The 70,396-nt window shown below is 50.9% G+C and overlaps 2 protein-coding genes across 2 annotated transcripts; both read right to left on the reverse strand.

Annotated features, from left to right (window-relative positions):
* ATP6V1B1 (ATPase H+ transporting V1 subunit B1) lies at positions 250 to 28,019 on the reverse strand. Its single transcript, XM_005686382.3, has 14 exons — positions 27,739 to 28,019; positions 20,853 to 20,908; positions 8,320 to 8,418; positions 8,022 to 8,115; positions 7,377 to 7,454; positions 6,690 to 6,829; positions 6,035 to 6,136; positions 5,469 to 5,566; positions 4,331 to 4,454; positions 4,021 to 4,171; positions 3,696 to 3,778; positions 2,419 to 2,523; positions 2,091 to 2,220; positions 250 to 1,833 (listed from the first exon to the last, which is right to left on the reverse strand). The coding sequence occupies exons 1-14, from the start codon at positions 27,854 to 27,856 to the stop codon at positions 1,670 to 1,672; spliced, it is 1,542 nt and encodes a 513-aa protein (XP_005686439.2). The 5' UTR covers positions 27,857 to 28,019; the 3' UTR covers positions 250 to 1,669.
* On the reverse strand, positions 29,884 to 56,572 carry VAX2 (ventral anterior homeobox 2). Its single transcript, XM_018055078.1, has 3 exons — positions 56,335 to 56,572; positions 36,817 to 37,004; positions 29,884 to 30,536 (listed from the first exon to the last, which is right to left on the reverse strand). Exons 1-3 carry the CDS (start codon positions 56,570 to 56,572, stop codon positions 30,102 to 30,104), a joined length of 861 nt encoding a protein of 286 aa, XP_017910567.1. The 3' UTR covers positions 29,884 to 30,101.

The following is a 70,396-nucleotide window of genomic DNA, read 5'->3' on the forward strand; positions in this document are numbered from 1 at the left end:
CTATCTGACACCCACCTATAAAAACATACTTCCACACAAAAACTTGTATATCGTTGGTCATAGCAACACCACTTATGATAGTGAAAAAGTGGAAGCAACCATAGGTCTATATATGCATAAGTAGATAAAAGGTGTATCCATACTGTGGAATATTACTTAGCAATAAAAAAGAATGAAGTACTGACATACTACTACATGGATGAACTTGAAAATATGCTAAGAGAAATCAGCCAGACACCAAAGACCACATATTGTATGATTCCATTTATATGAGTTGACCAGCATAGGCAAAGCTACAGAAATAGGAAGATTAATGGTTACCGTGGACTAGGGGAGGGGAAGGGGTAGAAGGAAGGGTTTGAGGAGTGATAACTCAGGCTATAGGGTTTCTACTTGAGGTGATGACGGTGTTCTAAAATTGGTTGTTGTGATGATTGCTCAGCTCTCTGAATACACCAAAAGTTGTTGAGTTGTACAATTATAAATAGGTAAGTTGTATGCTATGTGAATCATATCTCAATAAAGCTATTAGTAAGTAAAAACAGCCCTGTGCCCTGTGGACTCCCAAAAGCTTTCCCTAAAATGGCTATAAATTGTCTTGGGGATGGCAATTTTATTCTCAGGGCCTCCTTTGGTGTCAGCTCGTTTTTTTTGATGTGGATCATTTTTTAAGTCTTTTTTGAATTTGTTATGATATTGCTTCTGTGTTTTTTTTGTTTTTTTTGTTTTTTGTTTTTGGTGGGAAGGCATGCAGGATCTCAGCTTCCCAACCAGGGATTGAACCTGCATCCCCTGCATTGGAAGCCAAAGTCCTAAGCGCTGGACTGCCAGGGAAGTCCCTGGTGTCAGCTCTTGATCCAAGAATTCCGGTCTGGTTCCATAACACACTGACCCAGAAATGAGACACAGCCTTTTCGTGAAGATCTACCTTCCCAGCCTTCCCTGCCTTTTAGGAGGCATTCATGACTTCACTGTAGATGGGACAGAGGAGGCAGGAAGGGAGGGCATTACAGAAGAGTGGGCAGTTTTCAAAGGAGCATCAATATCCTGGTTTTTAGGATGCTCTTCACCCATTTCTTAATTGGGGGCACTTTTCTTCAGGCTATCTCCCCAGCAACTCCCCTAGAGCAAACCAAATTCCTTTCTGGCATATCTTAAGCAGACATCTTTTGTGGCCCTAAGACTGTGCTTTCTATGGCCCATGACCTCATATTCCTAAGATACCTATCAAGATACTTTTAAGGAAGATAAATATTTCCCTAAGAAGAATTATGTTGTTATTGGTTAAGACACTAATGTGTTTTTTCTTTTTAAGGTAGAGAGAATAGTTTAGTGAACCTCACGAATCCCTCACCCTCAGGTCCAACAATCATCAGTGTTTTACCAACCTTGTTTTTACATGAGATAAATTCTTATGGGATGGGGGCTACTTTTAAAATACAGATGCTCCTATCAGAACAAGACAGAGAATGCAGGCTTAACCACCTTCTGGTTCTCAATTCGGGGAATCCAGGGAGAGGAGTGGAGCGTGGGAGCGGGCTCCTCTCTCCTCATAGCCCGTTGCGGGCTGAGGGAGGGCAGGGAGTTGGTTAAGGTGTGTGGACCGTGAGGATGGGACGGATGAAGGCGGTCCCTGGACCCTGCCCCCGGGGTCAGCTTGCGGGCGGGGCTACAGTGCAGTGTCGGCTTCGGGGTCCGGCGGCGCCCCCTCGCGGGAGTAGAATTCATCGATGATGCTCTGCGGAATGCGCTTCAGCATTTCCTTGGGAAAGATGCGCAGCAGCTTCCAGCCCAGGTCCAAAGACTCGAACACCGAGCGTTTCTCGTAGGGACCTAAGGCCAGAGCAGGAGTGTCATGGGGTGTGTGTGTGTGTGTGTGTGTGTGTGTGTGTGTGTGTGTGTGTGTGTGTGTGTCTGTGTCTCTGTGTGTCTGTATGTGTGTCTGTGTGTGTGTCTGTGTGTGTGTCTGTGTGTCTGTGTCTCTGTGTCTGTATGTGTGTCTGTGTGTGTGTGTCTGTGTGTGTCTGTGTGTGTGTCTGTGTGTGTGTGTGTAAGCCGGTTGCTGCCTGAGTGCCCCCAAGGCGCCTCACCCTGGTTGATGAAGTTCTTCTCAAACTTCTGCAGGAATTCCAGGTAGAGCAGATCCTCGGAAGTGAGCGCCTCCTCCCCCACCACTGCCTTCATGGCCTGCACGTCCTTGCCAATGGCGTAGCAGGCATACTGGTGAGGGGGGCAAGGGGATCAGCAGTCACGGCAGGCTTACCGCAGGAGTCCCGTGTTCCCCCATCTGATTGTGCATCCGGGAATCCCAAAAGGGGAGGGATCGTTTGCCAGAAGAAAAGCTCGCGATCCAGCTAAGGCTCCAGCCTCCCCGCCTCTGAAACCAGCTGCCCACCAGCCCATGGGCTCACTCCTTACCAGCTGGTTGGAGACATCTCCATGGTCCTTTCTGGTCATCCCCTCCCCAATGGCGGACTTCATCAGCCGCGACAGGGAAGGGAGGACGTTGATGGGGGGGTAGATCTGCGGGGAGCCGAAACAGGGAGTGGCAGAAGCAGGGCCCGAACTTTCCCCTCCTTCCCACCTATACTTGTCTTCCCTCCCTCTGTGGTTCTCCTGAGACTGGTCCTTATTCATCCCACGGAAAGATGGGCTGGTCACACCCCTCCCCCTTTATCTCCCACAAATCCTGGGGCTTGGGTATCAGTTCAGTTCAGTTCAGTTGCTCAGGCGTGTCCGACTCTTTGTGACCTCATGAATCGCAGCACGCCAGGCCTCCCTGTCCATCACCAACTCCTGGAGTTCACTCAAACTCATGTCCATCCAGTCGGTGATGCCATCCAGGCATCTCATCCTCTGTCATCCCCTTCTCCTCCTGCCCCCAATCCCTCCCAGCATCAGAGTCTTTTCCAGTAAGTATACAAGTGTCTAAATGTGTGTGCCTAGAACGGAGGGGGAAGTTCATGAAAGTCTAGCTATTTCAAAACTTTTGATTATTATTGAGATGAAAATGAGCTGAAACTTAATAGTTCTTAGCTGCAAGGAAAGAAGCTGCCAAACAAAGAGGAAACAGTTATGGGGGTGACCTTTAACCTCAGATGGGACAGGCATATTATCCACCACCTACTTGTGTCAGTTACCTATTGTTTTTGTTCAGTAAAGCAAACTACTGGAAAGAAAAGAGAACTGGCATTTATTTTGTATCTATGATCTGCTAGATGCTTTCTATATCTATATATACTTTTATACTGTATACTTTTTTGTTGTTTTGGTTTTTTTTTTGGAGGGGGGCTATACTAGGTGACATGTAACCACGTATTGAAACTGTGCCCCCTAGCAGTGGAAGCATGGAGTCCTAACCACTGGACCACCAGGAAATTCCCACCAATTTATTTTGTTCTCCACAATGCAACTGTGTGATATGTATTATCATTCCCATTTTACAGATGTGGAAACTGAGGATTAGCGAGATGAAATGATTTTCTAAAGATCCCACAGCCAAGGAGGCTGGACTCCACCCAGACTTGTCTTCTGTCTGGGGACCAAACTGTCTTCATGGGGATTAGCTCCTGTTTGGGGTCAGCCTTGCCCGGCCCCTCCTCATTCACTAGAGGTGAAGTGCAGTGGGAAGCGGCACACTGGTTATTAGTCATTGTCTTTGGAGATGGTGGAGAGAGTTGGAGAGGGGACGGTACCTGTCTGTTATGAAGCTGTCTGTCCACGTAGATCTGTCCCTCTGTGATGAAGCCCGTCAGGTCTGGGATTGGGTGGGTGATATCTGCAAGGAGAAGCATTGGAGAAGCATAGATGGTGCTCAGGTCTCCACCCACCCAGGGCCATGTAGGTTCTGTTCCCTCACAGGAGTGGGTGACAGGTGGAGGCAAGGAAGGGACAGTGCCTACCCTGCTGGAGGAGTGGAGCTACTGTGCATCCATGGAAAGAAGCATGGGTCCTGTCAGTGTCTGGGTGGGACGGGAGGGCAGGGGACTGCAAGGGGCAGTGGGCAGGGAGGTGGCTCACCGTCATTGGGCATGGTGAGGATGGGGATCTGAGTGATGGATCCACCCCGGCCCTCCACGCGGCCCGCCCGCTCGTAGATGGTAGCCAAGTCAGTGTACATGTACCCAGGGAAGCCTCGGCGCCCGGGCACCTCCTCTCTGGCAGCTGAGACCTGCAATACCCGTGGGCCTTGGGGTAAGAGGATGATACAAGGAAGGGGCATGAGGGGTTCAGTGACCATGAGGAATGGGGTGGGGGCGGGCCTGTGTGGGCCAGCTCTGGGCTCATGACTAGGGGGGCTGAGCCCGACCCCCCTCGCCAGCCAACCCACCTCCCGCAAGGCCTCCGCATAGGAGCTCATGTCCGTCAGTATGACCAGCACGTGCTTCTCACACTGGTAGGCGAGGAACTCTGCTGTAGTCAGTGCCAGGCGCGGGGTGATAATCCGCTCGATCCTGCAGGTATGGCCAATGGTTAGAGCACCTGGGGGCCAGGCCTGTGTCCATTTAGCCCCCGTGCTGCGTGGAGAGTGAACTTGGAAGCTGGTACAGTGCACAGCAGCAGAGGACTGGGGAAGATGAGCCCTAGCCCCTAGCTCCCAGGTCCAGGCATGGTTCCTGGGAGACTGGGCCCTCAACCACATCCTGCTGTTCAAGGTGGGAACAGGGACAGAGGCTGGGACAGGCAGGCAGGGAGCTGGGTGAGAGGGCCAGGCAGGGCCGAGAGGGCAGAGCTCGGCAGCTGGCGCTCTGCATATCCCTCCCCGAGGGCACCTGGGCTTGGGTCAGCCAGAAGGCTCCCACTCTGTGTCCTCAGGGTTCCTTCCTTCCTGTTCCCCTCTCCGTTCCTGAGCACACGTGCGGGCCATACACTTGCCTGCCTTGCAGCACCTTCCCCGGTGAGCGCTCCGGGGCCCTTCCTCCCGCTCCAGACACCCAGACCCCGGGCCCTGTGCCCATGGCACTTTTCTTTAGGATACCATCTGGGCCTCCTGCACTCTGCTCCCTAGTTTCTGGAGTACCTTCAGCTCCCAGGACAGTTTTTGGTTATTGGTTAGGTTATTAGTATTAGGTTATTATTAGTATTAGGTTTTTTTTTTCATCACCCAACCTACAGATTTAAATTCACATTTTCTCAACTTTTAAAATGGCAGTTTTTCTAAGCAAATGTTTTAGGGAAATACCTCTTTAGTGGTGACCTTGTGGAAGCAAGTCTAAGATGAGGAGCCCTGACTTGGGGCAGTGGCTGGAGGCAGGTTGTAGGGAGGGTGGATGGGCTGCAGGCGGCCAGCAGGCGGTGGTCTGGCTCTCGCTATCTCCTCCTGCACTGTCCCCACCTCTTCCCCAGCCTCAGTTTCCCCATCTGCACAATGAGGGGTTGCTCTCCCAGCTCTGGCAAAGCCTGAGACCTGGGCTCCGGGTCTTGGAAGGGGGCAGGGCCTGCTGCCTACAGGTAGTGTGGGTGCTCACGTGGGGTCGTTGGCCAAGTTCAGGAAGAGGCAGACGTTGCCCATGGTGCCGTTCTGCTCGAAGTCAGACTTGAAGAACCTGGCTGTCTCCATGTTCACCTGGAAACACAGCAGGGAGGGCTGGAGGCGGGGCCAGGCGCCTCCCATCTCTTCCAGTAAAGCCTATTACTATAGGATAGTATGGCTACTACCAGCTATCAGTCAGTGGGGTCTCATCAGAACCCCAGAGAGAGGTTCAGACGTCAGGCTGAGCTGCTCGGTGTCACCCTGCTCCTCACCTGACCCGCGAAACCTCTTGTTCCTCTGAGGGCCCCTGGATTCCCCGTCCCGAAACCATCTTTTCTCCCCTAATTTCCTCCTTTCCCAGCTGCCCCAGAATCCTCTTGGGGCTGCTGTGGGGGACACACTGCCCAGCCCTCATTCACACTCTTGCCTCTATCAACAGACAGGCCAAGTTCTCAGCGAGAAGGATAATGCCTCCCCCCTTAGACCTGGTATGCCTGGGGCCAAGGGGCCAAGGGCCCGCCTGCCGCCTACAGAACTTGCCATCTGTCCAACCTCTCTTACCCCCATGGCTGCAAAGACGATGGCAAAGTTGTCATCATGATAGTCCAGCACGGCCTTGGACTTCTTCACCAGCCCAGCCTGGCGGCAGATCTGGGCGGCAATCTGGGGACAGAAGGAAGGACATCAGAACTGGAGCCTGAGCCAGCGCCTCCGGGCGCCACTGAGAAGCATGGACAGGGTGATGCTTAGTCCATCCTCCTGCTGAGGCCTTAGGTGGGAGGGACCCAAGGTCACACATGGAAGGGCTACTCTGGGTCCTACAGCCACTCCCGGGGGAGGGGCCGCCCCAGCCCAGGGTGCATCTCACGAAGAGCAGGGTGGAAAAACAGTTCCAAAGAACAACTACCTACCTCAAATTTGGGGCAACTAGGTCCTTCAGAACCCCCTGTCCCCCCACCTCATGCTGGGATGTCTCTGGGGCTGGTGGTGTGTGCGGTTACCAGATCCAGAATGAGCATGTGTGTAGGCAGAAGGCAGGGACACTTAGACCTGTGCAGCCCTGAGGCCCGGAGCTGCCCCAAGACAGCTGCTGGTGGCCCTAGCTCCGCTGGCCCCGCCCACTTGGCACAGGAGGCGCCCTTGCTGGCCCATGAGCTCTGGCCTCTGCTCCTTCCCTTCCCCTTGGTGGTGCCTGCAGGCCCCACGCAGCCCTCACCTCATTGTGGGGGAGCCCAGCTGCTGAGAAGATGGGGATTTTCTGACCACGGGCAATGCTGTTCATGACGTCGATGGGCGAGATGCCTGTCTCGATCATCTCCTCGGGGTAGATGCGGTCGTGGGGGTTGATGGGCTGGCCTGGGAGACGGCAGTCACAGGCCCTGCAGGAGGGTTCAGGCCCTTCCCTGTGTACCGCCCCCAGCCCTGTCCCAGTAGCACCACAGGACGTAATTGTCTTCGATGATGGAGACGTGCTCTAACTGCGCTGTTCAGGATGCAGGCCTGGCCACCTGTAGCTACTGAGCACGTGCAGTGGGGTTGTGGCATGAAATTTTATTTCATTTGAATTAGTTTGTATTTAAATAAAAACCACAGCCCATTGCTCTGTTGGATGGTACCATCTAGGCACGTTAGAAGCGGCAGAGGGTCTTGGGCACGTGGGAATTTGCACAATGATGATGGCATTTTATAGGAATGGGACGTGAAGTGCCGCTGGCCCCAGACAGGGAGGCTTCTGCCGCTGTTGTGTCTCACCTGATCCGCCTGTTGGTCTGACCAGTCCTGGGGGTGAACCCTGGGCAATATCTGAGGCAGAACTTCCAAGTGTGAGGTGACACAGGCTGTGACTGGGGTGGGAAAGGTGGCTGGAAGCTGGGTCCTGAGAGCGGTCCAAAGCCTCACTTACCGTTGATATCCAGGAAGTCCTCTGCCATCACCACTGGCCCCTTGTCAATGGGTTTGCCTGAGCCGTTGAAAACCCGACCTGGGGGTGGGTGAGGGGGCTTGGAGAATGCTCAGGACCAGCCCTGGGTCTCGCACTGCTGCTCACCCTCAACACCACCACCAGCTCCCACCTGTCCCTCCTGTCCCAAATGCCCCATGTCCCCCTGCCCTCAGCCCTCTGTGACCCCCAGGGAGCTGGCTACGTGACTGTCTCCTTGGGGGCCTTCCCTCCTCTCCTGGAAACCTTTACAGGCCAGACCTTGGCTGGGACAATGGCTCTAATTAAGGGCATGTTAGAGCTGGAGAGAGGAGAGAGCCAGGGATGGCAGATCCTGGGAGAGAACTGGGGGATGCGCAGTTCATCCCAGCCTGACCCCAAACGTCCTCGTCCTCTAGTTTACTGAAGTTGCCTTCTTCATGTACTGAACACTTAGGCCCTGAGTGCTGGCTGGGGGTCAAAGAGAAGGCGCAACCTCTGACCTCACAGGGCTCCCAGGGGAGGCAGACAGGTAGGGAGGCAATGACAGCGCGGTCTGTTAAGCACTTGGTCAGGGACGCTGGACTACACGGACAGAGGGGCGATCCACCCCCCAACCCTACCCCTCACCCAGCATGTCCTCTGACACTGGGGTCCGTAGGATGTCCCCTGTGAATTCGCAGGTGGTCTTCTGGGCATCAATCCCAGAGGTCCCTTCAAACACCTACAGGATAAGAGGTCAGTTACTTTAATAGGGGGTTTGCTGGGGAGAATGGGGCCTCCCACTCTAGGCTCCCTTTGTATCCAGCTCTGGGCAAGGTGCTTTCAGGGAAAACAGGCCATTTTCTGCTTTTGGAGTTTATGAGAGTGTGGACACTGTGGGTTTATTCATTTATTCAACCAGAAACATCTTAGTGACACCACTTACCTGCACAATTGCCTTGGTCCCAGACACCTCGAGCACTTGCCCACTCCGCTGAGTCCCGTTGGGGAGGGTGAAGTTGACAATCTCAGCATACTGGGCAAACTGGTAGGAGGGGAGAGCAGCCCAGAGTGACAGTGAGACCAGACAGTGAGACCAGACAGTGAGACCAGACAGTGAGGCCAGACAGTGAGACCAGACAGTGAGACAGAGACAGTGAGACCAGACAGTGAGACCACACAGTGAGACCAGACAGTGAGACCAGACAGTGAGACCAGACAGTGAGACCACACAGTGAGACCAGACAGTGAGACCAGACAGTGAGGCCAGACAGTGAGACCACACAGTGAGACCAGACAGTGAGACCAGACAGTGAGACCAGACAGTGAGACCAGACAGTGAGACCACACAGTGAGACCAGACAGTGAGACCAGACAGTGAGACCAGACAGTGAGACCAGACAGTGAGACCAGACAGTGAGACCAGACAGTGAGACCAGACAGTGAGACCAGACAGTGAGACCAGACAGTGAGACCAGACAGTGAGACCAGACAGTGAGACCAGACAGTGACACCAGTGAGACCACACAGTGAGACCAGACAGTGACACCAGTGAGACCAGACAGTGAGACCAGACAGTGAGGCCAGACAGTGAGACCAGTGAGACCAGACAGTGAGACCAGACAGTGAGACCAGACAGTGAGACAGAGACAGTGAGACCAGACAGTGAGGCCAGACAGTGAGGCCAGACAGTGAGACCAGACAGTGAGACCAGTGAGACCACACAGTGAGACCAGACAGTGAGACCAGTGAGACCAGACAGTGACACCAGTGAGACCAGACAGTGAGACCAGACAGTGAGACCAGACAGTGAGACAGAGACAGTGAGACCAGACAGTGAGACCAGACAGTGAGACCAGACAGTGAGACCAGACAGTGAGGCCAGACAGTGAGACAGAGACAGTGAGACCAGACAGTGAGACCAGACAGTGAGACCAGACAGTGAGACAGAGACAGTGAGACCAGACAGTGAGACCAGACAGTGAGACCAGACAGTGAGGCCAGACAGTGAGACCACACAGTGAGACCACACAGTGAGACCAGTGAGACCACACAGTGAGACCAGACAGTGACACCAGTGAGACCAGACAGTGAGACCACACAGTGACACCAGTGAGACCAGACAGTGAGACCAGACAGTGAGACCAGACAGTGAGACACTCCTCCCTGTCTCCCCCGGCCCAGCCTTCCCCAGTCTGAAACGCCTTTCTCCCATCTTGTGCCCAGACACTCTTGGAAATGAACCTGAGAGACTGGTTAAGTGGAAAGTTTGAATTCTGTTTGCAAGGCAGTATACTTGGGTGGGTAGGATCACTGACTTTAGAGTTGGAAGACCAGGGTTAGAATTGAAACTTTGACACTTAGAAGCTGTGTGACCTTCTGGAAGTTACATGATGTCTCTGAGCCTTACTTTCCTCATCTTTAAAGTGGGAATAATACTAACCCCTCTTTCATAGGGCTGCTGTGAGAAGGAATATATACTATATAGTAAGTCATTATCTGGCACTGGGACCTTATAACAACTCAATAGTTCTTATGGCTGTTTAGGTCTCCTGACCATTGTTTCTGCCCCTGTGGACTAATGATGAACACACTGGCAAAGTGCTCTCCTTGGCTCCCAAGCGTCCCCATCTACCAGTGGCAATCTTTCCCTAGTCACGGGGCTGGGGGCAACTCATGTGTAGTCCTCACAGTCTTCAGGAATAAAAAGAATCAGGCAATCACCTCTCTTTTGGTTAAGATCAAGTGAGGTATTCATTCTTAGTGTTAGAATCAGGCCGATATATGGAATATATAAAGAAATCTTACAACTCAACAATAAAAAGACAAATACTGGACTTTCCGGGTGGTCCAGTGGTTAAGAAGCCGCCCGCCAGTGCAGGAGACACAGGTTTGATCCCTGGCCCAGGAGGATCCACAAGCCATGGGGCAATGAACCCCGTGAGCCCCAACTACTGAAGCCCGCACACTGCAGCCCGTGTTCTGCACCAAGAAGCTAGAGTACCGCAACCAGAGATGAGCCCCTGTTCACCACAAGCAGAGAGAGCCTGTGTGCAGCAGTGAAGACCCGGGGCAGCCAAAAGCTCATTTGTTAATTTAAAAAAGGTGAATATGCCATTTTAAACTGGCAGAGGATCTAAATAAACATTTATCCAAAGAAGATATACATATGCCCAGCTAATCAGTCATTGAGCTTGCCTGGTAGCTCAGCTGGTAAAGAATCTGCCTGCAATGCAGGAGACCTGGGTTCAATCCCCGGGGTGGGAAGATCCCCGGGAGCAGGGCATGGCAACCCACTCTTGTATTCCTGCCTAGACACTCCCCATGGACAGGGAAGCCTGGCTGGCTACAGTCCCTGGGGTCACAAAGAGTTGGACACAACTGAGCGACTAAGTAAATAGCACAAACTAGTCATTAAAGAAATGGAAACAATGAGATAGCACTTCACACTCATGACTCTAACAAAGACAGACAAGAGCACGTGTTAAGGTTGTGGAGGACCTGGAATGCTCAGACACTGATGGCGTGAAGGTAAAACTGTGTGGCCACTTTAGAAAATAGTCTGGCACTTTCTGAAAAGGTTAAACATAGAGTTACAATGTATCCCAACAATTCCATCCCCAGGTGCATACCCAAGAGAAATGGGAACACATATCCACATAAAAACTTGCATGTGAAGGTGCATCCAGCGTTATTTATAATAGGCAAAAAGTGAAAACAACCCCAAAGTCCACAAACTGATAACTGGATAAACAAAGGTGGGTATCCATGCAGTAGAATACAAGTCAGCTTTAAAAAGGGATGAAGTACTGATACAGGCTACAACACCGATGGACCTTGAAAACATCACGCGAAGTGAAAGAAGCCAGACACAGCAAGCCACAGGGGATGTGGCTCCATTGACACGAAATGGCCAGACTGGCCAAATCCACAAAGCAAAAAGATCAGTGATCGCTGGGGACTGCGGAGAAAGGATTGGGGCGGCAACCAACAGGTGCAGGGCTTCTCTCCAAGGCGATGAGAATGTTCTGGAATCAAGCAGTTCTGACGGTTGCACAAGTCTGTGTATAGACTAAAACCCACTGAACTATACACTTGAAAAGACAGTGTTTATAGTATATAAGTTATAACTCAACTTAAAAAAACGATCAGTCTTTCCCTCCAGGATCACAGATAGGCAGGTGGAGGGCCACCCGGTGGGAATCCCCAAGCTCTGCTGTCTGCATGTGCTTCAGGAGCCGAGTTCTAGAGCAGGCTGCGAGCTGAGCTGCAGAAGCTGGGCTGAGGGGCAGCCCCTCCCCTCTAACCCTGGTCCTCAGCTCTGGTCAGCACCAGGAGAGCTAAGTCCTCTGCCTGCGCCTTCTGCCAGGGGAGGTACTGAAGAGAGTATATAGCGTCGCCCGGCATCCCTCAGCTAGCTGCCCACCCATCTTGCTTCCTTGATTCACTTCAGGGAATGTCATAATTGTAATCCAATAAAAATAAACGATGAAAAGACAGTGCCGCTCCATGCAGTGTTTCTAATATTCTGGGAAATTAAAGCACTCCTTTAAATTACTCCTTGGACATTAGAGGAAATCAAAAGTAAAATGACAAGAGAAACAAAAAATAATAAAAAGGACAGCACTTCATGCCACAGCTGACAGCAAGCTGTACAATGTTTTCTGACCATGAGCAAAGTAAGGTAGAAGCCGATAACAAAAAGACAGTGAGAAAAATCTTCCTATGTTTGGAAATTTTGAAACATTCTAAACATCAGGTTAGAAAACATTTAGCACTAAACAAAAATGAAAAACTTTTTCGACACATATGTGACACATTTAAAGTTTTAAATGCTTATATTAGAAAAGAGAAAAGGCAGAGGTAGTTTTGAATGTATGCAATGTGAAAAGTCAGAAAAAAGTAACAGCATTAACATTCCAAATAAAATTGAAGAAATAATAAAAGGGCAGAGATCATTGAAAAAGAAACAGATACATAATAGAGAAGATCATCAAAGCCAAGCTGGTTCTTTGAAAACGTAATAAAATAGACAAATTTCTGGCAACACTAAGAAAAAAGACTTGAGTAAATGTTGCAATAAAAAAAGTCAAAATTAGCTGTACTAATACTATTAAAAAATAATTTTAAACTTAGGAATAACTTCATGCAGCATTTCAGATCTTAAATGAATAAATTTCTTGAAGAATATGAATTAAATCCAATGAAAAACAAAATAGAAAGCCAGGATACACCTATAATCTTCAAGATATCAGATAAATAACTTAAAATATTTCCATGAAGAAAACATGAGTCCCAGATAATTAGTGAGTTCTAACAATCAAGAAACAAATAATTTGAAACTTACTTAAGCTCTTCCAAAGACTGAAAGAAAAACTCAAGTCTTAATTCATTTTATGAGTCAAGGATAATCGATACAAAATAAGATATTAATGGGAAAATTATAGGTAATCTCAATCAAGAACATATGCAAAAATACTAAGCAGATATTAGCAAATGAAATCCAGCAATGTACCAAAAAAGACCAAGTTACAAACAAACCAAGGAATCAAAGAAAAAATTTAAAAAAACAAAAAATGAAGATAAGTGCACACTCACACAAATAAAAATTAAAAAGACTAAGCTAAAAAAAAAAAAAAGACTAAGCTAGGATTATTCCAGGAATTCAAAGTTAGTCTAATATTCGAAAATCTACTAATATGTTTACCTTATTAATGAATTAGAAGATTAAAAAACACATTATTTCAACAAGTTTTAGAAAAAGTTAAAACTACCCACAATTGAAAACAAAAACAAACAAAAAGAACAAAACTATTCTTTGAAAACAGAATAAAAGGGGAATTCCTTAACCTTAAAAAGTAGCCTCAGAAAACTTATAGAAAATAATATAATGTATAAAACATTCTCTTTAAAAATAGAAGCGAACAACACTTCCTGCTATCATCATTCCATTCAGCTTTATTGGAACAACTAACAACAGTAATAAGATGGAGGGAAGACAGAGATTAGAAGAAAACAAAACTGTAAAATGAAAAACTCCCAAACCCCAAATCTAACAGATAGTGTCCCCGAAGAAACTATAGACTAATTTCTCTTATAAATACAGATGCAGAAATTATAAATAAACTATTGGTCAGTCAAATCAAATAGTATATTAAATAAACAAGTATGACCAAGTAGGGTTTATTCCAGCCACACCAGCTTACATCAACCAACCTTTGGGAATCAGTCAACATTTCACAACATTGTTCATAATAATAGGGAGTTTGTGAACCTAAAAGAAAAATCACATGGGATTGTGTAAATAGAAGCCAAAAGGCTTTCGATATAATCCAGCAGTCGTTTTCTAATGTACTTCTATGTAAAATAGGAATGGAAGGTAACTCCTTGCATACTAGACTATTTACCAAAGCCAGCATCAATATCTTTGTAAATGGTAAAATGCTAAACCCATTTCATTTCCAATAAAATCAGTAATAAACATCTCACAAAGAGAGATGTTTATATCACCACTGTTACATAATATTGCTTTGGAAATTTTAGTTTATATAGTAAGACAAAAAAATTTGAAAAGTATACTAAATATAAATAATGATCTGTTTTGTCTTTTTAGAATTTTCATTTTTTAAAAAAATTATTTTTTAACTGAAGAATAATTGCTTTACAGATTTTTACTGTTTTCTGCCAAATATCAACATGAATAAGCCATAGATTGTTTTTTGAAAGGTTCAGAAATGTTGAAGAAAGGCTGTGGAAACATTCCAGATTATAGAAGGCTAAACAGACATGATGATTAAATGTGATAGCTGGCCCTAGCCTGAACCCTATTCCAGAGGGAGAAAAATGCTATAAAAGACTTAGCAGGACAGCTTACAAACTGGAATATGGATTGTAGATTAGATAAAAGTATCAGTGTCAATTTTGTGTTGATAACTACTGTGGTTATGTAAGAGTATATCCTTATTCTTCAGAAGTACACACTAGAGTTTTGGACATAAATTATCCTCTAAAGCGCTAAAGAAAATAAAAACAAACACACACACACACACACATACACTCAGAGCAAATGCTAGAACAAATAGGTATATGGACATTCCTTGCATTATTTTTATTTTTGCAACTTTTTATAAATTTGAAATTGTTTTAATAAAAAGAAAAATTAAAGTATGCCAATGGAAAAAGAGACATGATTCCCTTTATTTGCAGGTGATATTGTATATTTAAAAAACCTTCAGAGGAGCTAGTTAAAAATGAAAACAAATAAAAACAACCCCACCCAGAACTAATAAGAAAAGTTGGCTGTATATAAGATAAATATATAACTATCAATCTCAGATTATTTTCCATTATATGTTATTATAAGATTTGAATATAGATCTCTATTATACAGTAAATCTTTGTTGCATAGCTATTTTAAGTAGCTTGTACCTGTTGATCCCATTCTCATAATTTATTTCATAATCTGAAAAATAAAATAAAATGGAGTCACTCTTGGTTTGTGTTCTCTTCATTAAGTTTTATAGCCATGACTTTTCTTCTGTGTATGTTTGCTATACCTCAATTAAACTTAAAACAAAACAAAACTGAATCACTTTGCTATACATCTGAAACTAACACAGTATTGTAAATCAACTATACTTCAATTTAAAAAGAGTGTGTTTCTCCCCAAAAGAATCACAGAATGTTAAAAGGGATCATTCAACAAAATGTATGCAAAAAGCAAAAAAAATCATTCTCTCTCTTTTCTATTCCAGCAATAAACATAAGAGGAAATGGAGAAAAATATTTCATTCACAATAGGGTCAAAACCCATGAAATATCTGGAAATAAATTTAACAAGAAAAGTACAAGAAAATAATAAAATCTCACTAAAGGACAGAAAACGAGCCCTGAACAAATGGAGAGCAACAGTGTTTTCCAAAACAGTATGACTTACTATCATAAAAATTCAAACCTTTTCAAATGTATAGAAATTCAATGCTTCCCCAATGGATTGTTTCTCCTGGAAGTAAAAAGTGATCTTAAAATCATTTAAATGTTTGACAATATCCAAAAGCAGTTATGGAAAAGATTGGGAGTGGAGGACTTGCCTTGTCAGATATTAAAACATGCTCTAAAGCTACTGAGGTCAAGTGGTCAGTGTTGGTGTGAGGAAAACAGAGATGTGGGAAGGAAGGCTACAGTTCAGAAGCAGAGCCCAGAGTTTAGGAGATTACTGGAGAACAAATGTGGCATATGCGTTCACAGGAGAAAAGAATCTACTGTACGAATGGCTCGAAGATAACTGGGTATCTACTCCCATCATAAACTCAAAACAGACTCCAGGCATATAAAATTTTTAATATAAAACTAAAACAAAACACCAGAACTTTTCTTCTTTCCCTTCTTACAGAATAATCTAGCTGAAAACTGGATAAGAGAGACATCTTTAAGGAAGATAAGAAATCCAGAAGCCACAAACAAAAAATAGAAATCTTTGATAACAAAAACATTTGAAATTTCTGGATGACAAAGATACCATTGGCAAAGGTGAACAATAAACAAAGCGAAATGTACAACTCAATGCGTTGGAAGAGTTCACAGAGAAGGAAGTGAGATGCCAACAGAGAAAGACACTCAACTCCCCCTGGTCATCAGGGAAGTGCAGCTAGAAGCAAGACAGAACTGGTCTTAGCTATTAGGCAGAGTTACAGGTGAACACATTCAGGGATGAAAAGCTGCTAGAAGTGGGTCCTCTCATGTATCATTGCCTTGCTGGACAAGCAATTTTGCTCCAAGTTGTCAATATCTATATAAAAAGAAATATACACGTTGAACCAGCAGTTCTATTTTGAGAGAATGTATCCTGCAGCAATAAAGGCATCCGTATAAAAGGGATATATATTGCTGTACCATTTGTAACACCAAAACCTGGAAACAGGCGGAATGCCCATCAGAAAGGAAGTACATCACAGTATGGTCATACCACAGGAAATCCAAACCACAGTCACTATCAAAAAGGATAACTAAAACCTACCACATGGAGGAAATACTCCACACATTTTAAGAGACTAACAAACACCAACATTCATATTTAGCATGCTTGTATTTGCCCACATATAGGATCTTTACTTGGTTATCAAGAGGTTGGGAATACAGAGGTCAGGAGCAAATCGTTAACTTTGTGTTTTTAATTTCACTAGTTACAAAAACTAGTTACTAGTTTTGTGTGTGCATGTAATTAAAATGTAAAAAAAAAAGTTGGGGGGACTTCCCTTCATTGCAGGGGGTGGGGGTTCCATCTCTAGCCGGGGAACTAAGATGTGGGAGGTGCCCCGTGAGGCCAAAAAAAGAAAAAGAAATGGAGACATATTCAAGTACAGTGATGTGGCTGTCACCATCATTACCATCGTTATAGCCCCTGCTGTGCACAAGCCAGTGACCGTAAGGGCCAGGGAAGAGGGGTGGACGGCTCCGTTCCCCAAAGGGGTGAGAGCAAGACGGGGTCCTCTTTCCCAGGGCACCCCTCTGGGGTGGAGCCTGAGACCGGAGGCTTCCCAGCTCTGACAGTAGATCTGGCTCGGGCCCCTCCTTGTCCTGTGAAGAGGATGCCAGGAAGGCGATCTTGCTCTCCCCTCAAGCACCCTCAGATCCCGCGGAGTGGGGACCCTGAGAGAGGGAGCTCGCTCCGAGAGGAGTGCTCTGAGGTCCGCTGAAGGGACCGGCTTTGGCTTCGCGACCACAAGAGGGAGCCCGAGAGCAAGGACTAGCGGCGTGGGGGCCGGGAAACCGGCCAAGCGCGCGTCCCGGCTCCTTCCCCTCTCCTGCTCTCGGTGGGCCTGCGTGGCCACTGGCCTCGCTGTCTGTGGCGCAGATGGGAGGCTGCTGACCTCAGGAGGAAGATACTGGACAGAGCCCCGGCCCGAGTGGGCCCCAAGGCAACCACGCAGTGGGCCCAAGAGAAGACAGGCAGCTGGGTGACAAAACCGATCTTTGCGCGTGTGGGTCGGGGCGGGGCGGGGCGCGGGGGGTGAGGGAGAGGGGAGAGGAGCTGGCGCGCGGAGTGGCCCTGAAAGATGAAACAGCAGAGACAATGAACTTTAAGCAGCAGGAAGGTTACAGCCAGACGGAAGGAAGAGCTGTCAGCAGCATGGGGAAGGCATGGAGAGTACTGTCCAGAATCCTTTAGGAAGAGAATGCCAGTTACTTATTTGCGGGGAGGGGTGGGCTTAGCCACTTAGAGCAGGGTGTGCAGCAGTGAGCTTGGATTTCTACGCTGTTTCCCAGCCACAGGCCTGATTCTCTCAGTTGGTTACTAAGAGGATTGCAGGGAGCGTGGACAGTTCAGTGCAACCCTCCTCCTTCGCTGCAGATTCAGCCCCGACCCCAGCCAGCCAGGGGGCCGGCACAGGGGCCTGGAAGGTTCCTAGCAAGCCTGGCAGGATGTGTACAGGGTGTGCTGCCTCCCGGACCTCTGCCCCTGACAACACCCAGTGCAGTCTGGGGACTCCTCCTTGGAGACTGTTGTCTGAGCTGATACACACAAGCTTTTCCCCTGAAGTTTGGCAGCTGCCACAGACATCTGGAACCAAGTCTGGTAGATAAGGTGAGTCTCAAATAAGGGCCAGTTGGAAACACAGAATATAGGCACCAAAGATCCTCCAGAGCAGCGGTTCTCAGTGTGGTCTGGCCCTCCAGGCAGCAGTAGCCACTGGGAACGTCTCAGGAGTGCACATTCTTGGGTCTCAACCCAGGCTGCTGACTCAGAAACCACTGCTCTAGTGAAATGTCTCTAAAGTATTCCAGGCAGGTGGACGTGAGATATCCAGACTCCTGTTTAATGCTTGCAGAACCTGTGCACTTGTGTACGTGTGTATGAGTGTACGTGTGTGTGTATGAGTGTGCTTTTGTGAAATCAGGTCTTGGAGTGTGGCTATTCAAGAATCTAGAAGAGTCCATTTTATACTTGACAAAGCAGAGATGTAGCATTTTCTGGGTCACAGACCCTAGAAAATCAGATTAAACTGTGGAAACTATGCCCCTCCCCTTCAGTGCAGAGGCATATGACTATTTCCTTAAAAGGTTTGCATACAATCTCCAAGCCCTTAGCACCTGGCCAATAACTTTGTATTTATTTTTTGCCAAGTGGAATCTTAGTTACCTGACCAAGGATTGAACCTGGATCGCTGCAGTGAAAGCACTGTATCCTAACCACTGGACCACCAGGGAATTCCTAAGAAAATTCTTCCCACCAGCTATTTTTCCGTTTGAGGAAGATGGAAGCAGAAAGCGTTATTGCCTGTGTGATTCAATTTGGGCAGAAGGTGGCGCTATAGAGACAGAATTATGGCATTTTTGCCCAAGCAACTCTAGAACAAGGGATGTGAGACAGTGGAGAGAGATGCATAAAGGTGCCTTCTCCATCTCCTGCACTTCTGAGGCTATCAGCTGCTGGTTCCTTTCCTTCCCTCTGCAAGCCCAGGGTTCTCTGAGTCTCTGCATCACCCAGTTACTATGTTCTGCGAGAGTTACGGATGCATCCAGGAATCTCAGGATCATAGCCTGGGATCTATCTCCAGTTTCATAGTCCAGCCCCAGTTTACAGCTGACAATGGGTGTCTGCATGGACACTGACTCTCCTTACCACGCAGCGTCCTGTAGAGACTGACAGGTAGGGAGTGTGATGGAGGTGGGCAAGGGAGCAGGAGATTCACTGACTAATCAGGCATATCAGCATATCCTAGCTCTTCTCGAGGAGGAATAATAACAATACATTTATCTGACTTGATCCCCACAACAGCTCTATTGTCAGTTAATAGATGAGGAAACGGGTTCACAATCCTAGACAGATGGTTCTCAAACTTCGGGGAACATCAGATCACCTGGATGGCAATGAAAAAAAGCTTCTGGGCTCCACCCTCAGAGTTTCTGTCAGTCTGGGGTAGGGCCCTAGAATCCGTATTTCTAACAAGGTCCCAGGTGGTGCTTATGCTGCTGATCTAGAATTGACAGGTAGTTAATAGAAAGGGGGGGGATGATCTGGGATTAAAATTCATGAAGTCTGAGTCACACTGTTTGACCCCATCACACTTCTTTCCAGGACATCCCCAACACTAATGGGCCCAACTGTGATGTCCATATGAGCTTGGAATCTGTTTTCCAGAAATGAGTGGGTCTGATCTTTTTAAGGGCCAGGTTTTGACAGGCCCATAATCAGTCATGCTCTTAAATTCATTCATTGATTCACTCACCCTTCCTTTGAACAAACTGAACAAGCATGATGGGCTGAGTGTTCAGTAAAAGTGCAGTGTGCAGCTCTGGGAGCCCGGGATTCAAAAACGCCATCCAAGTCCAATTGTGGGGGTTAGGGAGATTTGGTCACCACATATGGCCAGCTGGTGACCAAATGCCTCGATGGATGCTGCTGGCAAGACAGCACACAAAGTCAACAGCAGGGACAAGCTCACTGTCCAGAAGGCTAAGAGAGGCTTCCAGGAGAAGGTGAGTCAGAAGAAGTGGGGAGGAAAAGGTTGTTGAGAAGGCAGAGTATGTGCAAAGGCCTGGAGACATCAATGGGAGCGCCACACAGAGACAGTGTGGGTTTCTAAGTGGGGAAGGGAGAGTGATGAGATGTGGAGAGGTGTGCAGGACCCTACCAGATGGAGGGTCTGTATGGTGAAGGCATGGGGGGCCCTAGTGAATTAGGAGTAGGGGAGGGAAGGGGTTGGGACTGCATGGTAGAGGATGGGAGGGCACTAGGCTGGGGACCCAGAGGCCACGGCTAAGAGAAGGGAGCAGTGGGTGGGAGAATGCTGAGAGACTGGGGTCCAGGAAGGGAGGAATCAAGGATGGCGCCCAGATCCAGTTAGGGTGTGGGTGACATGGGGTGGGAGACAGGGGTGGAATTCACAGTGGGGGAAGCAGAGTGACCTGGGAGCTTTGCAGGGCTCTTTGTGTCTCGAGAATCCCCAGCCTCGGACTCAGAATACTTCCAGTGTCTGCCATGGTCCTGCAGTTCCCAGGGACACCAAGTCACCCACACCCTCCGCCATGAGGCATACTTCACTTTCCACTCCAGCTGCTGGCTCCCAGGCTGAGGTATTCCGAAGACCTTTGAAAACCTCCAGGTCTGGAGAAAAGTTAGCTGCCATCCCTCTGCCAGCCACTTCCTCCTCTTCCCTTTAAAAAAAATCCCTGAGCGACTGGTGGGAGATTCCTGCCCTGGGAGAAGTTCGATACAGCCATTCTACTGGTGAAGAAAGAGGTGTGATAGCCCAGTAGGCCCTGCTGATGGCTGGTAGGAGCAGGTCTCTTAAAGGCCAGGGTGGGGCCCACAGAAAAAGTGGAGGAGGAAACCCTGGGTGACTGAGGGTGGGGGGATTAGGAAGAGTGGGATGGGCACCTGGGAGACCCCTAAGGGCAGGGCAATTTAGAAGAAATCAGTGCAGGGGCAGTGAGCACTAAGATTTAATTGTCCCTGGGAAGAGATGGAAATCTTACCTTGACCTGGTCCAGCACCACCAGGGGCCCATTGACGCTGCACACAGTCCTGTAGGCTGGGGGGAGGGTGGAGGCAGGTGAGGGTCTCATACTGACAGACAGACAGACTCACACACACACACAGAATCATCCTCTGCCTTCCTTCCCTCTAAGCACCACCCCCACCGCTCTCGGGACCCCGGCCATCAGGATCATTAGCTGTGACAGGGCCAGCCACCATTGCTGTAAGGGTCATGCCCCTGTCCGCAGGGCCCCCGCTGTCTCGGACACCTGCAGGAGGCTGGGGGAGGGCCAGGGCCAGGGCAGAGGCCTCCCCTCCCCTCCCCTCCGCAGCCAGCCAGAGGGCTTTCTTATCCCTGAGGCCGCTCTGGCCTCAGCCCCCACTCACCCACTCCCTCCTCTCTGACCCACAGCATTTCCGAAAGCTGGAGATTCGATAAGAGCTGCCCTCTCTAACCCCCGCCCCACCCCTGGCAGGCCCACACTCCTCTCCATCACCCACACTGACTGGGCACTGTGTGTGTGAGTGGGGTGGGGGGTCCAGGCATCAGGGAGAAAGGCCAGCAGGGCCCTGCTCCTCCATGAAGCTGGATTCATCGGGTGCCTGTGGGGGAGGGGAGAGAGCCGAACCACAGGGGAGGATGAAGCAGACCGTCCCCATGCTGGTGGCTGGAGAGACCCGAAATGGGAGCGTGAGCTTGGCTCACAGGGAAAGATTGGGCAGGACATCACGAAATATTTTCTGGCTCCAGTTCTGGGGACCCCAACAGGGGAAGCGTGGACTGGCAGGCAGGAAGCTTGCTTGGTTCTGTGAGGGGCTAGCTGAGGGCCCCTGAGCCCCATCCCTTCCCCAGGCTCCTTTCAAAGTGCCAATGAGACAACTGGGCGGAAGGAGCCTGGCAGGGCGGGATGGTTGGGGGTGCCTTCGAGGTCACTAGGTCACTTCCAGGCTGGAAGGGCCTCCAGTGGGAGAGGAGTCCAGCCCTTTTCTCAACAGGCCAGGAGGATGGGGCCCAGAGGAGTGGGAAGCCTGCCCAGGGTCACAGACTTTTGTGGCAGAGCAGGGACTGGGCCCCCCACCCACCTCGTGCTTCCCATCAGACCACATGGCTCCCAGCCACCTGCTCTCATGGTTCCAGGAAGCTGGCTGCCCAGCTGCTCCGCCAGGTGAAGCTAAATGCCCCAGTCCACGCCCTCCCTGGTCTAAGGCTCAGTGGTCAACCCCTTATTTTTGTGAGATCTAAGTTCCTTTCCCAGGGACTTCGCTAGGAAGACCAAGTGTGCCAGGGGATCTTTGCACAGATGTTTGCCTGGTTCTCCTGAGCAATTAGGAAAACTCAAGAAAGAGAAGTTCTTCTTGGACTTGGGCCCCAAGCCAGGGCCCTCCCTCACCTTCCTGCCCTCAAACCACCACCCACCTGAACCATCTTCTTTTCCCATCTTCCATCTTAGCCAGGCCCACCCCAGTGGCACCGGGAACCAGGCTCTAGAGAGGGCTGCACCCTGGAATCCCCGGCCAGCGCTCCCTCTCTCTGTGGCCTTCCCATCAAGCAAGCTCTGGTATCTTCCCTCTTAAAACCATGCCCTCCACCCCAATCCTCGTCCAGCAGTGATGATCACAGCCCAGCCTCACACAAGCCTGGCTCCATTGCCCTCTCTTCCTGCTGTCAGGGAGGATGAATGGGGTGTGGCTTCGTGGAGGCACCCCACACCTCACGCTCCAGCATGGCTCTGCCCTGGGAAGGGTAGACAGCCTGGACGTGTTCGCCTCCGCAGCTCCCTGGAGGCCCTGCCCTAATTGCCCCCCTGGGACCTCCTCCGACCTCCTCCAGCTACTCCTCAGCCTATTTTCATACCTTTGGATGCTGAGACCTCAAGATGGTTATCTGGCTCCGACCTCTCACATCTGCCCTCCAAGCTCTGCTTCCCTCCCTCTCTCCCTTCAAGCCTGACATCAGAGGCCTTCTCAGTACCAGGCTATGCAAATAAAGGAGGCAAATAAAACATGGAGCCTACAATTTAAAAGGGGCCAAAGTGGCTCAGATGGTAAAGAATCCCCCTGCAATACAGAAAACCTGGGTTCAATCCCTGAGTTGGGGATCTTCCCCAAGTGGGTATGGCAACCCACTCCAGTGTTCTTGCCTGGAGAATCCCATGGACAGAGGAGCCTGACGGGCTAGAGTCCATCGAGTTGCAAAGAGTCTGACATGACTCAGAACTAAGCACAACACAAAGAGGAAATAATTGCCAACTGCTACAAATGGAAAGAGCAGGGTGGGTGGGAATGGGCTGGAGGAGGCAGCTTGCAGAAAGAGCCATTTGAGCTGAGGCTCCAAGGTCAAACGGGGTCATCCAGGCAGCCCCCAGAGAGCTGTGGCATCACCCTCCCCACCAAGAAAATCACCCAACAGCCACAAATGCCCTTCCTGGCCAGGTGGCATTTCACCCACATCCTCTGAATTACCAGGACTGTGTGGAGTGGAGAGGGCTGGGGAGCCCAGCGGAGGGAAGGTGGGGGACTGTGATGACAGGGGACGGAGCATGGGGCAGGGAGACCCTGCATTTCCAGGGAAGTGCTGGCATCTTACTGGCCTGTGGAGAAAATACCAAGGCCAGCCTGAAGAAAGATGAAGCAGGGGAGTGTGTGGGGAGGTGGGGGTGCAGGAGAGGAAGAGTGCCCCCCAGCAGGTCCAGAGATCCCCAGGGAGTCATTTCTAACTCTCTTTCAATTTCCTCCCTTTGTTCACAGCTGGCTCCCCCCAGTTTCACATCTTGGTGATACCCAACATCTCTACCTGCGGAGGGGAGGAGTGGCGGTGGTCACAAAGAAGGGAGTGATCTGGGTGTGGGTCTGGGGGAGCCAGGCAACGTGCTTGCCTGCGGTGGGGCTGGGAGCTCCATGCAATTCTCAATTCCACACAGTATGTCTCGAAGTTCCAGCTCATCACAGCCCCATCCGCAAGCTCCCTTCCCAGGCTTCTGGCAGGCCTGGAGCTGGGCTCTCATTGCTGACTGAATACAGCACTGGGGGCGTCCCTAGTAGCTCAGCTAGTAAAGAATTTGCTTGCAATGCAGGAGACCCCAGTTCAATCCCTGGGTGGGGAAGATCCCCTGGAGAAGGGATAGGCTACACACTCCAGTATTCTTGGGCTTCCCAGGTGGCTCAGCCAGTAAAGAATCTGCCTGCAATGTGGGAGACCTGGTTTCGATTCCTGGGTTGGGAAGATCCCCTGGAGAAGGGAACAGCTACCTACTCTGGCATTCTGGCCTGGAGAATTCCATGTGGGTCACAGAGTCAGACAGGACTGAGTGACTTTCATATGGCATAGCAGATAATCCAGTTATATGGCCATTTCCATCCAGCCTCTGGTGATTGGCTGCCTTCAAGGCCTTGCCCTTGACTGACCAGATCCTTTCCCTCTGAAACCCCACAGCTGGCACCCAGGAGAGAGTCCTGCTTTCCAATTTGTCTGTTACTTGAGGCAGATCGTGTCTCTCCCCTCAAACTAGGGGTGTCTCCTCTGTCGGACTAGACAGTGTCTTTTCTTAGAGCCTTTCTGGTTTGGACACAGCCAAGGTGGTGGCTGTGCAACAGAGGTGTCCTTGATTGGAAGCCAGGCCTTTTGTCTGCACCCACACCCAACTCTGACTGTGTCCATTGCATGGAGTGGCAAACTGAGGCCCAGGAAGTCGACTGATTTCTCCTAGGGCCCACCACAAATCAAGACAGTGTCTGGTGATGCTCAGGCCTTAGAGCCCCTACCCCAGCCCCGGGGCATGCCCCTGACCCCGGAGGTGCTGCTGGAGGCAGGGGTTGAACCAGAAGACCCCTGAGGGGCACAGGCCTCCAGAGACTTTGCAGACACTCCCTCCAGCTGCTCTGTCTACCCCCTCTCCATTGTCCCAGCTGACACTTCGGGTTGTTCTCTGGGCTTCGGGCCCCTGCCTGCCCCCACCTCCCCACCGCCTTCCCCGTCAAAGGCTCAGCGGGGCTCCGCTAATTAGGGCCGGCCCGCCACACCTGCAGCGTCCTGGGAGCGGACTCAGGCAGGCGCCCATGCGTGAGGCCAAGGTGGGGGCAAGCCTGGGGCAGCAGGTCCTGCACCTCCTCCCTGATCCCCGCTGGAGGGATTAGGGGAGGGCGGGCAGGGGTTTGGGAGGGTTTTTAGAATCAGCCCAAGACCCTGAGCTGTGGAACTCTCTCCGTGTCACCTCCCTGGCCCTTCGGTCGAGGAAACCAAGGCGGCCAGCGGTTTGGCACTCAAGTCCCTAGGCGATCTGACCTGGCTCCAGCCCTCCTGCCAGCTGGTTCGTCCTAACCTTTGCCCCGGCTGTGCGCCCCGACCTGTCTCCCTACCATCTTCTGCCCCACACAGTCAGCCAAAGCCCCAGGTCACCTCCTCTCGGTGCAGAACAGCTCTAGCTCTGAGGAAGGCAAAGGGGTCCCAGGGTGGATACTGCCGGGTCCCTCCCCATCCTGATTCCACCCCACTCTCCTTTCTGACCCAGTCCCCTCCCTCAGCCACTGCAGAGAAATCACTTTTGATGCCTCAGGCCTCTTTAGTCCACCTCCTCCTCCAGGAAGTCTTCCCCTGGACTCATCATCCCCACTCGTGGCCAAGTGAGCTGGGTGGCAGGGAACCAGCTGCCCCACCCCCTGGCCCCTGGCCCTCTGGTCCCCCAACTCTCCTCCTGGGCTCTTTCTGTCTCTACAGGAAGTTCTCTTGTCTGGAAGTGCTTAGAGTCCCTAGGTAGGGGGCGGAGGGCAGAGAGAGACACAGGAGTCCAAACCCCCAGGGAGAAACAAACCCTCCAGGCTTCCGAGGAGGAGGAGGGAGTTGGAGGAAACTGCAGATGCACGCTGAGGTATCCAGCCTCCCTCGGGTGGGCTGCCGGCCGGCCCGGGCCCCTGGGTGGGTGCTGGGAGGGTGCTGGGAGGACACTGGTGTGCGGCAGAGGCACAGGAGTGGCCTTTGTCATCGCAATAACATCTTTAACACAGGCGGGGAGCGAGGGGCTCACCCTGCGCTGACCCGTGACTCTGGGTCGGCTGTTGGGTGTGAACACAGTCGCCTGGGTAGGGGCCCCATGGCGTGGACTCGGGGGATGCTGCTGCCCGGGCTTCCAGCCCCGGGTCAAACCTGGGTGTTGCCCGTTGTGCCAGGGCTTGTCGACTATAAATAAGCCGGCTGGGAGGGGACTGGCGGGAGGGGATCCTGGGGTAAGGTTGCACCCTGGGAGGGCACATTCCAGGAAGGAGGAAAGGGAGCCAGACCTCAGACCCAGCGCTACTGAGCACCCAGGCAGCTCTCCCATTCTCACAGGGGGAGGGGGAGGCCATCAGAGGGCCTGGACAAAGGTCAACCAACTCTGCTCAGGTCTCCAGGTCTGGGCTCGGACCCAAGGGGGGCCTCATCACTGCACATTTCTGGGCCTTGGTGACCCCAGCTTTGCCCTAGGGGAGAGTCTGGACCTTCATCTTCCTCGGCCCCCATAGCACCTCCGTGATAAATCTGACCCCACTCAGCTTCTCCTTGGCTGGGGTTTTCCACGCCCCTCAGTGCCCCCACCCGGAGCTGCTCCCCGAGCCCTGGGCCTGGTCATTCTGTTCCGCTCTCCACTCTCCATGGTGTGGGCGTGCTGCACCCCAAACCTCAGCTGCCCTGGTGGGGCTGGCTGGCTACAGACGGAGGGGTGGCTGTGTTAGGCCAGAGTCCCCCCATACACACCCTCTTGGGAGCCTCTGGCTCTGCTTAGCTGGTGCCGGCCAGGCCGGTTTACTCCAGTGAGCTGGGTGTCTGGGAATCCAGTAATTTGCCATACCAGACCAGGGAATGTGACCTTGGACAAGGAAAGATGACGGGCGGGGGTGGTGCGGGCTTCGGCCCTGGGGCCTCACCAGGTTTTTTGCCCCAGACATCTGGACTTGGCCCACGTCTGCAGGACAGGCTCTGGAGCCACCCCCAACCCCCCTTAGAAGCTCACAAGGGTCTATCCAGCACCTACAGCCCCCACACCTGACACCTGGGTGTGGATCCTCCTCCCCACCGGGAGGGGATCCTGGGGTAAGGTTGCATCCTGGGAGGGCACATTCCAGGAAGGAGGAAAGGGAGCCAGACCTCAGACCCAGCGCTATGCAGCACCCAGGCAGCTCTCCCATTCTCACGGGGGGAGGGGGAGGCCATCAGAGGGCCTGGACAAAGGTCAACCAACACTGCTCAGGTCTCCAGGTCTGGGCTACGCTGTGTGGACCCTTCTCCCAGCCACTCACACACAGGTGTGTGACATCATCTGACCACAGTCATCCATGTTCTCCCTGTGAGCCCACATGCTGGCACACACACCCCCTCACCTGAGTGTACAAGCATGCACACACTGTCTCACACATCTCCTTTCTGATGGTACACACTCTCAAGCTGTCACAATCATATTCACACACATATATCATCCAAGTGGAGATGGGAGCACACACACCCCCCAGGCACAGCCGTTCCCCAGAATGCACACACCACGAGAGGACACACACGGGGTCACACGTTCCCTATCCTGAGAATGCACACAACTCCTCATGCTGAGTATTCTGGGATGCATATGAACACACCCCAAACACATTCACACAGGGGCACACACGCATGTTCTTGGGGGCAGTTGGGAGCTCTCTGTGGACTTGGGATCACAGGAAGGTTCCTGCAGCTACTCTGCCGCCGCTCCTCTGGGGTACCCTGGGCTGGGGACCTCCATCTCCCCGTCCCGCCCCCCCATCTTTGCCACCCCGCAGGACCGAAAGTCTCCCCAGGTCTGGGTCCTCCTCTGACCCTGAGGCTAAGGAGCAGGGCCTGAGGACGCAGCAGTCCACTCGACCACACGGGCTGGGGGTCATACTCACTGACGCGGGGGTGGGTGATGTAGTTTCGGGTGACCGCCTGCACGTGTTCTCGGGCAGCGCCCAAGCTCGCACCTCCGCCAGGGAGACCCCTGGGCCCACTGTCTACTTCCGCGGCCATGGCGAGGTGGCGGGCTGGGAGCGGAGTGCCTGAGCCTCCCACAACTCGGGCCGAGCTGGAGCTGGAGCTGGAGAGAGCCGGCCGGCCTCCTCGGGCAACCACCCCTCCTTCCACCCTCTTCTCCTCTCCCAGGGTTGACTGTAAACACGGAAACCTGGCCCTTTGGCTCGGAGCCTTCCAGATCTGGGAGGTGCCCTGGCCACCTGGGAGGGGGAGGCTGGGGGAGGGGCAGGGGCGGGCTACTCCCACCTCTGTCAGTCGGTTCCACGCTCCTGACCCAGCCCTGCAGCTGGTTTGAACTCAACCCCTTCCCCTGGAACCTCAGGTGCTGCTACAGCCTAAGCCCCTCACATCTCCTCCTGGGCTCACCCCTACCCCGCCCCCCACCCCTCAAAGCCCATTTCCAGCAGCCTGCCATCTCCTCAGGTCTTCTGTCTTCCCCAAATGCCCTCTCCCTGCCCCATGCCCCCTTACCCTGACTACTCCTGGGTACCTCTTCCTCCTGCAGAATTCCATGATCACCTCTGTTTGAACATCTATAGATCATTTTTGGGCCAGCTTCAGGGCCACCTCCTACAGGAGGCCTTCCCTGGATCCTCCAGCACCGTGGATTCACCACATATCTGATCTCTTCCTATGTCATGCCGTTCTGGGGACTTGTCTCATTGCCACCTGGGGCTGTGAGGCCCTAGGAGCTCAGCCTGTGTTGCTCATCAGACTTGTGTCTTCATAAACCTTTCTGTCTCATAATACCGAGGGTTCCCAGAAGACCAGCTCACCTCTCCCTCTGATTACACTGTCTCACCCTATATTTCACCCCCAGGGTCCCAGGCAGCAGGTCTCCCCTGACTTTTTCAGCCCAAGGCAGAAAGTACAAATGAAGGGTCCCTCTTCATGCCTGCTGGCAAAAGAAATTGTCTCCTGGGGTGGGATGGGGGTGGGGGGGACGAGCACAGGTCTGCTGCCTGGCACTAGGGGGTGGCTGCTCCGGTGACCCGCACGTCTCCTTCCAGACTCAGGATTTCCTGGCATCTCTAAACACCTTCCCAAACTACACTGCCCTGCCGTGGGGATGGGGAAGCAGAGCTAGGGCTGCCTGTCTCTCAGCATCCCTCTTTGGGTGACTCGGGGCAGTCAACCTGAAACCAAATACACTTCCCAGAGAGACTGGAGCTGACTGTGCTTGCCTTTTCTTCCTCAGAGGCAAAATCTCACCCTGCATCCGAGGACTGGAGAACCCACTGCAGGATCCTGGTCCCTCTCACAATTCCCAGTCTTTCAAAGAACTCTCTTGGGTTGGGGTGGGGAGTGGGTGTGACTTTGACGGGCAGCACTGGGGTAGATCTCTGAGGTGGTCAACAGCGCTATATCATATTTGTGGTGGTAGTTTTACGAATCTTACACAGATGATAACGTGACATAGAACTGCACACACACACATACAACCAATGTCAGTTTCCCAGTTTTGATACTAAACTGCAGTAATGGAAGATGCAACCATTGGGAGAAACTGGCTGTAGGGTACATAGATTTCTCTGGACTATCTCTGCAAATCCCTGTAAGCCTACAATTACTGCAAAATTTAAAAGGTTAAACAAAAGTGTCTTATTTAACCAAGAAAAAAATTTGAAGTGCTTCAAGTTGGGGTGTTTGTGATAGGCAGGTCCTCTAAAGCATATGGGATCCTGCCTGGGTTTACCTGTGATGCCTTCTCTCTGGCTTTCTGGATCCTCGTCTCATCTTTCATTGGTCACCCTCTCCAAGGACTTGACATTCCACCTCTACAGTACACGTTTGAAAGAGAAGCTTGCAAAGGGCAACACTTACCAACAAAAGCATGGAGTTGAAAACACCTGGGTGGGAGCTTGAATTGGGAGCAGGAGTCATGTGGGTACCAGATTCCCCGGCTGTGAACATGGCCCCAGCTTCTGCCTCTCCCATCAGGGAGACCAGTAGCCTGATTACCTCCCCTGGAGGGGCAAGAGAGGGGATTGAGGTAGTGGCGTGCTGTGGGGACTCCATTTCCCTTCTTGTCATTGTTTTCCTTTTATTTCAGTGAGAGGCACACGCACACACACTGCACTCACACACACACAAGCTGCGGGACCAACGCTGTCCATTGGAGAGTCTCTGAGCTGGGGGGGCTGGATGGGGCAGCGTGTGTGGCCGCCCCTTCTGTCTCTGGGCCCAGGAGGCAGGGCTGGTGCTGTGCTTGGGGACTCAGTGTCACGCAGGGGATGGAGACTTAAGCGCTGGCCTTCTTGCTACCGCCGCCGGGGCTGCCCACTCTCCGATCCAGCCGGCTATAGGGCTCGAAGGCCGAGGAGCCCAGTTCGTAGCCAGCAGGCAGGTCCAGGAGCGGGGCGGTGGAAAAGCAGAGCACCGGCGGAGGGGGCGGCAGTGGGGGCGAGGCCGAGGTCAGCGGGTTGAGGTGTGGGGAAGAGTTCCTGGGGTCACCCAAGGAGGTGCCCCTGTGGCCGGCAGGCAGGCCCGGTGGGCCGGGGGTCAGCGCCAGGAGGCTGGGGGCCCTGGGCACGGACAGCAGCGGGCCGTGCTCCAGCAGCCGCAGGATATTGGAGGTGGCGAAGGCCTTGGAAGCCGAGGAGGATGCCCGCTTCTCCAGGTCTCTGCTCTGGTCTTTCTTCTGCTTGGTGCGGCGGTTCTGGAACCAGACCTTCACCTTGGGGCAGAGCGAGAGGAGGGGAGTCCACGAGGGGAGGGGGCAGGGAGTGGGGGGGAGCAGGGGTGCAGTGAGAGAGGGAAGAAGAGCAGTCAGGGTGTCGTCAGGATCTTCCCGCCAGCAGCCTGGCTAGGGGACCAAGAGACCCTGGCCCCCCACATCACGGCACCCCTCCACGGCTACCCTGACCCTTGGATGGAGGGAGGGCACAGGTGAGGTTCGCCTCTTGGCCCACACGCCTTTCACTCTTAGCCACCCCCATTTTCTCCTGTCTCACCTCCCCCCGACCCCAGCCCACCTCTGAAGGGAGCTCTCTAGCCCATCTGGCCATCCCCCTATTTGAACCTCCCAGAAGCCCCCTCCCACCCCATCACCTATAAGCACCTCTCAACATGACACCGAGTATAAGAGGACGTGTCAGGATGGTGAGGGACACTTCCAATGGCCACATTCCCCAAGCTGGGGACAGAGCGGTGCCAAACACCCCCATCCTAAATGGAGCCACCAAAGGGCAGAGACCTTTCTCAAGGCTCATGAGAGGAGGAGGACTTGCCCTCTGCCAGCACCAGGCACCTGGCACATAGCACTCCAACCCCCTCCTCCTCTGCAGAAGGAAAGGAAGGCAAGGCTGGGGGGCAGGCGAGCTCAGTGGTCAGTTCTGTGGGCCCCTCACGGTGATGGGATTTTCTCCCCTCTCTGGGGAAGGACAGGGTGCTCCCCCAAGGAGGCAGGTTCGAGTCCTGAGGAGGAGGGACCGACAGTTGCTCCCCAGTTGGCAAGGCTGTCAGCTGCTGCAGCACCCAGATCCATGTCCCCAGGAGCAGAGAGGCTCCCTTGCTCCTGGCTGGGAGGTTCCGGAAGGCTGGCAGCTGGCTGGGCAGTGTGCTAGCAGAGGACCGTGGAATGGAGGGCTGGGAAAGAGAAGCGTGGAGAGACCCGCTGGGTCTGAAGGAGAGGTAGGGGAGAGGAGCAGGGCCGGGAGAGGATTAGGGCAGAGCTGAGCCTGCTTGGGAGAAGCCTACCAGGCCCCCTGTGGGAGCAACCGACCCTCCAGCCAAGGCCTCTGGCCCTGAGGCTCCTCAGGCCCGAAGGTGCCACCCTCCCTGCCCTCCTGACCCTGGTGGGGGAGGGGTAGCACACTCCCCACTCCTTTCCAGAGGCTTTCTAGAGGGCTCTTCCCCTGCACATCCCTCCAGCAGTGGGTCATGCCTGCTCTGAGTGGAGGAGGGGGGAGAAGAAAAGATCTGAAATACATATGAGTTGGGTGTTTTCAGCAGGATTGGACTGCTTTTCGGTAAATGAGAGTGAGCAGGGGGCTGGGGGATCTACCTGAGGCTGATTCCTGCCTCACTCACTCGCTCATGCATTCAGCAGATGTGGACTGAGCGTCCAATCCCTGGGTTGGAAAGAGTCCCTGGAGGAGGGCATGGCAACCCACTCCAGTATTCTCGCCCGGAGAATCCCACGGACACGGAAGCCTGGTGGGCTACGGTCCCTGGGGTTGCAAAGAGTCGGACATGACTGAAGCTACCTACTGCGCACAGCACATGTGCCCGGCTCTGTTCTAGGCTGCAGGATCCTTGCTATGTAAGGTGGACAGGGTCGAGGGGGAGAGAGATGATAAACAACAAATACAAGCAAACAGGTGTGGCTGTCGGTGGCAGTAAGTGCTTTGAGCAGCATCTCTCAAATGGTTTGTGGTGAGGAGTCACTTTTTAATGTTTCCAATCTGCTGTGGACCAATACTTTCATAAAATACAATTAAAGTGAGTTATTAGAAAAACTGCTCTGTATATTTCTAACCACGTACTCTCCATTTCTGTATTAACTTGGTATGCACAGACAACAGCTGTGGCTTGGCACTTTGGGCACTCTGATGGAGAGAAAGGGGGCACAGGAAGGAGAGGAGAGGCAGGGAGGCAGTGTCTTATCAGTGGGGTGGCAAACACAGCCCCTCTGAAGAGGTGACATTTGAAGCTGATATCATTGAAGGGCAGTCGGGAAGGACGACTCAGCCAAGTCTGGCTGAAGGATGTGACTGTTTAGTCACACTGGAATTTGACTGCTCCAGGAAGAGGTCCTGCCAGATCCTTGGGGATGTGGTTCTTTGTGTCACTGTAATCCTTTCCCCCGCTGGGAAGTCATCTGGGTTCTCAGCCAGGCACCACCCCCAGGGACCCTTGAGTTCCAGTTCTCATCTTTAAGATAAGGACAAAAATACCTGGGTTGTGGCAGAGATCAAACACGAAATCCTTGGGGCCCACCCTCGTGTGAGGTGACTGCTCACCTTCCCGGTTCCTACCTCTGACCTGGAGGGGGAGGACAGACTCAGAGGCCACGGCTCCTTCCCTCTGGGCCTTGAAGATGCGGCAGGAGAGAGACTGACCGCTCCCCGCAAACACAGGGCAAGTAGGCACGAAGGGAGCGGCAGCAACGGGGCGCCACCCACCGCGGGGAGCTTTCACAGGGGCCTGTCCTATCCCGTCCTGGGTGTAACAGGGAGGGGAGGGCCTGCCCAGAACAACACCTGGTACACAGCAGGCAGTCAGTAATACATTTGCCCAAAAGTATGGGTGAATATATCTTCCCACTGGTAAAGAGTCCACCTGCCAATGCAAGAGGCCTAGATGCCTGGTTGGGGAGATCCCCTGGAGGAGGAAGTGGCAACCTGCTCCAGTATTCTTGCCAGGAAAGTCCCATGGGCAGAGGAACCTGGCGGGCTATAGCCCATGGGGGCACAAACAGTTGGAAACGACTGACTGGCTGAGCACGCACGCACATGCATGCGTGAACATGCTGAGAATTCCACAGAATTCTAGCCATATAAACCTGGCAAGTCAATTAGTCTCTCTGAGTTCTGAAATGGGAATAATATTACTCATAAAGTGATTTTTTTTTTTTTTTTAGTGTTTTGACTGCGTTGTGTGGCCTATGGGAACTTAGTTCCCTGAGCAGGGATCAAACCCACGCCCCCCTACATGGGAAGCTTGGAGTCTTAACCATTGGACCGCCAGGGAAGTCCTGAAAGCTCCCTTTCTATCAAGATTAGATGAGTTAATGAAATCGCCTGCTTTACATTTTGAGCACGCTATTTAATTTCTGTGTGCCTCCGTTTCCTTCTCTTTAATATAAAAATAACAAAGAGCCATTCTGTTATACTAAAAAAAAGTACACTTAACTTTGGTCCCTGGTTCTTGGTCCAGAGCTTTTTGAGGTTCATAACCAGCCCCCTCTGAGTGCACCTGAGTTTATGCTAATGAGGTGACTCAGGGTGGACCCCTCGTTTTAGAATGGGGGTTGGTCGCAGAAAGACCAGACCTGTAATTAGAGGGTTGGAACTTTCATTCCCTTCCCTCCAGGAAGCATACTGGGGCTGGAGACTGGGTTATAAAGACTCTTGAACAATGACGTTTCCTCCATGAACTCTCCCCTCTATACCTGGTTCTATGCATCTCTTCTATACGCCTATTTCTGAGTTATATCCTTTATAATGGGGTTTCCCTGATGGCCCAGTGGGTAAAGAATCCACCTAGCCAGTGCAGGAGACGCAAGAGACGTGGGTTCTTCCCATGGAGCAGGAAATGGCAATCCAGTCTAGTACTCTTGCCTGGAAAATCCCAATGGACAGAAGAGCCTGTTGGGCTACAGTCCAAAGTGGTCACAAGGAGTCGGAGATGACCTAGCACAGCATATATGCATGCATCCTTTATAATAAATACATTTGTAGAAGTAAATAGAGTGTAAAGAGTTTTCCTGAGTTCTGTGAGTCATTCTAGCAAATTATCAAATCTAAGGAGAGGGTGTGGGAACCCGCTTTGTGTAGCTGGTCATAACCTATAGCGTGGGTGTTACCTCCAGGAGTTAAGGTCAGAACTGAATTGAGCTGTATTGTTGGACACCCAGCTGGTATTGGAGAACTGGCTGCTGTTGGTGTGGGAACATACCACATAGTGTCAGAAGTGGTGTCAGAAGAAAAACCTCACACCTGTTCTACGAGCTTGTGGCGAGGGCTGAACGAGTTAGAACACATCTAGCTCTTAGAACAATGCCTGGCACACAGGGAACTCTCAGTGTTAGTAATACTGTATATCATCTGCCAACTCCAGGACCAGGGGAAGAGGAAGGAGGCTGGTGAGAACAATCAGCTGGTTGAGGGTTCTTTGCGGGTCCATGGTGTGCCCAGTTGCATGCTGGGCTCCCCAAGGAGGCCTGAAGAGCAGATGTGCCCTTCAAATACATTCTTGTTTTGGGGAAATGCATACAGGTTGGTGCCCACCACACCATTCCACACCACACACACACACCCCACACTTTGCAGGTCAAGCCACATGGAACAGGTCTTGCAGTGACGTCAAGAAGCCTCAGGGAAGGCTTCCTGGAAGAGAAGAGACTTGGCTTTGACCTTAACAGATAAAGGTGGCCTGTACTGGCGGGGCAGGGAAGGATGAGGACTGAGGAGGAGTTTTGCTCGCTTGGGCATCTGAGGTGCCCTTGCGAAGAAAGTTTCAGAGGTGGGGAGTTGGGGGGTAAACTATGTGAGGCAAAGGGAAATTAGGCCAAGCAGGAGGAGGACCCTGTGCCTACACCTCAGACCCTGGTCTGAGGGCGTCTCCCTGACTCCCTCTGCGAGCTCTGTCCTGCCTGGCCACTGCAGGCCTCCTGAATGAAGCCTGGCTGTCCAGCCCAGCTGAGCTCAGCTAGAGAGAGGGCCCAGCTGCCCCAGGCCATCTGCGGGGCTGTTTGGGACTCTACAGGGGCGGCTTGCAAGAGAGCAGCCCCTCCCAGCCGCGATCCAGACCTCACTGCTGGGTTGGGTAGGGGTGCCAAGGCCAGGGCGGCAGCGGGTGGAGTGAGGAGAGCCTCCCCAATCCGCCCCAGACCCATCTGCTTCCTTCTCCTCTCCTTCCTCTCCTCTTCCCTTCATGCCTCCTGGTTTGGCCCTTTTGATACATTTATTGGTACCTTAAGCTCTTCACCTGGAGCTAGACTTAGAGTCTCTGAGTCTTTTTTTGACAAGCTCCAGCGTGGTTGCCCAGTATACAGGCAGCATAAAGGGGCCAGACTGCTTGTCCAAATCCTAGTTCTGGAACTTATTCGTTGTATGACCTTGGGTATAATAACCTCTCCCGGGTGAAACAGGATATTACTGGTTGCTACAATCACAGGGTTGTAGGGGTTAGCAAACTAACATAACTGACTTGGAACAGTGCCGCGGCACAGTGAGTATTGGGGAAGTATTATTATTATTCCGCTACCACTTTTTTGTGGACTGCATTGCACGCCCTTACAGGATTTTAATTCCCAGGCCAGGGATTGAACCCAGGTCACGGCAATGAAAGCATGGAGTCCTAACCACTGACCCCCAGGGAATTTCCCACTACTACTATCATTATTATTTAGATCTATTAGTTTGAATAATACCGCTCCAATACTTTGGCCTCCTGATACAAAGAGCCGACTCACTGGAAAAGACCCTGATGCTGGGGAAGATTGAGGGCAGGAGAAGGGGGTGACAGAAGATGAGATGGTTAAAGAGCATCGCCGACTCAGTGGACATGAGTCTGAGAAACTCTGGGAGACAGTGGAGGACAGGGAAACCGGGCATGCTGTAGTCCACCGGGTCACAGAGTCAGACACAACTTAGTGGCTGGACCACCACCACCACCAGTCTGAAATGCCTCTATTCACACAGAGTAGGTGCTCAGGTTACACAAGTCTTTCCTTTGGGTCGGGCAGACCACTGCTAAGTGCTAAGCCCTACCTGGGTGAAGGGGGAGTTCAGACCTTTTCTCTCCAACAAGAGGTTCTAAGGCTCACTGGGATGAAGGGAGGACGGGAAAAGGCCCAGAATGTGGAAACGAGAGGTCCCCAACCCCCATTTGTAATGCCTCATCTCTTTCCTGAACCTGTGCTCCCAGCAAGCCAGCCCTGCCCCATGCCTTTCTGCAGGCTCCCTCCTGCGCCAACAAACATCCCCTTAAGCCACTCCCTGCATCTTGAATGTCCCTCTCTCCTATCTCTCTGGCCTTTCCCCAAATTCCATCCAAAGGGCCTGATGGATCCAGAAGTGCCCCCCGAGGCCACCCCCACTGGCAAATGCCAACTTTCTCTTGTCAGCACTGTGTTTATTTGCTCTGGTCTACCAGTAACTTTAAACCTTTCCCTCATAGATGTCTGAACTCCAAGCTGGGTTTCCAGGCAGCAGCCCATGGGCCTCACACCCCAGGGCGCTCCTGGACTGCCAGGGTGGCGGTGGAGCAGGCTGGCCCTGCCCGTTTACCTGGGTCTCGGAGAGGTTCAGCTGGCGGGCCAGCTCAGTGCGCTCACGGCCCACCACGTACTGGCAGCGCTGGAACTCCATCTCCAGGCGGTAGAGCTGCTCGGCCGTGAAGGATGTGCGGGTCCGTTTGGGCCGGTCCAGGTCCAGGCCCTTGGGCAGGACAATTTCTCGGATGGTTCCTTTGGCATCTGCAGAGGTCATGAAAGGAGGCAAATTAGCTCACTAGTTAAGGATGTAACCCATCAATGAACATCTTAATTAGAGGCTGTGTGGGACTTTCCTGGTGGTCCAGTGGTTAAGAATCTGCCTGCCAATGCAGGGGGACACAGGTTCGATGCCTGGTTCACAAAGATCCCATATGCCTCAGAGCAGCTGAGCCTGCGGGCCACAGATACTGAAGCCTGGGCACCCTAGAGCCTGCGCCCCACAACAGGAGAAGCCATCACAATGAGATCCTGAGCACCGCAACTGAAGAGTAGCCTCCTGCACGCAGCAACGAAGACCCAGTGCAGCCAAAACCACAATAAATAAATAAACAAAAAAAAGAGGTAGCATGATCTGATGGGCACCTCCTCAGTTCTGGGCCTGGCTGTGTGACCTCTGACAAGCTGCTTACCCTCTCTGGGGCCAGCCTCCTCAATCACCCAATGCAGTACATTGTGTCTAATAGGTATATGTATGTGAATGGGCCTGGGTACAAATGAAGAGTTTATCATGCAGCCTGGGCAGAAGGGACTCACTCTGTCCCACCCAGGGTTCTCTTCCTCGGCAGAATAAGAAACAAATGTAAAGAGAAAATACCAAGTCCTCAAGAGCAGAGGAAAGGATGGTTTAGAATTGGATATGATCAATCAGATAAGGCTTACTGGAGGAGACGTCCAGAGCCAGGTCTTAAGCCCTGTGTGTGTGTGTGTGTGTGTGTGTGTGTGTGTGTGTGTGTGGTAATGCATGGGTGCTCTCTCTATCCACAGACTCTTCTGGGGTCCCTGAAGAGGCTCGCTGGTGTGGGGTGGAGCTGGGATCCCCAGGAGGAGCCTGAGGACCACTGCCACCACATCAAGCTGCTGGGGTGCCTTCCAGAAGGGGAATTTCTGCCACTCCCTGTGTGCTGAGTCCTGAATATCCGGGCCACCCTCCTGGCCCCTGGACCAACGTCATCCGTGCATGGCATCTCCAATATTTTGAGGCCTACTTAAGAGAGGTTGAAAAACCTGCAGCTAACATTTGCCAGATAGTTCCACTTAAAGAAACTCGGCTAAAGCAAAATTTCCTGGAGGTGGGAGGGCAGATTATAAATATATACATCAGCCTTAAGTACAGGGGCAAAGATGATCCATGTTTGAGTCACACACACTGATGGCTTCAAATATAGTTATTACAAAAGTTTATGTCAAAAATTAGAGTGTGGAAATATGCAACATCGTATTCCATGTGTGTGCTCATGTCCGACTCTTTGCGACCACATGGACCATAGCCCACCAGGTTCCTCTGTCCATGGGATTCTCCAGGAAAAAACACTGGAGTTGGGTGTCATTTCCTACTCCAGGAGATCTTCCCAACCCAGGGATCAAACCCGCATCTCCTGTGTTTCCTGCCTTGGCAGGCAGATTTTTTACCACTGTGCCACCTGGGATTTACCAAACCTTCCCCGACACATGCTGTTGATAATAATAAAGCTAAACTAACAGTAATTTGCCACTACGAAGGAAGATTCGTGTCAATGGGGAAATTACCAACTCAAGGCAGCCCTGACCAGGCACAGGTAACAAAGCAAGCCTCCAAGGTTGCAGGAACTCCACGCCTCTCCAGAGGGCGTACACAGTGAGAGTTTGCAATGTGGTCAGAAGCTTTAGCAGCCTTGGCCGCTCATAGTAATAGCTGACACCTCTGCAATGCATGCTCTGGGCCAGGCACCGTTTTAAGTGCTTAAACCTTCCCCATGTCTCAGTGAAGTTGGAATTGTGATTATCCCCATTTTAGAGATGGAAGAAATGGAGGAACACATTGTAAGTAGCTACCCAAGATCATACTGACAGTGTTTAAAAAACTCTAAAAACACCTTCATTTTACTTGATGAATACCCTCTTTTAGCAATTCTTAGTGATTCCTTAATAGGTTATAGTGAAGAGATAGGTTATAGACGTCATGGGAAGAAAATGGAATCTTCTGACAGGCTCATCATTGCCCTGGAAGATGTAGGAAAGGAATTGGATTTGGGAGGTGCTGTCTGTCAAGAGGCTCCTTGTGAGCCATAAGAGTACAGAACCTAGTTTTAGAATCCCTGTTCTAGAGGGTGAACCTGAGATCTCTCCCTCCAAGTCCTGTAGTATATTTTACGAGACTGGTTCTGCCTACCTCCTACTAGGGCCAGTTAATGTTCCCTCCTCTAGGAGGTACTTTATTTGGCTGCATTGGGTCTTAGCTGTGGTATGTGGGATCTTAGTTCCCTGACCAGGGACTGAACCCGAGTCTCCTTCACTGCAGGGTGAATTTTTATGCACTGGACTACACAGGGCAGTCTCACTCCAGGGTGCACTTCGGCTCTTCATAGGCTCCTGGTTCGGCTCACAGGTCACACCTCCGATCTCAGAGGTTCAAACACCTTCGTGTTCTCAGTCAACCATCAGGGAGAAGGGGAGCCTGGGGACGCAGTCATGGCCCAGAGGCTGTCCTCCCCCACCACTGGGCTGGCGTTTCCAGGGCGCTGGGCAGGACATGGATGGGAGCCTTGCTCTCGGCGGGTTGGTAGAATCAGGCTTTTTTGGACAACTTAAGCTTCCCCCCTCCAATACTTTCTACATTCAAAATGGTGGGTTAATGTTTGTGACCCCATTGTGACTGGGTCCCCTTTGCTCAGGTTCTACTGTTTCCAATTGTGAAATCAGGCTCAGAACTTTCCTCACAACACCCAATGAACCCATCTCCAAAGGCATGGATTTTATTAAAAGTATCTTGGGGGGTGTGTAGAGGAGAAAGGGTGATGGATGTCATATATGGTGCTGGAAGCTTCACATCCTCCTCCGGGTGAGCCTCTTGGAGCCCACCTGAAGCCCTGAGCTTGCTCCTGACCACTGATGTCAAACCATACAGCCCTTCCCCTCCTTTCCTCCTTGTAAAGAAGCTAACAGGGGCATTCCTGCCTCAGGGAGCAGCCGAGGGCAGCCCTCCTCCACAGGGCCAGGACAGGCAGGAGCATGGAATAAGCATCTTAGACTTGTCCCCAGATATCCCCAAAGTGAAAGTCGCTCAGTCGTGTCCGACTCTTTGCGATCCCTTGGACTATAGCCCGCCAGGCTCCTCTGTCCATGGAATTCTTCAGGCCACATACGGAGTGGGTAGCAGTTTTCTTCTCCAGGGAATCTTCCCAACCCAGGGATCAAACCCAGGTCTCCCGCATTGCGGACAGATTCTTTACCTTCTGAGCCACCAGGGAAGCCCAAAGGGCCACACAAATGAGCACATGAAGAGAGGTTCAACATCACTAGCAATCAGGAGAAAACAAATGAAAACCAGGAGAAAAATGATTAGAGGAGCAAAAATGAAAAAGAGTGAGAGCGCCAAAGGCTGGTGAGGACACCAGGAAACTAGATGCTGCGTTCATTGCTGCTGGGGACGTAATATGGTGCAGCCACTCCGGAAACTGACTTTTAGGAAAGTTCCTAACCTATATTGACCATGGAACCCCGGAATCTCATTCCTAGGCATTTAACTCAGAGAAATGAAATCTTAGGTTCACATCAAACCTACGGGGGGGGGGGGGTATTCACAGCAGCTTTATTTGTAACAGCTCCCAGATGGGAACAATCCAGGTGTTCCTCAATGGGTGAACAGATAAACAAACCGTGGTACAACAGTGACTACACAGACACAACAATCTGGATACATCTCCAAGTAAATTACACTGAGTGAAAAAACCCAAGGCAGTCCTTCAGATTATGTACTGTGTGATTCCGTTTATATTACATTATCAAAATGACAAAGTTGTAGAGGTGGCAAACAGATATGTGCCGCCAGGGGTTAGGGAAGGGAGGCTGTGACTACAAAGGATGATGTTTCTTGGTGGCGTCAAACCAGTTCTGAATCTTGATTGCAGTGGTGGTTATGTGGATCTGTAAGTGTAATAAAATGTTACAGTACTATACATAAAGAAAAAAGTGTATGCAAAAAAATGGGTGAAATCTGAGGAAGGTCATTAGTCTAGTTAATTATATTGAATTAATGTCAATTTCTGGATGTTGGTCACGTATTATAAGATGTCACCATTGTGAGAAGCTAGGTTGTAGATACATGGAGCTTTTCTACTGTATTTGCAACTTCTTGTGATTCTCTTACAATTTCAACATAAGACATTAACAACAACAACAAAACATGCCAAGAGGTTAGAATGATATTTTGTCACAGAAACTGAGAAATCTGTTTGTGGAAAGGATACAATAGCAGCTGCTCAAGTGCCTCTGCGTTTCACTCATAGTTTGTAAGATGATTTAGAATGATACATAAATAAATCTTTGTTATTTCAAAAGTTATGCCGTTATTTTAGTGTTTACTAGAACAAATTTAAATCTATGATTTTACATATTTAGCATGAAGCTAAAAGTGGACATTTCGTTTGAAAATATACAATATTCTTTCCACAAACAGATTTGTCAGTTTCTGTGACAAAAACATCATTCTAACCTCTTGCCATGCTTTGTTGTTGTTGTTTGCTAAAATATTAAGTAAATAAATGAAACATGGATATAATAGAAATGGTAATGGTGGGATTCAAATTACTGAATATTGGGAAAAATGAAATAAGGAGTATACAACTAGGGCCATGTATACAGAGTGACAGAGTTTATGATAAAGGGAACATTCTATATGTCTAGTCTCTCAACGCAGTTAAGTAGATTGAGGATCATAAATTATCCATTTGGAATAAAATTAGGTTAAACTCATGTCTCACACCATAAAGAACAATGTTTCCAATGGAATAGAAAGCAAATTGTAGACTATAAAATGATGAAGGCATTACAAGAAAATATAAAAAGCTATTTTTATAATCCTAAGCTTGGGAAGAGTTTTCCAAGAAAGATGCAAACCTGGAGTGTAAAGGAAAAAAAAGGATGTTATTCAACTATATTAAACCTAAAAACTTTATATGACAAAAGCATTAAAACCAAGATAAAATACAAAATATACAATTGAAAATCTTTTTTAAAAGGCCAAGAAATAATATCCAGATATATAAAATACAATTAAGAGTAATTATTTTAAAAAGGGCAATAGTCTAACAGAAAAAAATGGTCAAGTAATTTATGTGAGCTATTCACAGAAAAGATATCCAAATGGCCAATAAATACGTGAAAAGATGAACACAGCTTCACAGTAATCAGGATAATGCAAGTCCAAGCAACAGTGGATACTTTTTTATCTCCTATAAGATCAGAGAGACATCAGGAGATGATTAATAAAGCAAAGATGCACTGTTGGTGACTACACTCCCATTAACTGCTGGTAGGGCTATAAACTGTCACAGTCTTTTAAGGCTGCATTTGTCAAGTTTATAGAAGCACATAACTATTGCCCCAGCAATTTTATTTTAAGCATAGATTCATGTGCTCCAAGGTATACATAAGGATGTTTGCTGCAGCACTGTTCAAAATGTTGAAAATTTGAAAGCATCCTGAGTGTTCCCCTTAAGGGATACAGATGAACAAGCTATGATACATTCATGCCATTCATATTTTACAAAATATCATGTAGCTAAAAGAATGAGACAGTATCCATATAAACTGACATTAAGTGAAAGAAAGTAAGTAGTACTATCCCATTTATGTAAATAAAACAACTGTGTATATTCAATCACTCAACATAAATGTAAAAAATGTCAGTTGCTCAGTCGGTCCGACTCTGCAACCTCATGGCCTGTAGCCCGCCAGGCTCCTCTGTCCATGGGATTCTCCAGGCAAGAATACTGGAGTGGGTTGCCATTCCCTTCTCCAGAGGATCTTCCTGACCCAGGGATTGAACCCAGGTCTCTTGCATTGCAGATAGATTATTTACTGTCTGAATCACCAGGAAAGCTGTAATAAATGCCTACTATGTGCCAAATAGTATTCTTGTGTTTGAGGATATAGAAATGAGCAAATTTGACAAGGTTCCTGTTCCCATAGACCTTGTACTGGGGAGAGAGACAGATAATAAATTAAAAAATGAATATGTAGAGACTTCCCTGGCGGTCCAGTGGCTAAGAATCCTGCCTTCCTGTGCAGCGGATGTGGGCTGGATCCCTGGTCAGGGAACTAAGATCTCATGTGCCATAGAGCAACTAAGCCTGAGTACTGCAACTACAGAAGCTCACACACCCCAAGGAAGACCCAGTGCAGATAAACGAAACAAAAACAAAACCAAACCAAAAAGTCTAATACGTAATGTAATGATAAATACTGTGAAGAAAATAAAACAACGGGATGTTTCTCCAAATAGCCAACATACAATAGTCAGTGTTTCTGTGCTTGCTGTTTTAGCTAGGACCAGCAGAGGAGACCGCTCATCAAAGTCAAGCTAATGGATAAAGCAAGGATGCTGCTCACTAGTGTTTCCAATTCCTTCCAAGCACCTGGTAGGACTGCATTCATTTTCTGCCCTTTGAAATCAGATATGGCCACACGATTTGTTTTAGTCAAGAGGAAGGGATGCAGTCACTTTCAGGGGACATGTCAAAAGCCAGGTCTTGATTTCCCACCTCCCCTTCTCTCTACTGGGATGGTCACAGAGGCAGAAGCCAAGCTGGAGCTTCATCAGCCTGGGTTTCTGAGTACCAAGACAAGCCCCTGCCCACTTGTGATGGACTTATCAAGTGACTTAGAAATATATTTCTTTGTTAAACCTCTGAGATTTGAGGTTGTCCCTGCAGCAAAATCTAGTCCCTCCTACTGACAGAGCACTTTTCCCTGAATTGTTGCTTTTCTAGGTGGAGTTGTGTGTGTGTGGGGGGGGGGGGTGGGCACCAGGAAGGAGGGATAGCTTAATTCCAGAGCCTCTAGGTGGGTAGGGTCTTGTTAGGGTGAAATGCATGAGTCTAAGTGGAATGAAGGCTGAGTTTTGCTGTCCTTCAGGTCTCCTCAAACAGGGGTAAGCCTCAGGGGTACCAGGGAGAGTGAATTCCGCCCAAAGATCCTTTGCCATAGGAGAGGTGGTGACTTCTGCCTGATTACAGATAGCTAATGCTCTTGACCTCCAGCACCAAAAATGACCCTCTCCCACTACCTCTCCCAGTAAGCCCTCTCAAAGCCCTACCCAGACTTCATCCAGGTAGCACCCAGGTAGTTCCTTTACATGATAAGCTGTTAACATACTGATTTTTAAATGTAACAATGTCCTTTCTGCCTTAATCTACAAATGAAATCTAATCACTATGAAAATTCCTTATAAAAAAACCTAATTCTCCAGTTTACTGGAAACATTGAAAATGGAAGAACAGTTGAGAAAAAACGTGCAAGAATGAGGAGAGATTCTTGCATTACCGTCACTGCAAAATATATTACAAATCTACAGCAACTAAACTGGTGATGCTGGCACGCGAGTTATGAAGCAATTCCACGCCTATATGGGCAACTGTGATATTATCAAGATGAAATTTCAAATTAGTTGGAGGAAAGACAAGATTACTCAAGATCTGGCTTTTGGACAGTTAGTGCATCATCTGGAATAAGTCATTTATCTCACAGTGCATGCAAAAATATATACAAGATGGATTAAAACTTTAGAGGTAATAAATAAATCTCTGAAAGTGGAATAAAAACACTGATGAGTTTTAAAAAATAAATAACAGATTTGAGTACCTAGAGAAAGAAACTGCTGCAGGATGAGAGAGAGTTAAAAGAAAAGTGATAGGTTGGGAGACTATTAATAATACATGCAAAACAGCCTTAATGTCTAGTACACACACAGCCTTTATAGTCTAACGAATAAAGTCAAGCAGTCTAGTAGGAAACTAAACAAATTATATGAAAGGGTTACTAAGAGAAGAAGAAATACTAGTGGCTAATAAATATAAAAAAATACACTCAGAGGGACTTAGAGAAAATGAAAGTTAGAATAGAAAAGAGATAAATTTTTTTCAGATACTCTATCAGACTGGGAAAATTGTACTGGCAAAGGTGAGCGAAAATAGGTTTTCTCAAGCTCTATTGGTGAGAATACAGGTTAATAGAGGAAAAGTTTTTCTTGAAGGACAATTTCACAATGCCTAGCTAAATTTAAAAATGTATAGTTCTTTTGTTTCAGAAAATTTAAAGAGGTTTTTACCCCAGAGAAATATTGTATATTTCATCAAGAGCCACTGTTTGTAGCAGTTTGTAAGAAGGGGTGGGAGAGAAGAAAAGCTGAATGCTTATCAATAGCAACACTGTTGATGAAGCCACAGCAGAGTCCTGCCTTTGGCTGTTATGCAGACATGAATAAGAATGAGGTACATCTTCATATCCTGACCTGAACGCTACGTGAAAACAAGTTCATGTGTACAAGCCCAGTTTTATAAAGAACAAAAGGTGACAGCAAGCTGCGTGCACACGTGCTTATGCCCACACAGAATGCAATCTGGCAGGGTGGACACCTCTCTTTTCTGTTCACACTGTGGAGTGGAAGCTGGTCAGGAAGGAAAGCGTTCCCCGTCTTACTTCATGTACTTCTTTATTATTTGGTTTTGCAAAGACTGTCACAGTCTGCAAACAGACTATTTTAGCAGTGTGCAAAAAATCCCCCTTTCATAATATATAGCTTATATATTTATGCTTTCAATTACTAAAGTAAATCTAGGAGGTTGTATCTTGGGAGTGAAGCACCTTGGGTGGGGTAAATGAAGAGTTTTCAACTTTCACTTCATTTCAGCCTGAATTGGTTTTATAATTAAAAGAATATTTTATACTTCAGAAATAAAAAGACATGAGAGAGAAAAATAAAAGACAAATTATAAACTCAAAAATTGTAACATTTACTGAATTTTTGTAACAAAAAATTTAAGAGTATTCTAAATATATATAACATATACATTATATGTAATATATGTAATATTGTTACCTTTGGTTGGAGAAGAACTTTCTAGTTGAGAACTAAAACATAGAAGCCCAAAAAATTTGAGTCATAAAGGGAAAAAAAAAAACCCAAATCACCGCAAGGTTAAAAAAGAAGAAAAAAGAATGAAAAAGATCTGGGGATGTTTGCAACACCTGTCACAGAAAACGGGATCATTTTCTTTCTATATAAATATACTAAAATATGTGTATATTTGTATGTCTACATATGTTACATATATGTTATATATTTATGTAGTCTATAAATAGTTTACAACTATAAAAAAAATGAGTAAGCCAATAGAGAAATGGCTAAGCATGTGAATGAAAAATTCACAGAAGAGGAAATAAACATGAAAAATAAGTATATGAAAATACACTTAACCTGACTAGTAATGAAAAACACCAATTAAACAAGATTTTTTTTCACTTGAAAAGATTTTTCTCTAAAAGACTAAGTACATCCTGGGTTGGGAGGATGTGGGGGAGAAATGGTATATTTATACACAATCTCCAGGAGTATAAATTAGTACATTTTGGTGTTTAGAAATATCAATCACAATTTTAAGTGTATATACTTGGATTTTAAAATTTCACTTCTAGGAACTTACCCTGTAATTATATGCATACCAGATATATGTGAAATGATGTTTATTATTCTAAAATTGTTATCATGAGAAATTTCAAACATACAAAATGAGAGAAAAGAGAGAAAAAAGAAAGTATAATGAATTGTGATATACCTATCCTCCAGCTTCAACAATTATAAACTCAGTAACAATCCTAGCTCTTTTATCTCTCTATAATTTTAAGCAAATCCCAGTCACCATATCATTTCATCCAGAAACATTTTTATAAATGTTTTTACAAATCCTTTTATAAGTATCTTTAAAAAACAATCACAATAATACTGTCACAATTAGAAACATTAACAACCATTCCTGAATATAATAAAATGTCTCACTTGTTTTCATATTGTCTCGTGAGACTTTTTTTAATAAATCTGTTCAAATTAGGATACAAAGCATTGAAGCATTGTTTGTAATTGTGAAAAGTAGAACCGTCCTAAATATCCATCATCAAGGGACTGGTTAAATAAATGTTATTATATGTGCATAATATAGTATTATGCAACTGTTAAAATAATAAGGCAGTTCTAGATTGAAAGATATCTATTAAATGAAGAAAAGAAGTTTGCAAAAAAACTTCACTCTTGCAATCTATAACTTATTTATGTTTTTCAATGTCTAGGGAAAGTTTGGGAGATTGCATCCTGGGAGTAGAAGTGTATTATGTGGGGGAAATGAAGAACTTGCAACTTTTACATGATATAGCAAAACAGCATGGATTGGTTTTGTAATTAGAGATTTTATACTTCAGAAAACAAAAGACATCAGAAAAAAATTAAAGGACAATTTTTAACCCCCCAAATTGCAACATATATTGAAAGCAATGAGCCACTGTCCACAATACAGCATTTCTACAAATCAATAAGGAAAGGAATATTTGAAAATTAAAATGGTCACATGAAATGAATTAATAGATAGCAGAAGAAGTGCAACTGGCCAATAAACATGAAAAGATGCTCAACTTCACTGATAGTCAAAAAAATAAAAATTAAAATGCCAGTGAGGAACTTCTTAGCAAAGATGTGTAAGATATATAATGGCTAATATGGGGAGAGGGCAAAGGTGGGGGTCTAAATTGCTAAACTTTTCTTCCCCTGAAAGAACAATTTAACATCTATCAAGATAAAAAGTGTGAACTGTGATAGCAAGACTTGGGGATACAAGCACTTTCAGGCATTGCTAAGGGGAGTAGGTACCATCTTATTGAGGACCCTTGAGTATTACCTCAGAGAAGGCAATGGCACCCCACTCCAGTACTCTTGCCTGGAAATTCCCATGGGCGGAGGAGCCTGGTAGGCTGCAGTCCATGGGGTCGCTAAGAGTCAGACATGACTGAGCGTCTTCACTTTCACTTTTTACTTTCATGCATTGGAGAAGGAAATGGCAACCCACTCCAGTGTTCTTGCCTGGGGAATCCCGGGGATGGGGGAGCCTGGTGGGCTGCCGTCTATGGGGTGGCACAGAGTTGGACACGACTGAAGCGACTCAGCAGCAGCAGAGCATTACCTTTCAAATTATAAACACAGGTACTCTTTGACCCAGTAACCTACTTTCAGGAACTTCTCTGACAGATAAGACCCACACATGTGGAAATGACCAAGGGACAAGCATATTTAATGTAGCATTGTATATAATAACAGAAGACAAGAAAAAAGCTAAGTGTCTACCATTAGGGCTCAGGTGGTATAACATGCATTATGGTCTACCCAGTCTCTAGAAATGGAATACTATGTATCTGTAAAAAACTAACAGAAGTTCTTTATACCCTAAGATACACTGGTAAGTGAAATTAGCAAGGTGCAGGAAAATATATATAGATACCACCATATGCATAACAAGCAAAAGGAAGAAAAAATAATGTGCTGGCTGACAGAAGCATAGCAATGATTTGGAATAACATATTGGAAAGCAGTAAATAATGGCTGCCTTTGAGCCCAGTGGGAATTGGAGGATGGGGAAGAAGGATGGGAAAGAGATTTCTCATGTGTACTTAAAACAACTTTTTGATATTTGAATCAAATGAATTACTATTTTAAAATTAAAGGAAACACATTTAAAATGTGCAGAGTGTAACTTTTTTCCACATGAGTTTTCAATCAAGCTTTTAATGAAAAGATCATAAAATAACAATATCTCATCACTGTATATTAAGACTGCAGGCTCTGAATGGAGAGATCAGGGACCAGCTTTGACACTTGAGGGCTGTGCACCTGCAGCTCTGACCTGAAGCAGCAATTCCACTGCTAGGAATCTATCTTTAGGAAACACTCAAGGACTCAAAGACCTGGGCATTGGGAGTTCATTTCTCAAGCTCTCAAACTTTCCCCAGTAATTGAAGAAAAAATTAATATGTAAGTTATATATTACAAAAGTAAGATTTTCTGCAAATTGCTATTTTTCATTTGATAAAATTTATTCAATGAATACCTTTCCATCTAGAAGTGCTTTCATTATTTTTAACAACTGCATTATGCAGCTATAAAATGCAGCTATAATAAAATTTTATTTAACCAGTCCCTTGTTGGATATTTAGATTGGTTTTACTTTTTCACAATTACAAAGCTTCAATGTACCAGAGGAAAACAACAGGTACATCCTTCGAGAGGAGCACTGTGCAGAAAGGGAACAGTGTGAAATGACTGGGTGGAAAGGATGGGGGGGCGGGGTTGAAAAATTTTTTTTTAATGGTAAGTTGCAAGACAGCTTATGTAATGTGTATATAAGAGGGGAGAAATCTACTGATGCACACCTGAAATTAGGAATGGTGGCTATTTCTGGGAGCTTTCAACTACCTTTTTTTCTTTTTTCTTTTTTTTTAAATCTTGAGACCTATTGCTTTTTTTTTCTTAATTTTTTTTCCATGTGGACCATTTTAAAAGTCTGTTGAATTTGTTAAAATAATATTTCTGTAAACGTTTTGGTTTGTTTTTTCACAGGCCACCAGGCATGTGCGATCTTAGCTACCCTACCAGGGATGGAACCCGTATCCCCCCCTGCATTAACCACTGGACCACCAGGAAAGTCCCCATACTGCTTTTTGAATTTAAATGCTCTACCTGTTTTGTTCCCATCTATTTTGTGAGCGTGGTCTTACTTCTTCGCTGGGTGTCTTCCACCCGTTGAGCCCTGGCTGCCAGCAGCTCTGCGGTGGGCGGTGGAACAAACAAAACACAGCAAACCTAACTTTAATCAGCCCGTTATTTCGAGCTCCAACCAAGGAATGGAGGCCTGTGGAGTGGGCGGGGAGAGGGCGCAGATTTACCTAACTATTAATATTTCCCTGGTTGGCTCTGCAGCGGAACCTCCCCCAAGCAGCTGCGGAGAACCGGGAGACTCACTACCGCCCTTCGGGCCCTGCTCTTGCCCGGCCTCCTCATCCAGACGCTGCCTGCCTCCAGACTGCCTCCGCGGCTCTTGGAATCCAAAGAACGAGTAAAAAGAACCACATTTGAGCGTTTTCAGGTTTTATATTTCGGTGGCCCTCGAAGTTGACGATTGCACAAAATTCCAAAAATAGGGCGCCGTCAACTTTCTATTTTAACAATTATTCTGTGCTTTGGCATCATCACCGTTTCATGTAAGGGACGCCTTTGTAACGTCAAAGAATAAGGAGGTCACTGCAGGCCAGACGTTCTTCCCGGGGAGGGGCGTTGCGGCCTCCTACCTAGTGAAACACGAGATTGGTTTTGCTTCCTCTAATTCGTTCGGCATATATTTACGGAGTGCCTACTGTGTGCACACGCAATGCGTCTGGAGAGATCGCTAGGGTTTGGCGGGTGCGGTGTCTACCTCCTACGTGGTCCCTGCGCGGCGTCTAGGGGACCCGGCCCCAGTACCCTCCTTCCTTGAATTATTCGCCTACATCGCTCCCTCGCCAGCCAGGCCCTGCCGCCAGCACGGCGGGCCAGGAACCTCGCATGTCCCGGCTTTCCAAATGGTCTCAGCGCCAGCAGCCCCACCGCGTTGGTCTGGCACGTAGTAGCTCAGTCTCTCAATCGTGTCCGACTCTGCGGCCCCGTGGACTGTGGCCCACCAGGTTCTTCTGTCCATGGGGTTTTCCAGAATACTGCAGTGGGCTGCCATTTCCTACTCCACTGGCACATAGTAGGTACCCGTTAATGTTTGTGGAATCAATCAACTAGCAAGCGAAGGGCAAGATCATGGGAAAACGTGGGTGAGTTGGGTCAGGGGATCGTACTGGGGTTGGGGTGGCAGTAGCGTCTCACAGGCGCGCCCCCTTCCCGCCCCATCCTTGACCCGCCGCGCTCGCAGCCCTGGCTTTTCCAGCTTCGCCCACTCTTCAGCTTTGTAGGCCAGATTGCGTCCTGGCGCCGCCTCCCCTTTTTGCCGGGTCCACTTCCACGTTGGCACCCCTAGCCGAGACCCTCCAACCTCCCTCCTGGATGCGGATGGAGCGGGGCAAAACAGGCGCACAGACCACCCGGGTCCCGGGGATCCCCGGGTCGGCCCACTCGCCCCGGCGCCCTGTGTCAGAGGTTTTCACACTGCGGTACGCAACTCCTCGGGCTGTACCGCTGAGAACTCGCTACCCACCTTCCGAGGAGGGTCAGGCCGATCTTTAGTTTCTACTAAGCAAACAGGAAATAAAGACAAAATGCTTATGCTTCCTATACCGTCCCCCACCTCGCCGCCCATTTAAATTACAAATCAAAGAGCGAACTGAGAGGGAGCTTGGGTTCGGCCCCAGACCTGAGTCGGGCTAACTGAGGAAATGGCGTCGAGCCAACGCGAGCCTTAGAAGCCCTGTCTCGCTACAGGGGGTGCGCAGTTTGTGCGGAGACTCAACGTATTTGGTGTAGCCGAACAAAAGTCCAGGGACGCACGCTGCAGCAGTCCGCTCCCCCACCCTCCAGTTCCCAGTACCCACCCGCTGTCCCAGCCTCCCGGCCCGTCTGAGTCTGCGTCACCCGGGGGCCACCTAGAAGCTCTGACCTTTCAGGCGCGCGCGCGCGCGTGTGTCTGCTGCGCGCGGGATGCTGGCAGCGGGTCCACAGGCACCCGAGATCAAGAGACTACCCAGGGCGGCAGCACTAGCTGAGAACCCGAGGAGCCCGGAAGGCCCTTCACAGCTCCCAGAAAATGAAAGTGTGTACGCAAGGCACGCCAACAGGTTTGTAGGTCTGTAGGTCTGCTTCTGGGTGTGTGTGTGTCTAGGGGGTGGGGTGGGAGCATGGAGATCAAGTAAAAAATAAAGACCCAAAATGATAGGGGCCACATAGACCCGCCTGGAGAACGTGGGTCCTTCCGCCAAAAACAAAGCAAAAGGAAAAACATAACAAACATAAAACGGAAACAATCCTAGGAAAATAAAAAAGAAACCTAATACTCCCCACAAGCTCCCAAAATAAAACTAAAACCAAAACCCCCAAAGCACAATCTCCTGTATGAATCATTTAAAGCTTTCAACCGCTGCTTGGGAGGAATGGTCCCGGTTCTCTCTTAACAGACTTATGTTGAGGCTCCAGTCCCAAGGTCTGGTGCCCGGAGGGCCCAGGGACTTGCAATCCAGTGGCTCCTTCCAATAAACACTCTTGGCGACTCCATGGCCAAGACATCCCATCTGGGGAGGGGGGTGGGGCGGCAGGTCTGCCCTTGTGGAGCTGCCATGCCTTGGGTGGGAGGCGAGGATGCTAGGTCCAGGTTGAGTCATCCTGGGTCGAGGGACTGCTGTAAATCCAATTGGAAAACAGGTGATTCCGGTCAACGCTGAGCCCAGACCTGGCTGCAGAAGGGGTGTGTCTGTTCCCCTGGGTTGCTACTAGCTCAAGCCCCCAAAAGGCTTGGCCCCTTGCCCAGCATCTTCAAACATATCCGCAGCGTCCAAGGCTCTGCCTGGTGTATGCCATTGTGCTATTTCCACCAATACATTTCTGCAGCGCCGGTCCAGTACTGCCCTCAATTCTCAGGGGGCTAGACGCCGCTAAATTCAATCATCCCTTGCACCAAACTCACAACCACAGAGGGAATTGTTCAGCCACAGCCAGAGGCCCTGGGCAGATCCATCAGGATCCCAGGCGAAAACATTTCTGCTAGTGGGTGTTGGTGCTGCAGGGGTGAGGGGGGTAGTCATTTATTCAGTCCAAGGATTCCCACAGTTTTCCTGTCTGCCTGTTACCAGAGGAGGGGTGCTGAGTCAGGCCCAGGGTGTCACAGGTCTCAAGGTGCAGGAGTGTACTGGGGGCGCCTCTGAACTCTGCCTGACTCAGGCCTAGGTGGCAGTGCAGAGTTGAGGACGCCCGACTGGGGTTTTGAGACTGGTAGGTCAGAGGGACGCTTTGCGTGAGCTGGGACCAGCACTAGGCATTGTTCATAACATCTGCTGGGTGGGTGAGGCTGGTGGATGGCCATTCCGGGATCTGTCCAGAAGCGTTGCTGAATTGACTCTGGGTCCATGTGAGAACCACCTAAGTGCATCTGTGTGTGCAGATCTGAGCATGGATTGTGAGGTTTGGGAGTTTGGGGTGAGACTTGTCCCGCTGTTTTGATTGCAGGGATCCCTGCTCCACCGAAAAGGCAGTACCATTCAGGCTGCAGCGAACCTGGAGCTGCAACTCTCTTTTCACCTGCTTCCTGCCCATGGCTTGTCTTTTCCAAATGTTAATATAAAGCAAAAGGGTCTCCCACCCCTTTCCCTCCCCAGTCAATGGGCTGTGCATGCAGAGGTGTGGGGCAGCCGAGGTGGCTTTAGGGCCCCTGTGGATGCCTAGCTGTGTCCTCAGTGGAGTGTTTGGGGTGCCTGTTGTGTGCACACCCCTGTTATCTCAGTGCCTTGCTTGTGCCCGTGTGTGGCATGAAGCGGCCTCCATTTTGAGGCAGGGGATGTAGCAGGTCGGCCTCCCTGGCTCCCTGACCCACATTTTGCAGAGGCAGGGAAACTTCGGTGATTGGTTGTGCGAGGGTTCCTCGAAGGGGATTGGGGAAGGCCGTACTGTGTGGTCTGCAAGGTGGAAGTGGGCCTCCTTTCATCAGCCAGTCCTCGTCCCCTTGGCTGCTCACCTCTGAATGCTTTACACAGCCTCTGGGGCCAGGGGTTGTGGTGGGGGAGGCCTCTGAGGAACGAGGCCCACGGCCTGAAGCAGTTTTAGTCTCCTTGGAGCTCCCACCCCTCTCATTCCACAGAATATTTATGGAGATCCCGCTGCTTGTTTGCAGTTTTATAGACAACATCTCTGACCCTGAGCACGGGCACTCAAGGAAAGAGCTATGCTTTCTTCTTCGTACAGATGAGGAAACTGGGTCGCAGAGAGGCAAAGAAACTAGTTCAAGTTCAAAGGGCTGTAAGACTTGTATTCCAAATCAGCTTCACGTAATTCCAGCACCAGGCCTTTCTCTTACTCCTCTGCATCTCGGGTCTCCCTCAGCAGGTCTGCTACTTTGGGGTGGAGCCCTCAAGGGAGCAAGGGCAGAGTGGGAAGGAGGCAGAAAAAAAAGACTCAGAGAGAGTGGGGCTCTTTCCCAGAATCTTCACCCCGCCAGGAACTTAACACTGGACATGCTAACTGCCTACACTCCCCCATTTTATGGTTTCCTCCACAGGTACTTCGGGAGTCTAGATCCTCGGAGGTCAAGGGCAAAATGTACTGTCTGTTTAAAGCACACTGGAGGGACGTTCGGTGAGGGACCAGGGTGCCGAGAACATCCTTTCACCGGTGCAGGGCCTTTCATCTGACAGAGCCTCCGCCCTGGGCCCAGGGGGGCCCAGAGTGACGCAGGTGACTCTGGCTAGGAGGGATTAGCGGTAAATGACGTCCCTGGTATCTGAGGCCTGTAATAACCTCCTTGTCGTTAAATGGAAAAGGACAGAGAGATTTATGTGGGCCCTGCATTTACCTTTTATTGCTTTTAGGAGAATAAGTGCCTTCTCTGTACTCTTTCCATTATGTTGTCTGCGTGTAAGGGCGCTGCGGTATTGCCTACGTTAATTTGGGAAACTACGCCTAACTGCGCACTAGCTGCCCGGCATCCAGCAGGGGGTCCAGGGACCGCTCCTGGTTGGGTGGGCTCTTGGAGGGCATCATTTTTGATCCTACCTTCTATGACTCAACACCTGGGAGTTATGTGTCATCGCACGCAGACACAAAATCTATTCCATCTGCATGGAGTTAGAGCAGGAGGGATGGTAGGTGGGCACAGAACCACAACTGTTTAGGCAGAAGGAAATGAAAAACCCACAGATGAGGTGTGAGGCGGTGAGTGTCCTTTATCTGGGAATGTGGGTTTAGGAGGCTGATTTCTCTGTTTCTGGAAGCCTTGCAGATTTCCTTAACAGAACTCCAAACTGGCTGCTAATGCCTTGTACACAGGACACCCCACAGTCTATGGAATGGATCTAATTTAATCTCAAGTGCCCAAGAGGGCCACACACCTGTTGGAATCCCTGTTGGTTGGGGACCACCTCCCCATGCTCTGTCCTTTGACCCCCAGAGCCTGGCCCAGAACGGCACTGAGTGACTATACCTGGCCTGGAGCTTCCTGTGTTTCCTGAAGACCAGGGTCCCCGAGTCTGTGTCCAGGATGGTCACCAGGCAACTTCACACTGGGCTGCCTCCATGCTGTACCTTTAGCCCCCATTCCCAGAGTCACCCAGATTCAGCAGCTGTGGGGAAGCTGTGAGCGACCAGGCCAAGGTGTTTCCCTCTGTGTGTGGGTAGCCCAGATCAAACTCGGGGGTCCCAGCGCTGGTTTCCCTTCCCTAGGCGGTGGCCGAGGAAATCAGCTCTGGCTGATTTTTTTCTAGGCCTTCAGGCTCGCAAGAGAAGCCATCAAAAAGAAAGGGCGAGAAAAAGGCAGCGGGATTAACCGAGGGCAGCCGTTACCCTCGAGTGGCCTCTTTCCTCCTCTGGGTCTCCCAGTCCGGGACTCTGGGATGGTGGGGGAAACAGACCTCGGGCTTCGCCGCGGCCTAGGGACTAGCTTAAGGCAAGACCTCGGAATCCCCTTTCTTCTCCTATCTCGCTGGGCCAGGGCCGGATCCGGCGAAAGGCGAGCTGGGCGTGAGGCTGGCTTTGGGGGCCGGGGAAGCCGCAGCCTCGCAGCGTGGAAGCCAGGCAGAGCCGGGCACTCGGATTCTTGCAGGAAGGGAAGGCGGGGAAGGCGAGCTCGGCGGAGGGAAATGGCCGGGAAATTAGAGAGGAGGGCGAAGGGCGAGGGAGAATCGGAGAGACGCGAGAAGCCAGGCCGTGAGAAGGCCGCGCCGAGAGCTGGCTGGGCCCAGGCGCCGCGAGGAAGTGGGAACGGCGAGAGCGAAGCCCCGGCGGGCGGGCGGGCGCGGCGCACGCCGCCCTCTGCGTTCCGGCGCCGTCTCCCGGGAGCAGCCCGCGCGCCTGCGAGGCCGGGACCGGGAAGCGGGGCTGGGCAGGGGGCGGGGAGGCGCCCGGCAGCTGAGCGGAGCCGGGCCTTCTCGCGCGGTTCCGGGCGCTGGTCCCTCCTCGCCCTGACCCCGCGGAGCGCTCGTGACGCTTTTCTCCGCACCCGCCGAGAGGGTCGCGGGGCGGGGACTCGGCTCTCCGTATCCCGCACTCGCGTCTCGGCCCCCGCCACGGTAACCCGCCCGGGTGAGACTGGAGAGCTGAGCATCTCAAGGCAGTGAAACGGGGATCTCTTCCGTACCGCTCGCCGCTTTGTCCCTTGCATTCAGCTCAATGTCCAGCACACAATAGACCCTCAAAATAATGTTTGCTGAATGAATGACTGGACGACGATCGTCTGAATGAATATAGGACTTGGGAGGTGGAGGCTGCAGGAAGGTCGGAGCCCCAGGTGAGGGAAGGGAGGGGAGTCCAGGGGGCCAGGGCTTCGAGCCGTCCCCTTACCTCGCACCAGGATGCGGCGGCAGTGGTCTGCTTCGCCGAGCCCCGGCTGCCCGTCGCTGTCGGCGCCGCTCTCCCTGGAGCCCGCAGGGCTGGAATCGGAGGTCCCGGCAATCTCCCTGGGGCTGCGGCCGCCCGCATCAGCGCTCGAGTCTTCTGCTCCGCCGCCCTCCCCGCCGCTCCCGCTCTGCGACTCCCGGCGTGCCGGGCCGCGGTCGCGCTCGGCGCCCCCATCGCCCATGCCGGCCGCCACCGCCGCCTCCGCCACCGCCTGGCCAGCCTGGGCCGGCCAAGCCCGCGCCTCCCCGCCCCTCGCGCCCCCCGCGCCCCCCGCCCGACTCCTCCCTCTCTGGCCCCGCCCCCGCCCGGCCGCCCCACCCCTCCCTGCTGATTGGGCCCGAGTCGGGGTTCTCTGTCTCACAGCCGCGCCAGGGAGTTGCGTTGAGGATGGGGGGGTCGTCGGCCCTCCTCTTCCACCCGTAATCTAGCCGCACGCCGAGCCCGGCAGAGGGAGGCCGAGGAAGCCCTGGGGTACCGAGGAACGCCCTGCATCCCTCCTAAAGTTTATCAACTCCCTCCCCCAACTGCCAGCCTGCTCTCCTCCCCACTCCCTTCGTCCCCTGGGAAGCGCAGTCTTCGCACTCCGGCTCTTTCAGCGGAATCAATAACCAAAGTGCTCCAGGAAGGCGACCCCGGCGAGACCGAGCAGAAAACAGGAGGTTGGCCTTGCTCGAGTACTTGGCGGGGTAGGGGGCTGGGGCTGGGGGCTCAGGCCTGGGATTCAGTGGCCCCCACCCCCCAGATTCATACCTCCACCCACACTCAGGAACATAGCCCCTCCCGGCGCTCCTGGCGGAGCAAGGCCAAGAGCGTGGTAAAAGAACCCGAGACAGCGAGGCAAGGGGACAAGGGGACGGTCTGCACTCGCCGGGGAGAAAAGACTGATTGTAGACCCATAGCCGGGTTCCTGAGCCGGGAGGGTCGAGTGAGGCTGAGACTGTGGTAGGCTGCAAAGGCCCGGGGCCCCTGCGGCTCAGAGGCCTTCAGAAGCGGGATCGCACCCCTAGACTGGGACAGAAGGTGAAAAATCTCCCTAGCTCTCCATTCCCCCACTCTCGGCCCCGCGGAGGTCTACCCTCCTCAGTCCCGAGTCCTGGCCCGCCTCGCCAGGCCGGGGAGAGGGGAAAAGCGGAGGTGACCGCGGCTGGAAGCCGGGCTGGGCTTCAGGTGGAGCAGTGGGGTCCCTGGACCTTCCGAGCCCCAAGCGCTTTGTGAGATTCCCAGGGTTCTCCTGAGTCCATCTTCTCTTTTGACAGCGCCAGGAGAGGCCAGGCCGGATTTCCCTTCCTTTGACTCAGAAAGGGGCTTGGAAGAATGAGAGACCTCAGCGAAGATGTGTACGCAAAAGTGTGTGTGCGCGGGGGAGAGCCACGATCCCCTCCCCTAAAACGCTAGAACAGCAGCCGGCTTCCCCTTTGTGCCCCGCGTGCAGCTGTGAGCGAGGGTGCGTCGGTGTGTCCAGGGGTCCGAGCAAGAGCTTCTGGGGGCAGCGCCCGCGGATGTGCAGGGTGCCGGTGGCCGTGGGGCGGCCGAGTGCGTTGCTCGCGCAGCCCGCAGGACTCTCGGAGCCGGAGGAGCGGGTGAGTGAGCGTGTGAGTCAGTGCCTTAGAGGATGTCAAGTGTGCATGTGAGCGGTTGAGTGTGTGTCTGTGTCCAGTCTCGAAAGTCCCCAACGGAAAGCGAAGTGGGCGGGGAGCACCAGTTATTTAATTGGGTGATTAATGGCGCTTCCCGGCAGGGTTTGGGACAGGAAAAAAAGAGGGTAAAGGGGGCGGGCAGGGGAAAAGGCCTGCTGGTCCTTACTAACGGAAAAGAGGGACGGATGGAAGGAAGGAAGGAAGGAAATTCTGCTACAAGGTAATTTGGGTGGGGGAGGGGAGCGGCGGCTGGAGCCCAGGGTGTAGGGCAGGGTGTGCAGAGCGAGAGGGAGAGCAGCACGCATCCGCTGCCAGGCCGAGAATTTGTGGTGCCCTGACTCTCAGAGAGGGAGAAAGGAGGATTAGAGTTACAGAAGGGCTCTGGGGAGTGTAACCCAGCGGGACCCAACCCCGCTGGAAGGACGCACGCCGCGTGGAACCGGGAGCCCTGCACTTGCATTCGGTCCCCCGGAGCCTGATGTCTAGAGGAGATGCCAAGCCCCCCCTCCCCACGACGGGCCCGGGCGCCTTCCTCCCCAGCCCCCGATCACGCTGGCCGCTTGATCCAGTCCGTCATCTTCGCTCCGCACGTCAGTCTTTCTCCTCCGTGATTCCCTAGTTTATTTTTATTATTCAAGTAAGACTTGTCCGGTGTAGAAAAATTCTAAGCAGAAAGCAAACATTCGGTGGGAATCTTCCCGGGCCCCCAAATCCCTTCTGTTCCCTCGGGCCTCATAGGAGGAGGCCCGGGTTTCTGTTCTAAGAAAAATGGGACAGCCACCTGCTGAACCCTACGGGTTTTGTTTGTCTTCAGTATTTCCTGAATGGTGGCTTTCTGTGCCAGTAATTTGGGTCTCCGTTCCGGTGTCCTCTTCCAAAGTCCGCAGAGGGGTTTTCGGGAGTGCGCTCACTCCAGGGAAGCCGGGTCCTGCTCCCGGAGATGCCGGTGGCTTCCCAAAGGGTCCCGTGGACCCTTGTCCATGGAAGTCGGGCTGCCTCCCCTTTCCTGTCTACGGGGAGACCCCGGCAAGGAGCATGGGAGGGGGCTACAGACCAGCTCCAGTCGACTCTTAGGAGTTCAAAGACTTCCGCTCCGGCTCCTTCTTTCTTTCCTCTTGGCAGTCTGAGGTCTGGCGTCCCGCAGGAGTCCCGGCCCTCTCTACCCTGCAGGCCTTGGAAGTGGGGTCCCGCCCTCCGTGATTGCGTGCGCGGGAATCCAGTGAGGAACGTAGAGCTTTTGCGCGCTGAGGCACAGTATGGGTTGTTGTGGGGGGGCGGGTGTGGGTGTGAGTGTGGGGTTGGGGTGGGCTGTATCTCCTCATCAGCCGCCTCTCCAGACCAGCAGAGACCTTGGCCGAGCCGAGCCGGGAGCCTGGGTGGCCCTTAAACCCAGGCTTTTGAACCGGGGGCTACCTAGCGCCCTAGCTCCAGCTGCCCGCTCAGAAAGCGAGTCCTGGAGGGCCACGGGGCTCCTCCCGGTGCCCTGCCGGACTGCTTGCCTCGAACCCCAGCGGAGGAAGGCTGGGAGCGCCAACGCTCTGCACGGAGATGTGGACCACGAAATAGGATCCTATACGGGAAGATCGGCCTGGCTGGGTGTGTGTGTACGTGTGTCTCTGTGTGCACACGCGCATGCCTGCAGGCAGGTTGAAACACTGGCTCTGCTGGGACCCTCCTGCAGGCTAAGTGGGATGCAGAGCTCCAGAAGTTCTGAGTCTGCCTTGTGGGAATTTTCAGGGATACCGGATTCCTCACCTGCCAATGGGGACCAGGGGCGGCCATTGTCCTGCGCCTGCTGTCTCCACCCTCATCGCTAGTTTCCAGCCACACTCTGAACATTTCGTCCTGGCTAAGACACTAGGAACCCTGAGAATTTCCTCCACCTCTCTGCCCCCACCCCACCCTTTTCGTAAAGTGATCAGAGAACCTTAGCTTGGGAGATGTGGGATGAGTTCAGAAGATAGAAGGCAGGGCGATGACCTAAACTGCTTTTTCAAGAGCTCTGGTCCCACCATGGCTGAATGTAGACAGACCCCAGGTACTGATCCAGCCCTTCCTGGGGTCTAAAAGGCCCCCACAACTCAAGGCCCAGCTCAGTTCACGCTAGAGTCTCCCTTCAGCCTCAGCAGGTCGGGGGAATTAGTGACCTAGGGTGTTAGGGGATGTGCAGGTCTGGGCACAAACTGCTGAGTCTTGAGCTGGAGACAGGTGACATTTTGCCACTAGGAGTTCCTGGGAAATGTGGTGGGTTCAGGTTCTTCCACTCATAGATGAGGGAGTGTGGAGGGGATCCTCAGGAAGGGGCCACCAACCCCAGCTACCCTCAGATACCCCTTAGGACTAGGTTTTCGGAAAGTTTCTTCAAGGAACCCCCTGAGCTGGAAAAAGAACCCCCTTGCCTGGGTCAGTACCACAAGTCTCAGATTCCTTCCCACTCCTCACTCTGTGTCAGGGAGTGAGCCCATTCTACTTTTTCTCCAGGAATATTTCAGTCCCTCCCCATCCATCTTCTCCTTGCCGTTTGGTGTCTCAGTGGGTGAGACTGACTTCCGGAGCCTCTGTGCTGAGAGAGCTGGGGCCCAGTCACCTGTGGGTAAATAGTGGCCCTTTCCCACCAGCAGCTAAAGAATCCACCTGCAATGCAGGAGACATAGGAGATGCAGATTTGACCCCTGGTCAGGAAGATCCCCGGAGAAGGAAAATGGCAACTCACTTCAGTATCCTTGCCTGAAAAATCCCATGGCTAGAGGAGCTGGCTGGACTGTGGTCCAAGGGGTCTCAAAGAGTTGGACACCACTGAGTGACTATGTACACATGTGTGCACCCAAGCTCAGCATCAAGGCTTTCTAGATCAGAAGTAGGGTTCTAGGGGAGAAGAGGTGTGTATGTAGGTGGGTGGGCGTCAAAGCCTGGGTTCCCCTAGGAACTACCTATACCTGTCTGCCCAGGTCCCTGGTCCTCCGATGCCAGTTGGCCTGCAGCTCTGGTCTCTGGCAGGAGCATTCGACATCTTCTTCTGGTGCCCAGAGCCTGGGACCTCACAGGTTTGGTCCTGAGTCTGGTTGTTCCTCCATCTTTCATATTCCTTGGGTGCTCTGGCAGCTGTACAGGCCAGGTCTCCAGGCCTGAACCTCTGGTCCCAGCTCATCCCACTCCCTATGGCCTTGCCCTTGCTGAGGCTGGGGCAAGGCCACTCCCCCAGGACTGCTGGGGAGCCTCGGTTGAGCTTGCAGCCAATTCAGGTGCCTTCCCTAGCTGGCTTTCCTTCCCATCTCTACCAAGCTACTTCCCTCCCTCAGCCTGTGCATCCCTCCAGCACATTCCCCAGTGCCTATAGGCTCGAGGGGTCTGGCTTCCTCTGCCCTGTCTGGAGCTCCTGTCCACCTACCTCCTGGTTTTGGGACCCTACCCAAAGGTCTGTGGGAGATCCTGGGCAGCACTTGCTCTGCCCCTAGGGAATCCAGTCACCCAGGTGATTGAATCTACCCAGCCATGACTGCTGGAACAGGGGTTCCCCTATAGCTGAAGGGCACTGGGTATCTGAGGTGAACAAGGAGGAGCATTTGGCTTGCACATTCAGCTGGGGAGCACAAGACCCAGCTTGTAGAAAAAAACCCATTCATCGCTTCCTTCCCTGAACCCACCTGTACCCCATCCTATATACCTGGGAGCCAGACCTCTACACCTGCACATGAAGGAGAAAGTCACTGTCCACCCTCAGGTAGGAAGGGATTGACATTTTAAAATGAGAGAGATGGGATATTTTTGTTTGTTTTTTTTAAATAATGAGATTATTAGTTTTGTAACACAATCAGGTGTATCTTTCCTAAGAAGATCAGCAGTGCTGAAACCCAAGAAGGGCAGTTCTAATGATAAGATGCTGGGACAGGCACTGGGGGCAAAGCGAGGCTTTTCATATTCCAGTGCTTAGACCCCTCCTAGATCAGTAACCACCCGCAGGCTCAGTCACTGCAGTGTTGCTGACTTATTCCAGGCAATGCAAGATGACTGAGGCTTGTCTGCGCTAGATGCTCTCTGAGTATTGCGTAGGGAGCAGGACCCTCCGGGTGCTAGAGGTGCCCTTTGTAGGGGTGGAGGTTACCCGGTATGGAGAAGAGGGATCCCAGGGGGCTGGGCTGGGGCTGAAGCCCAGGTGGGTGGGGGAGACCCCTGCTGCTCCACCAACTCCGGGGGTGCCTGTCCAGCCAACTGGCACTTTTCTCCCTTGTAGCACGTTGTTGCCAGGTCCAGTCCACTTGGGTGGCTGCTGAATCCTTTTCCCCACCCCTGCCTCATCCAGTTTGGAGTCCTGGGATAGGGCCTGGACTCCTGAAAGCACCTCCTAGGCACAGCCTGGACAACACCTACTCCACTCTGTCCTCTCCTCTGCTTGGGCAGGGATCCCAGCCATCCCAGCCAGGCTGCTGAGCCTCCAGGCCCATCAGGATCTTCCACCCACCTCAGTCCTGGTATATCTCACTGATGCCCTTCCTGAGCCTGTGAGTCCAGGGTTCTATCTGGGAGAGCTGCTCAAGGGGAGCTGTGGGTTTGGCCAGATTGTAAGCAGGGCCCCCTGGAGTGACCCTCATCAGATACCTACCACAAAGGGCAGTTTGGTGCCAGCAGAGAGCTCTTCCCTTGAAGAAGGCCTTGGCCCAGGGCCAAGAAGGCTTAGGGGAGGAGGCAGAGGAGTTCTCAACACCTGCCCTGTATTAAATTATCTGGAAAACTTAGGCAAAGTTGTGCTTGGCCACAGACCACATGGCTTAAAGTCTGGTTCCTTGAGGGCTCCCTATATTTGAAAGTCTTCCAGGTGAAGCCTTCTTGTAAACCACTGAACTGGGCCAAGAGTGGGGGAAGCAGGTGTTGCCTGCTGGCTGAGAAAAAGGCAGGAGGAAGGGTCTGGATTGGTCTTTATGTTGCAGATCTGTGCCGTGCTTAGTCGCTCAGTTGTGTCCGACCCCCATGGTCGCAAAGGGTCTTCTGTCCATGGGGATTCTCCAGGCAAGAATACTGGAGGGGGTTGCCATGCCCTCCTCCAGGGGATCTTCCTGACCCCCTGATCGAACCCAGGTCTCCCGAGTTGCAGGCGGATTCTTTACCATCTGAGCCAATGGGTAAGCCCTAGTAGCAGGTCAGGGAATAAGAAATGGTTGTTTCTGCCAAGACCTCCGGTGAAGTAGGGGGAGGGGAGTTAGCAGTGCTGGGGGCAGTTTTGTGGAGGGGATCAGAGAGGGTGAACAGGCCTGGACAGGGTACAACTGGACCCAACCTGAAGTGTCCAACGTGATCTGAAAACTCCCCCACCAGTTCAGACTCAGGATTCTTTTGGGTAAGGCCACCCAGGGGTGAGGGAGGGGGCTTGGTAGGACTGGATGGGTGTCTCGAGGTTCTAGGATAGGAAATTGGATTTGGGGTTTGAGGGTCTTCTTTTCCCATCTGCTTTCTTCCGGACAGATTCCACCAAGAATGGTTACTTGACTTCCTGCATCTCTTGCCCAGACAGTTCTCTGTGACTCTTCCTTGCTCTCTGCCCCTCACCTGAAGGTTTTGCAGCCTTTTCCTTCTCCATTTGCTTCTTTTCTCCTTCAGGTTCTCCAGCATTCTCCCCTCTCTGGGTCATGCTCCTCGCACTGCTCTCCTCCCCACCAGGCCAGCCTCTGGAGCACAGCAGTCTCCCTCCATCCCCTCTTCATCCTTCCGCGCACCTGCTCTCCCTCTCCAGAGCCCTTATTTTCCCTCTTCTCTTACGTCCTCTCCCTGCTGCAGGGGAACACCCTCTTCTACTTGTCTGTCTTTGGAAATTAGGATCCTGACATGCACTCGGAGTTAAAATCAATGAAAAGACACCAGAGACTTGAGAGAGTCTGCTAAAAAAAACCCCAAAAACTCCTTTCCTAAGAAATCCCTTCACTCCTCCTATGGATCCTGATTTTATGTGGACCATCCCCTAAGATGAGCACCTTCATTGGTTTTCTAGCAAGGGACATGTGGCTACCTTCTGAAGGTGTGCTCGGTACATGCTTTCACGAAATAGTCACAGCTCGGAGCGTGGCGACTCGGATGCTCCATTTTGAAGAGAAGGAAACCGAGACCAAGATCAAACAGTGGATTCAAACCTGGGTGCTGGCTCTTGGGGCTCTGCCAGGGCGAAAATCTCTTCTCTTCACCCTTACTTCACACTGAGAATCGGGCTCCCCCCTAAACATAGATAAGTACTCTCTGGGCCAGAGTTTCAAGGTTTCCGTCCCCCCAGCACAGCAGCTGGGAGGCGCTTTCGGATTGCGAGGCAAAGCACCCTCACAGGAAGCCTTAGCCTCTGTGGAGACTGGAAGAAATCTAGACTTGGAGGGTGCAGGCTTTGGAAGAGCACATCCCCAACTGATGTGGACAGTGGACTTAACCACCCAGAACCCTGTATGTGTTATTTTGTTTTTGCTGTTTCTCAATAATAGCTTTATTGAGCTATAATCAGTCTATCATCAATACATTTACAATTCAATGGTTTTTGTATATTCACAGGTATACCAAAATACATAGTTTAGGCACAGCTATACAATGTAGCCATCACCGCAGTAAGATTTTAGAATATTTTTACCACCTCAGAAAGAAACTTGTTGGTGATTATAATTAATAATGTGCTTAGTTGTGTCTGACTGTTTGCAAACCTGTGGACTGTGGATCGTAGCCTGCCAGGTTCCTCTGTCCGTGGGATTTCCTGGCGAGAATACTGGCGTGGATTGCCGTTTCCTCCTCCAGGGGATCTTCCCAGTCCAGGGACAGAATGCATCTCCTGCATCGCAGGCAGATTCTTTACCACTGAGCCACCGGGGAAGCCCTTATATATATAATTAATTAAACTGTATTGTATATTTGAAAGTTGCTAAGAGTTGATCTAAAAAGTTTTCATCCTAAGAAAAAAAATGTAACCATATGTGATGATGGATGTTAATTACACTTATGTGGTGATTGTTTTGCAATATATACAAATATGGAACCATGTCTTTATACCTGAAACGGATATATGTCAGTTACATCTCAGTTTAAAAATGAAAAAAAAAAACTTGTACCCTTTAGCTATTACCCACAACTTCCCATCCACCCCCACCCCCTCAGCCCTAAGCAAGCACAAATCTACGTTTTGTTTCTATGGATTTGGCTATTATGGAACTTTCATATATATATGGAATAATATAATACATGATCTTGTGTCTGGCTTCTTTCACTTAATGATTGAAGTTTCATTCATGTTGTAGCATGTATCAGAACTTCATTTTTTTAAATGGTCAAATAATATTCCATCGTATGGTTATACTACATTTGTTTATCCATTCATTACTGATAGACATCTGATTGTTTTCATTTTACCTGTGTGAGAATGTGGGGGCTCCCCTAGCTCAGGGTTTCCTGCTTGGCCAGAAGAAAGAGGAATTTTTCTGAGAGCAGATGAAGGAAACTGGTGAAGCTCAGGGAAGAGCCTTCCATTGCCTGCGTGTCCCCACCTAATCCATTTCCTTCTGGATGCATCGTTTCCACTTCTGTCTAAAGAGGGGAGGCCCAGGCAGGACTGGGAGGCTTGTAGGAGTTACAGACTCTGAAGTAACGATTCAGAGCCTGGCTCTCTGCTAGGCAGGGCTGGAATCCTGGCTCTACTGAGAACTAGTTCCTAATGGGTTGTTTCACCTTGCTATGCTTCAGTGTTCTCATCTCTTAGATGGGGATAATATTAGTACCAACCTCCTGCAGCTGCTATGAGGAGTCAGCTAGTTCATGTGAACACTTTATCCAGGATCTGGCACTCTGTGGATACTGGAGGAAACAATATGGATGCTTGTATCATTTGAGAAATTAAGGCTGAGAGCCCTGGGGGTCCTGGAGCCCACGCTATTGAGCTTCATGTATTCACGTTCCAGTTGTGCCATGTCTTAGCTCCCAAGCCAGATTCTCCAGGTCACCAGCCTCCTGGTGGCCTTTCCCAGGGAAGAATGAATTAGGGATGTGAGGAACAGTAGCATAAGCTGAAGGTTCAGAGTCCTGCCCAGAGGCAGGGGCTTCATGGTGGGCAGGATTCAGGCCCTTCACTCTTCCCCAGGCATTTCCAATGAGGTGTGCCTTGGAGAGTGTGCTGGCAGCCAGAGGGCTCCCTTTTATATCTTTTGACATCTTTCCAATTTGTGGGATGCCGCAATTAGAACATACCCAGAAAAACAACTTCTTAAATGTCGTTGTTAGAATAGGTTTGAAAGCATTTTGTTTCCCTGCTTTCATCAAGGGCAGCTACTGTCTTTCCTCCCCGAGTCTGTGCCTCGTGTGGCTGGCTGGTTGGCAGTGACTTACCATGTTGATGCAGCTCCTTTTTGTCTTGATTGTGCCCTCCACCACAGTGCCCATTCAAGGTCATCAACCACCAGTTCCCAGTTCCCAGCACAGGGAAAGCTGAGCATCTTGGGTCAAGTCGTACCCCAAAGTAGTCATTTGTGATCAGTATTACCAGCAGGCGGGGTTCCAGACTGAGCTTGGTAGGGAAGCAAGGAAGCACAGCCCTGCTGGCACCCCATTCAGTGCTGACCCTGGTTCTGGAGTCTCCCCTACCTTGCGAGCCCAGGGCTTCCTTGCTCTGTGGGTCAGGTTGGGTCCAGTCAAGAATGCCGTGAAAGACAGGATCACCCAGGGCCAGGAACTGTTTTGTTCTTTAGTCGCCAAGTCCAGTCTGACTCTTTTGTGGCTCAATGCACTGTAGCCTGCCAGGCTCCTCTGTGTGTGGAATTCTCCAGGCAAGAATACTGGAATGGGTTGCCATTTCCTTCTCCAGGGGATCTTCCCGACCCAGGGATTGAACCCACGTCTCCAGCATTGCAGGCAGATTCTTTACTGGGCAGAGAGGGAGGGTGAGGCTAGAATTCTCCATCACCTGATTCAGGGCCAGGACATCTGAAGGGAAGGGCAAGGAACTGCCTGGCAGTGGGTGTTGGACTTTTGGAGCTCTGGGGGGAATGCTGGCAGTGTCCTGACTACTCGCTAAGATCCTCTCGTGATCCTGTGATTGTCCCTTAGGGAGCCTGTTCCCCTACTCCCAGATGTCAGGAATTTATACTTACTAAGAACAGTTTCCCAGGAGCTGTGGTCACACTCTTTGGAGTATCTTTCATTCAACAACTATTTACTGAGCTACTACTATATGCTGGTGTGGTGCAAGGTATTGGGGGACAGTTGTGAAGCAAACAGAGCCAAGTCCCCGAACTCAAGGCAGGGGACCTTGGAGTTTGATCTTGCAGGGCCAGTCCACCTGGTGGGTCCCAGAGATGGGTATGCCAGCGGGCGACTGAGCACAGATTTGTTTTCGTGGCTGGAGAACCATCTCTGAAAATAACTCTCCTTAGAGAGACTCCTTAGCGCAGCCTCAGCAGCCCAAATACAATGAACGAAGGGCCAAAAAGGGAACGCATTGCCTCCTGTCAGGTTCAGCCAGCTGACAAAACAAAGCAAACAAGCAAACAAACAAAACCCCCCAAACCAGCGGGACCCACACCTTGATGTGCCTGTGGGCTTGTGTTTGTAAGCACATACGATGTGCACTAATTTCATTAACTCTTTAAACAATTAGGTTTATTATTTTTTTTCCAAAAAGGGAAACATGAATCTGAGAGGAAAACATTCAAAACAGCACAAAAGATTATAAAGTGACAAGCAGGTGTCTTCCAGACCCTACCGTTGGAAGCCCCAAGTTGTAGTCCGATATCGGACAAATATCAACCCTTCCTTCCTTCCCCTTAAAATAGGAATGAAGTCACTCTGACACTCTGTCCTCTGTTCTAGGTCCTGTCTTTCCCGCTTTCGCCCGTGCCTTGGCGCTTACTCCTGGCAGCCCGGTCCGCTTTTCTCTTTCCGTGTCCTCACTGCTTGGCAGCCTCATGTGAAAGTGCCGGCTTCCCCACAGCATCGCCAGTATGGGGTGTTACCTGAGATTTTGACCTTCGTGGGTCTGATAGATTTCTAAAAAAAAAAAAACACAAAAACGAATTAATCTAAGAGGAGGCAAGGGAAGGCAAGAGAAGGAAAAAGCAGGCTCGCGGCACCGGGCCGTGGCGCTCAGAGGGCGCGCAAGCGTGGGCGCCAGCCATGCGGGGCGGTGGTGGCCCGCGCATCACCGCCCCAGACGACCCGAGGCTCACAGCCCTCGGCGCGCTTCAAAGCCGGGCTAGCGGAGAGTGGCGGCTGGGCGGCTGGGTCAGCGGGAATTAGCGCGTCGGGGCCGGGGTGAGGGATCGCCGCTGGGCGAGAGTTCAGGACAGGATTAGCGGGTTCAAAAGCAGGTCAGAGAGAGCTAAGCGAGGCGACGAGGTCCGTGGGAGGTCAAGGTCCTCGGCAGAGGCGCGCTCCGGGCCGGGCGCGGGAACCGCAGCGGGCGAGGACTGCGCACGCGGGCCGACTAGACCGGGAAGCTGAGGTCGCAGCGCGGAGAGGCTGGACAGCCTTCCGCGGACTGGCCTCGTCCTAGGGCGGCCGCTGAACTATCACCCCCTGCCCCACGCCCAACCCCGAGTGTGCGGCCGGGCCTCGGGGAATGGGCCGGCGGAGAGGTGAAGGCGGGGCGTGAACCCAGACACCCGCCAGAGACAATGTTAGTGAACACAGAGCAAATAAATGCATCTGAGCTCTCTCTGCGCGCACGTGTCTGCGGACCAGGACTAGCCTACGTTTCTCTTATATCTGTTCTTTTAAATCTTAATCCCATTTATTTCCCTTAATTTTTTCAAAAAAAATTTATTTATTTTTGGCTGTGCTGGGTCTTCCTTGCTGCCCGGGCTTTTCTCTAGTTGCAGGGAGTGGGGGCTATTCTCTAGCTGTGGCGCTCCGGCTTCTGGTCGCGGTGACTTCTCCTGTTGCGGGAGCACCGGCTTCAGGGAATGCAAGCTTCACGTGTTGTGGGGGGTGGGCTCGGTAGTTGCGATTGCGGCTCCAGGGCTCTAGCGCACTGGCTCAGAAGTTGTGGCACACGGACTTAGTTGCTCCACGGCATGTGGAATCTTCCGGAATCAGGGATCCAACCGGTGTCCTATGCATTGGCAGGCAGAGTCTTTACAACTGAGTCACGGGGGAAGTCCTTTGCCTTAATTAAAAAAAAAACAAACACCACTTTCTTTCCACCCCCTCCTCCCCTTTCTGGCAAGGGAAGAAAATCTCTTACGCCAACAGTTCGACAAACTGTGCGGAACTGTGCTAAGAAATTTTTGCTGGGCTCTCTCCTTCCGCGCGGAAGATTTCCGTCGCCTCTGCTGCGGGACAACTGCGGAGTGTCATGCCAAGTGTGCAGAGATAGACACCACGTACAGCCCACACTTCTGTGAAGCCTGAAATGTGTTAAGGGAGAGCTGGAGGGACAGCGCTGCCCCGAAAGAAGTGAGTGTGGCGGGGGTGTGTGTCCTGTGAGCCTCTAACTTGAAGTGATTTTCTTTTAAGGAGGATGAGAATGTGTTCATATACTACTTCGGTCTCCTGAAAGAGCTTCTCGATACTGATGGGAAATAAACGTGGAATATTGCAAGGTGCGGAGTGGGTGCTCCACTCTGGAATTCTGGCGTTGGTAGATAAACAGACCACGGATGGCGCCCAGAGTCACTTGGTGGAGGTGACCCCGCCCGGTAGCCATCTCCAGTGTCCCCACCCACGGTCACTCCTTCCCCAGGGTCCTGCTTTCCCTTCCCCAGCCTCGGCCTTTCTCCGGCCCTCTCCCAAGGGCGAGGCAGCCTCGGTCGGGAGCGCGGGAGCCTGGATGCTCAGACGTCCGGCTTGATCTCCACGAAAGCAGCCTCTCTGGACTGGGCCCCGCTGCTTTTCCGCGGGGAGCCCTCCTGAACAGCCCGCTTCTTGGGGCAAAGTTGGCCAGTCCTTGGGGTAACGGTGGTGGTGAAGGTCGTGGTGGTCGTGGTGGAGGCGGGTCGGGGGGTCTTGGTGATGGGGGGCGCGGGGCAACAGTGAAGGTGGCAGAAAGGGAGAGAGCAGAGCGGGGACTGAACCGGTGGGAAAGGAGAGAAGAGGAGAAAACTGGGTCCGCGGAGCCCGGGAGCAGGAGCCGGGGTCGCGGAGAGGGGGAAGGGGCGGGGCCGGAAGCCCGGAGGCCGCCCGGACAAAGCGCGGCCGGCAGTGGTGCGTGTCTCCCCGGTTTCTCCCGAGTCTTTAGATCGGGTCGGCAGATCTGCTGGTCCAGGTGGGGCCGTGCAGGCTGGGGAAGCCGGTCTAAAGGGATCGATCCCCGGAGAAGTCCCTCTCACTCAGCCAGCCGGCATTCAGCTCCGCCCAGGCGGGCTGCAGTCGCCCGTGCGGGGTCGGTGGGCAGCGGGCGAGGGGTCCCTTTCCCTCTCCTCGGT

Source organism: Capra hircus, chromosome 11 (assembly GCF_001704415.2).
Source record: "Capra hircus breed San Clemente chromosome 11, ASM170441v1, whole genome shotgun sequence".
Classification (NCBI taxonomy): Eukaryota; Metazoa; Chordata; class Mammalia; order Artiodactyla; family Bovidae; genus Capra; species Capra hircus.

Excerpts from the sequence above, each read along its gene's own strand:
- ATP6V1B1 (XM_005686382.3), bottom strand. The coding sequence starts at position 27,856 with ATGGCCGCGGAAGTAGACAGTGGGCCCAGGGGTCTCCCTGGCGGAGGT. Across the intron at positions 7,455-8,021 it reads AGTGTCAGAGGACATGCTGG|GTCGGGTTTTCAACGGCTCA; the intron begins GTGAGGGGTAGG and ends ACCCACCCCCAG. Across the intron at positions 5,567-6,034 it reads TCGTCTTTGCAGCCATGGGG|GTGAACATGGAGACAGCCAG; the intron begins GTAAGAGAGGTT and ends CTGTGTTTCCAG.
- VAX2 (XM_018055078.1), bottom strand. The coding sequence starts at position 56,572 with ATGGGCGATGGGGGCGCCGAGCGCGACCGCGGCCCGGCACGCCGGGAG. Across the intron at positions 37,005-56,334 it reads CCGCCGCATCCTGGTGCGAG|ATGCCAAAGGAACCATCCGA; the intron begins GTAAGGGGACGG and ends TGACCTCTGCAG. Across the intron at positions 30,537-36,816 it reads TGAACCTCTCCGAGACCCAG|GTGAAGGTCTGGTTCCAGAA; the intron begins GTAAACGGGCAG and ends CTCTGCCCCAAG.